Source organism: Pleurodeles waltl, chromosome 11 (genome assembly GCF_031143425.1).
Source record: "Pleurodeles waltl isolate 20211129_DDA chromosome 11, aPleWal1.hap1.20221129, whole genome shotgun sequence".
NCBI classification, from domain to species: Eukaryota; Metazoa; Chordata; class Amphibia; order Caudata; family Salamandridae; genus Pleurodeles; species Pleurodeles waltl.
Window position 1 is genome coordinate 691,923,720 of NC_090450.1, and position 72,089 is coordinate 691,995,808.

The window sequence follows — 72,089 nt, forward strand, 5'->3', positions numbered from 1 at the left end:
CACCATATCTGTGACTGCTTTTAAATAAAGCAGTTTTTCTTCCAGTTTGTGAATAGGTTACCACCAACTTGAAGTTGGTGGTAACTGCAAATGTTTTGCAACTGCATTCACAGTCGCAAAACATTCCTACATGCCAGTGTGATTCGGTATTGGGAATGCAATTCTGTAAACAAGTTACCAATTGCATTTTGCTTTGGTACATAGAAAAAGCATTTTTCCAGGTGCAAATGGCCCAAAGGGACGTTTGCAACTGGAAAAATGCTTCGTACCGCCGACCCTTAGGGACATATTTACAAGAAAGAGGCGTACCGGTCCTGATGCACCACTTTTCTTGTGTCACCCCTGCCCCACCTAATGACACTCTGATTGCACCATATTTACAATATGGCTCACCATGGAGATAGTTAGGATAATAGCATTAAAAATGTTATGCTATTGTGGTGCTTTGCTGCACTAGTGTCAAAGATTTTGATGCTAGTGCAGCAAAGCACAGGGAGGCCCATTGATTAAAATGAGTGCGTCATTTTAACGCCTGCTCTGAGCAGGTGTTAAAAAGGCTGGTTAAAATGGCGCAGCGAAAGCTTGTAAATTTTACTGCACCATTTTTTCGGGCCTCCCTGTGTCGAAATGCCCCCCCCCCCCCTTACATACATTATGCATGATGCAGGCATAATGTGGCACAAGGGTTTAAAAGTGGAGCAATGCTACTTTGTAAATATGGCACAGGATAATGGTCTCCTTAACGCCACATTGGCGTAAAAAAAAAAAAATTATGCTAGTGTGGTTCAAGGAGGTTCAAGGGGCTTGAAATATGCCCGTAGTATTACTTTTATGTCTGTACTGTTCCGGTTTTTGCTTCTCTAAATAAGCTCACCTTTGGCCCACTGGGAAAAAAGCCCTGAGGACGAGATGCGCTGCCTCCTGTGAAGCCCGTTAGACTCTACTTTCATCCTTATCCTACACTGGCATCATGCAATCTTGAAACCCCGCCTCCTTTGATAAAAGTGATCTTTACCCCCATTTCAAACAGTGACGAGAAGGTGGGACGGGCCTGGCCCAGAGCCAGCTCCTGGACTCGCCCAGGGCAGAGCCTGACGCTTCCCAGCGCAGGGACTTAAAGAAGCGACGCCACCTGCGCATTATGGGCTTCGAGGCAGTGGCACCGAAGGGTACCTGCTGACTTCTGCTCTGTAACGAATACCGTGGTCACACGTCGGCTCTTTTAGTCCTAGACGCCGTCGTACAATATCCCTGGGCATTTACCCCAAGTACGCCTCAGCTTCACATTACTTGACCAAGTACCCTCTCAGCGACGCACTCGCGATGCTCCTGTACATCGGTGTCCCCGCGGCGGTGCTCCTGCTGCTGTTCCTGAAGTGGATGTTCCGCACCCGGGCCCCGAACCCCTTCGCCCAGGACAGCCGCAGACCCCCCGCGCCCCTGGTGACCGAGAAACTTGCGCGACAGAAGGTGCTGAAACAAGGTAAGTTCTATGAAGTGGGGTAAGTGCTGCACAGACCAGGTGAGTGGAGCAGAGTAGGCACCAGACAGTGGCTTGACGAAAGTGGAGGGGGGGCTGCAAAGAAGCTCACGGGCAGTGGGCAGGATAAAAACAGTACAAGAGCGGCATGTCAGCGGCAGAATCACTTCCGTGTTGCCAGGTGTTGGCAGTGCACACCGCAAAGAAGGACAGTGCAGGCATCCGTTGAGAACCAGAAATGTAGTATAAAAAGGCCTGAGGGTTTGAATGGAAGGGCCAACGGTGTCCATATAATTACGTACCTCGCGGCACTTGCTCACTGGTACAGATGGTGCAGTTATATTACGCACGTTTAATGCAGTATGGTGGTCGTTCGGCAAATGAGCTCAGAACTGGCAGATCTAGAACTGGAGCAGGTAGTGCAGCTCCAGTGGGTTTTCAGCAGAGTAACTGCAGTGCAGGTGTGTCTGTTACAGATTCACCTGCTGTGCGGGGCATCCTGACCAGAATAAGCACAGCCCCGGAGGGTGCCGAGCAGGGTTAAGTGCAGCAAAGGCATGCGTGGAGCACTTTTCCTGCAGCGAAAAGAAACGCAATTTAGGGTACAGACGTTTGCAGTGTATTGAGCAACGCAGCCCTCCGCGTGACTATGAGTTGGAGATGTTTAGTTACAGTAAATTATTTTAGTTTAGTTTAGTTTTTTTTGGGTAATTCTCTGTTTACTATTGTCAAGTGAGAGTGCACAACTTGCTCTAATATCTACAGGTGTGAATTACTAACCACTTTACAGTGCTTAATTTGTAAATAAAAATGTGCCGGTGTGCAAAGTTCCCATCTTAAACACGCGGCTGCTGCAATTAAATGTGGGTGCATGGAATACTGAGGCAACATAATCCTGAAGCCATCTCAGGCCTCTTTAATCCATTTACAGCCACTCCCTGCCCCTTATGCTCACTCTAGCATCTTTCTGCTTTCCCCCTTTTGTGACGCGTTTTAATGTTTCTCTTCCTCCATCTTTCCCATATGTTTCTTTTGCTCGCAGTAAATGCTTGAGGCAGAAAAATAAGCGCCGGCCCTAAAAAATAAGTGCTAAGAGTTTGGTGGTTAGGAGTACAGCGGTGGGAAAATGAATGTTCCCTTAGGGAGGGGCGAGAGAGAGGTCATTGGGAATGTGGGAAATCCACTAAGTTACAACTTTCAGGGCAAACATCAACAGTACCGCAGTATATGCACCCAGTTTGCACATTCAGTTTTTAGTGCAAAAGAAGCTGGAAGTGAGGATGACTGGTTTTCTCTGCCAGGAAAATACGTGTTACTGTGGATCTCTGTAAAAAAACAAGCATTTGCAATGCAATGGGTCTCACATTTGTTCGAGTTAGAGCTATTAGAATTGTAAATTTGTAACTGGACTTTTCTTGCCACTTAAATTGAAAATGAAAAGCAAAACAGTTGACATAAACAATCCGATTGAAAGCGCCATGAGCATGACCGCAAAGGAGAGACACAAAAAGAAAAAGAAGTTCACTTGCAGTCAAACGTATTGGCAAACGTGCAATTATCCATGTAACAGGGTTGGTGTCCAAGGAATTAACAAAACCGCCTGAGGATGGACAAACATAAAACATTTACTAATGATAACAAAGGATTTTTGAAAGGCAAGCTCACAAATGAGTGAAAGTGATGGGTGTGGTTAAAAGCCCACAATATTTACAACAGGTCAGAGGCACTGCAAGATAAACCCAGATGCACGTCCCTGTGGATAAGTAGCCACCTCACTGCTCCTAAACACATTCTCTTGGGTTAACCCTAGGGTCTAATGTGAGAATTAAAAAAATGAACTGCTCATCAGTGCTGCATGTCGTAGACTACTCTCCCAATTTATGTTGCTTGATTCCAAGCTGAATCTAAGAAAAAATGTTTAAATATTTGCAATGAGATGTTCGTATGTTCTTACAGGCACATTGAAATAGGCTGTAGTTAATATCCTGGATGTCGTAGAAGCTCAAACACTGGTCACTGTACCCAGTGAAACCTGAAAGATCTGCAAGTAATATGCTATCTTGTACTACCTTAACTTGTACTACATTTTGCAGGTGCTGCTTCCTGTTCTTTTTGCTTTTGCACCCTCAGTGGGAAGGGTATGCCCAGACATGGGCCCCATGCTCACTGTGCCATTGGATTCAAAGTAGCCTGGCTGATGAGGCATGACACCCCAAAAGCGGTCCCATGATGCTTGTTTCCAGTCAGTTCGGGCTGGACTATTCCCATGGGGAGTAGGGTTAAGGCTGATTTGCACATGGCTAGGTCCAAACTGGGGTGGCATGGTGGGCAATTTTTTTTTTAATTAAACCCAGACCTGTGACTGAGGGTTGAATGTTTGATTAGTTCAGCATTCTGTCCATCGTCTGTTCTTGTTGCTTCTTTATAGCCAACACCAGTGGTTTTGAAATCTCTTGTTCACCTAGGACAAGATATAGGTTACAGATTGCTGCATGTATTAGTCTAGAATTATGCTGCAGAGAGCTTTTTCCAACTGGATATCTAGCTATAGAATTAGGTGACACCAGTATCCTAGAGAGGACATTACTGGGAAATTGAAGTGCTAAATACTTCCTTAATCAACGCCTACTGAAAAATAATTAGGTAATTGTGGTGCTGGTGACTGTAGGATTAGTGATGTAGAAGTGCAGTCTGTTCTCGCCCTAGAAGCCACAAGGGATCACATTAGAGTCCTTCAAATGCCATTTATCTTCCCTCTGCATCCTGGACTGAAATAGCTCAACTTGTGGCTTCTGCATCTTACAATGCATGGCCTCTACCATGGCCTCTCTGGGTTAATGGTGAGCTACAAGCCCTCTCTAGAACACATATTAACCTAAATGAACACTTGGTGCCACTCTAGCACAGCTGGCTGTCATGTCGTTCCTGCAGATTCTACAACAACTGCTATGACTGACACCCATTTCTTGAACCTTTCTAATGCCTTGCCATTCTTAGACACAATATGTCGCAGCTACATTGATGTCTGCTCTCATCGGGATCTCAACTAAGGCCACTCTTGGGCTACTGGTTCTCCCTGATGGGCCAGCATTTCTTGCCATGTGTTACTCTGATAACAATGTGTTGCAAAGTCATCTTTTTGCCCTGTTCATCCCCATTTTATGTTGTTGCTGACTGGTGCTGATGATAACTGACTCTGACTTTGCCCTGGACTCTGTTAGCCAGACCCAGGCCAGTGCTATGTTAAAACACACACTTGTAGTAGAGTACACTAGGTATTAGGGTACCCTTTCGATTGTCCTGACAGACCCTGTAAGTCCCTAGTATATAATGGGGCAAGGGTGTACAATCTGCCTATAAGCCCCTATACATTAGGGCATGGAGATTAGAGGCCTAGCGGAATTTCTGCACTTGCATGTGTGCACTGCTGTGTGCTTCCTGTCCTTTTAAATGCAGACCTTCCTTGCAGCCTGTCTTTAAACGTTACATTCCTACCATTTGCATGACAGCCGCTGTATGTCCCTAGTAAACAAAGTGGCAAGGCAGGTGCCAACTACTTATAAGACCCTCGTACATATTAGGGCATGGAAGTAGAGACCCATAGAATTGCTGCCCTTTGCATGTGGGCACTGCTGAAGGTTTTCTGTAATTTTAAAATGCAGCCTGACTCTGCAGACTGCATTTACATGGAAATGGTGTCCCAATTCGACTTTGGTGCTGTGGGCACTTTAAATGTGATGATCTACCTTATTTTCACATATTAGGTACCCCCAGGATCTCCCCTAGGTATCCCAGGGGCGGGGGTCATGTAACCATAAGCAGGGGTCTTATAAAAGATGTTTTATAAACCCAGGTAAGGGAAAAACTGATCATTTCATTTCCCCCACTATAGATACTTGCCTTCATAGGCTATCATTGCTATATGGCATTTTCATGGTAATAATAGTAAGGAAAAGCGCAGAAAAGTAATTCAAGGATTTAAAAGATTTGTTTTGATAAATCCAGCAATTTGACATTGGTGAATTTATCACAACTTGTACAGAAAATCAGTTATAAGGCTTTTCTTTCTGTAAGCCAAAATCCAGCCTTCTGACTGTCCCCTCTGATTGGTCAGTGCTAACATGATTAGCAGAGCTGCTTGATTAAGGGCCAGATGTAGCAAAGGTTTTTACCCATTCTGTGTCTATGGGAAAAAGTGTTTGTACATATGGCCCTAAGTGATAAGTGGCTGTCCAGGGGAGAGCATATCTGGTGAAGGGCAGTTCGGGGAGGCTACACAGGAATGCATGAGCAGGGGAGGGGTAATAAAACATACAGCCTCAAAGGAGAGCAAGACAGGAGAGAATGCCAGATCACCTAACCCCCACCTTCTGGACCCCTCAGCCAGATACTAGGCTTAAGGAAGGAATTTGCAGATGTTAGAAGGAGGAGAGCTATGGAAATGAGCCACACTGAAGGATGGTTTAGCCGGCTCTTAGTTTCAGACATCGTGGATTTTGGAAAAATGGTGCTTGCTGGGGCAGGAATATGCCACACTTTGCAGGAAGTGGTCATGCATCTGGGTGTCACTCTGCATTCTATTGGTTGGGCGCCCCCCTTCCTGATGCCCAGGAGCTGGGAATACATATGTGAGAGGTGCATAGCCTCTCAGATCTGCTGCCTGAAACTACAAGAGAAAGAAGGACTGTCCTGCTGGAATCTGGATCTGCACCCTTAGCCTGCACTTCTAAGTGAACTGTGCCTGCTGCACAATCTGGTACTACAGCCCTGGGGATGGTGCCTTGCTTCAAGAAGGACTCAGGAGTGGACTCCCTGCAGCTACAGGTTAACAGAGCTTCACCTGCATCATCCCCAGCAAAAGTCCCCAGCCTGTAGTGCATCCAGTGGATTTGACCAGGTGCATTGCGGGAATTGTGGTCCAACTTTCAAAGGACCATCCAGGAGATTCCAGACCCTTGGATTTGTGTTTTGGACCCTCTGTACCTGCAAGGAGGTCTTCATGAAACGGCTCCTGAAGTTTGGAGAAGTTTGGAGAATTTTAGTAAAATTGGCGCTGTGTGTTTTTAAGCACTAGGAAGTGTTTATTCTTAAAAAAATCATATCTCCGGTTCCAAGGACCCACATGGAGATTCCAGACTCTTGGATTTGTGTTTTGGACCTTTTGTACCTGCAAGGAGGACTTCAGGAAACACCTCCTGAAGTTTGGAGAATTTGGGTAAAGTTGGCACTTTGTGTTTCTAAGCGCTAGAAAGTGTTTATTCTTTTAAAATTCATAACTCTGGTTCCCTACATTGGATTTTTGTCGTTTTGGTGTCTATTTACTCATAAAAATATAACCTATTTTTGTAAATTGGTCTGGGATTTTTATTGTGTGTTGTGCCTCACATATTTACTGTATTGGTGTTTTTTAATGCTTTACACTTTTTTCTCCTAAATTAGGCCTGCCTGCTCTGTTATTGCTACCAAGGGTTGAGCAAGGGGCTAATTTACTGGGACCTGTACTGAACCTATATTTGGTTAGTGGCCTTAGTGCCAGTGGTAGGTTCATAGTTACCACTGCCAGTAACCCACTTTCCAACATTTTTGGTGTTCAGCGGTGTGAATGAGGACTTGTGTTCAATTTACACCATACAGTGTTTAATTTGAGATCAGTAAAAATCTGCTAAATTGCCTTAGAACAAAACTTTAGATTTTTGAATTTTTGAAATTTGGACTAAGCTGATTTTTAATCCATTGTTTTGATTTTTCTAAATTTGTTCTAAGTCCGACTGATAGTTGTTGTGACCCAAAACTAGGGATACCATGGAGCTGGACCTGGCTAAACTGACTAAACTCAATGTGGCTGAGCTTAGGGTTTTGTGTAAGGCTAGGGGGTTACCTGCTACTACCAAGATTAGAAAGGCAGCGTTGGTTATTTCCCTGAAGGCCTAGGCCAGGTCAGCTCCAGAGAGGGAAAGGGAGGGGAAGGTGGCCCCCTTCTGCCGCATCACAGAGGAGGATGAGGAGGATAGAGCTTCCATTGCTTCCAGTACTAAGTCTGTCACTTCAGAGGGTCGGAGGAGGGCCAGGGCCCCTACTCAGGAACCACCACTGTCACTTGCAGAGACAGCTTGAGGCCCAATTAGCTTTAATAGCTTTGGAGCAGAAGAAATTAGAGTTAACTAAGGAGCAGTGGGAGGAGAAAAAAGCAAAGAGAAATGATGGCAGCGACAATGAAGGGGATGTTGAGGTGCCCAGGGGTGGGGGGTTTGATTCCAAGTTTCCTAAGGGAATAGTACACAGATACATAAAGGGGGATGACACTGACAAATGGCTAACTGCATTTGAAAGGGCCCTTGAGATGTGGGGGTGGGGGCATCCCAAGCAGTGGGGTTCACTCTTGTGGGAACTGATTCCAGTAGCTGGGAGGGATAGGCTCTTGACCCTGCAGGAGGAGGAGGTTAAATCCTACACCCACATGAGGAGATGCTTAGTTGAGAAATTTGGTTTTACCCCAGAGCAGTACAGGGTGAAGTTTAGAGACACCCAGAAAGTGAGTACACAGTCTTGGGTGGATTTGTTGGACACCTCAGAGAGGGCACTAGAGGGCTGGATTGTTGGAAACCATGTGAGCACATATGATGGATTGTATAATTTGTTTTTGAAGGAACACATTTTGACTCTGTCTACAGGAGAGGTTACATCAGTATCTAGTAGACTCTAAGCTGTCTAGTCCTAGGGAACTAGTCGAGGCAGCTGATGAGTGGGCCAGGACCAGGGTTTCCAATCAGCACCAGGGTGGCGACCAGAAGAAAGGAGGACAGATCCCTTTCCAGGGGAAAGCCCAGGGGAAAGAAGCTAAAAAACAAAAGGAGTCTTCCACAGACCCACAAGAACCTGAGAAAAGAGGGGGGGCCTGAGCCAATCCAACTTCAAGGGGAGGGGGTATCAGGGAAAGAAGGGTAGGTTCTTTGATCCCTAAAAGGTAAGAAAGTGCTTTGACTGTGGTCAGCCAGGGCACAAGAGAGGAGATGCTGTCTGCACAAAGAAGCCCTCCACTATTGGGCAGTCCCCAGGGATTGCTAGTATAAGTGTGGGGGTGGAGAGTGCCCCAGAGAGGGGTAGGGCAGTGTCAGAGGCAACTTTAGTATACTTTGGTGGGGTGGATCTGGAAACCCTAGCCACATTACCTCCAAGCATGGACAAGTACAGGCAGAGGCTTAACATCAATGGGACGGAGGTTGAGGCTCTGAGAGACACAGGAGCCAGTGTGACTATGGTGAGAGATACACTGGTGTCTCAAGAGCAAATGCTACCTGGTGAGTTTCACCAGGCGACCTATGCAGACAGCAGGACCAAACTCCATCCAATGGCTAGGGTGGATTTAGAGTGGGGAGGTGTGACAGGCCCTAAGAAAGTAGCTGTGTCACCTGCCCTGCCAGTACAGTGTTTACTGGGAAATGATCTTGAAGCATCTGAGTGGTCAGAAGTGGAGAGAGGGCTCCAAATGAGAATATTGGAGCTCCCTGAGTGGGTATGTGCTGTGACCCATTCACAGACTGCTCAGAAGGAAAATGCTGGACACTTGGACCCCGGAACAAAGTGCCAAGCCTCCATGGACAAGGGTGCTGGGTCTGGGGAGTCAGCCCAGGGAACTCCAGAAGTACAGGAGGAATCTGACCCTGATGGGAAAGATCTAACCTCTGACGATGAAACTCCATCCCTACCAGATCTGTCAGACTTAGCAGAACTGACAGGAGCCGGTGGACCCTCTAGAGAGGAGTTTTGCCAGGGGCAGAGAGACTGTACCACCCTTGAGGGCTTGAGGCAGATTGCCTTAAAGCAAGAGAAAAGGGGTGACAGTGGATTTCACAGGATCTATTGGGAAGATGGTCTGCTCTATACTGAGGCCAGAAACCTCAGGGAGGGGGCCACCAAGAGGTTGGTGGTGCCTCAGAAATACAGAGAGTTCATCCTGACTTTGAGTCATGTTATCCCCTTGGCAGGACATTTGGGGAAGGGCAAGACTTGGAACCGGTTGATGAACCATTTCTATTGGCCTCATATGTCTCAGAAGGTAAAGGAGTTTTGTAGCTCCTGTGTCACCTTTCAGGCCAGTGGCAAGACAGGGGGCAAGCCCAAGGCTCCCTTGATACCACTGCCAGTGGTTGGGACACCGTTTGAAAGGGTGGGGGTGGACATTGTTGGTCCCCTAGAACCACCTACTGCCTCAGGGAATAAGTATATCTTGGTGGTAGTGGATCATGCTACAAGATATCCTGAGGCGATACCTCTCAGAACAATAGCTGTCCCTGTGCTGGCTATGGCCATGCTTGGTGTGTTCACCAGAGTAGGTTTACCAAAAGAGGTTGTTTCAGATAGGGGTACAAACTTCCTGTCCTGCTATCTGAAGGTGATGTGGGATGAATGTGGTGTTACCTACAAGTTCACCGCCCCATATCATCCCCAGACCAATGGTCTGGTGGAGAGGTTTAATAAGACCCTGAAAGGCATGATCAATGGGTTGTCTCACAAACTCAGGAGGAGATGGAATGTTCTCCTTCCATGCCTACTGTTTGCCTACAGGGAGGTCCCACAAAAGGGGGTTGGTTTCAGTCCCTTTGTGTTGTTATTTGGGCATCCTGTGAGGGGGCAATGGTGGCTGCTGAAAGAGTCTTTGGAGAAGCCTCTCAAGGAAGCAAAGGACTATGTGCTAGGCCTGCGCTCACGCATGGCAGAGTATATGTATAAGGCAAGCACGAAACTGGAGGCTAGCCAGGAGCTCATGAAGCATTGGTATGATCAGAAGGCTGCAATGCCTGAGTATACTCCAGGACAATTGGTATGGGTGTTGGAGCCTGTAGCTCCAAGGGTCCTTCATGACAAGTGTACTGGACCCTATCCAATCATTGAAAAGAAGGCTGAGGTTACCTATCTGGTAGAACGTAACACCCCCAGAAACTCTCATAGGGTCCTGCATGTCAATAGATTGAAACCCTACCATGACAGGGCAGACATGACCATGTTATTGGTCACAGATGAGGGAGAAGAGGAGGAAACCGAGCCAGTGCCGCACCTCCTCTCCAGTGCTATGCAGGATGGGTCAGTGGAGGGAGTGGTACTCTCTCCCAAATTGACAGACCAACAGCACAGAGACATTTGCTGGTCTGTTCTCTTTGACACCAGGTGTCACTGATTGGTGTGTGCACCACATTGACACTGGTGACAGCCCACCTGTCATAAATAAATTGTACAGGTTGTCTGACCATGTCAGAGACAGCATTAAGGCTGAGGTAGCGAAGATGCTGGATTTGGGGGCAACTTAGCCCTCTGACAGTCCATGGGCCAGTTCAGTGGTGCCCAAACGTAATCCCCAGGGGGAAAAGAAGGATTTAAGGTTCTGTATGGACTACAGAGGACTGAATGCAGTCACAAAGACTGATGCTCACCCTATACCTAGAACTGATGAGCTCATTGATAGGTTAGGGGCTGCTAGGTATCTTAGTACATTTCATTTGACCTCAGGGTACTGGCAGATTGCCCTCACTGAAGGAGCAAAGGAGAGGTCAGCATTCTCCACACCCGAGGGCCATTACCAGTTCAAAGTAATGCCTTTTGGCTTAAAGAATGCCCCTGCCACCTTCCAAAGGTTGGTGAACAGGGTCCTGTCTGGGTTGGAGCAGTTCAGTGCAGCATATCTGGATGATATAGCTGTGTATAGTTCCACTTGGGAGGATCACTTAAACCACTTGAAGGAAGTACTTCAGACCACGCATCAAGCAGGTCTGACTATTAAGCCCAGCAAGTGCCGGATTCCTGTGGTGTACCTGGGTCACCTTGTAGGTGGAGGCCATGTACAACCTCTCCAGGCCAAGATCCAAACCATTTTGGATTGGACAGCTCTTACAACCCAGACACAGGCCAGGGCCTTCCTTGGGCTGACTGGGTACTATAGAAGATTTGTTCAGAACTATGGGACCATTGTGGCGCCTCTGACGGAACTTACCTCTAAGAAGAGGCCAAAGAAAGTGATTTGGACTCCAGAGTGTCAGACGACTTTTGACACTCTGAAGGCTGCCATGTTTTCAGCGCCAGTGTTGCTGGCCCCTGATTACACAAAGGAGTTTGTGGTGCAAACTGATGCTTCAGAGTGAGGAATTGGGGCAGTGTTGGCACAGGTAAATGATGAGGGCCTCGATCAGCCAGTTGCCTTTATTAGCAGGCGACTTCTCCCCAGAGAACAAAAATGGAGTGCCATTGAGAGGGAGGACTTTTCTTTGGTCTGGTCCCTGAAAAAGCTGAGACGATATCTGTTTGGTACTCACTTTCGTGTTCAAACTGACCACAGACCTCTCGGGTGGCTCATGCAGATGAGAGGGGAGAATCCCAAGCTTTTGAGATGGTCCATTTCCCTACAGGGGATGGACTTCACAGTGGAACACAGACCTGGGGTTGGACATGCCAATGCAGATGGACTTTCCAGATTTTTCCACTTAGCTGATGAGGGCTACCTGGGTGCAGGTTAGTGACCCGTCACCTTTCATTTGGGAGGGGGCCATGTTGCAAAGTCATCTTTTTGCCCTGTTCATCCACATTTTTTTGTTGGTGACTGGTGCTGATGATAACTGACTCTGACTGTGCCCTGGACTCTGTTAGCCAGACCCAGACCAGTGCTATGTTAAAACACACACTTGTAGTAGAGTACACTAGGTATTAGGGTACCCTTTCGATTGTCCTGACAGAACCTGTAAGTTCCTAGTATATAATGGGGCAAGGGTGTACAATCTGCCTACAAACCCCTATATGATAGGGCATGGAGATTAGAGGCTTAGCAGAATTTCTGCACTTGCATGTGTGCACTGCTGTGTGCTTCTTGTCCTTTTAAATGCAGACCTGCCTTACAGCCTGTCTTTAAAAGTTACATTCCTCACATTTGCATGACAGCCCCTGTAGGTTCCTAATAAACAATGTGGCAAGGGGGGTGCCAACTACCTATAAGACCCTCATACATAATAGGGCATGGAAGTAGAGACCCATAGAATTGCTGCCCTTTGCATGTGGGCACTGCTGAAGGTTTTCTGTCCTTTTAAAATGCAACCTGACTCTGCAGACTGCATTTACATGGAAATGGTGTCCTAATTCGACTTTGGTGCTGTGGGCACTTTAATGTAATGATCTACCTTATTTTAACATATTAGGTACCCCCAGGATCTCCCCTAGGTGTCCCAGGGGTGGGGGGTCTTGTAACCATAAGCAGGGGTCTTATAAAAAGATGTTTTATAAACCCAGGTAACGAAAAACTGATCATTTCATTTTCCCCCTGATAGACCTGACAGCCTTAGGGTGGTCACCCCTAACTTTTTGCCTGCCTCCCTCCACTTTTTGGACACTGTTTTTGCTGGCTTTTAGACTGCGCACTTTACCACTGCTAAGCAGTGCTAAAGTGCATATGCTCTCTTCCTTTAAACATGGTAACCTTGGATCATACCTGATTGGACTATTTAATTTACTTATAAGTCCCTAGTAATGTGCACTATAGGTGCCTAGGGCCTGTAGATTAAATGCTACTAGTGTGCCTGCAGCACTGGTTGTGCCACCCACTTAAGTAGCCCCTTTACCTTGTCTCAGGCCTGCCATTGCAAGGCCTGTGTGTGCAGTTTCACTGTCACCTCGACTTGGCATTTAAAAGTACTTGCCAAGCCTAAACCTCCTATTTCTCCACATATAAGTCACCTCTAATGTGTGCCCTTGGTAACCCCCAGAGCAGGGTGCTGTGTGGATGAAAGGCAGGACATGTACCTGTGTAGTTTACATGTCCTGGTAGTGTAAAACTCCTACATTCGTTTTTACACTACAGTGAGGTCTGCTCCCTTCATAGGCTAACATTGGGGCTGCCCTCATACAGTATTGAAGTGGTAGCTGCTGATCTGAAGGGAGTAGGAAGGTCATATTTAGTATGGCCAGAATGGTAATACCAAATCCTGCTGACTGGTGAAGTTGGATTTAATATTACTATTCTAGAAATGTCACTTTTAGAAAGTGAGCATTTCTTTGCACTTAAATCTTTCTGTGCCTTACATTACACGTCTGGCTGGGCTTAGTTGACAGCTCCTTGTGCATTCACTCAGACACACCCCACACACAGGGTACTCAGCCTCACTTGCATACATCTGCATTTTGAATGGGTCTTCCTGGGCTGGGAGGGTGGAGGACCTGCTCTCACGTAAAGGACTGCCACACCCCCTACTGGGACCCTGGCTGAAAGGGGACCTGGTGCACTTCTTAGCCACTCTTTGAAGTCTCCCCCACTTCAAAGGCACATTTGGGTATAAAACAGGGCCTCTGCCCTACCTCATCAGACACTTGCTGGAGAAGAAACCTGAACCAGAACCTGCATCCTGCCAAGAAGAACTGCCTGGCTGCCTAAAGGACTCACCTGAGTGCTTTCTGCAAAGGACTGCTGCCTTGCTGTTGCCCTGCTGCCTGGCTGAACTCTTGTCTGGCTGTAAAAGTGCTCTCCAAGGGCTTGGATAAAGCTTGCTTCCTGTTCCTTGAAGTCTCAGGACCAAAAAGACTTATCTTTTTCATTTGGACCCTTCGTGCGCCAAACATTTCGATGCACAGCTTGCTCCGCGGCGAGAAAATCGCTGCACACCGACGCTGATCGACGCGACACCTTCGGGGCGACCGGAACTTGGACGCACGGCCTCACAAGGACAATGCTGCCCGACTTCCAGAGGGGAAATCGACGCAACGCATGCCGTGAGACCGAGAATTCCAGCGCACACCCTCCCGGAACGACGCGCAGCCGGAAAACAAGCCGAAGAATCCACGCACAGACCACGGGACATCTGGTAATCCCGCGACCCACAGAAAGAGACTGTCCGCGTGCAGGAAAACGACACACGACTTCCCAGCGTGAAAAATAACGACGCAAGTCCGTGTGTGCAGGGGAGAAATCGACGCACACACCATTTTTCCACGTATCTCTTCTTCTGCGGCCCTTTGCGGAGATTTTCCACTTTAAACCAGGTACTTTGTGCTTGAAAGAGACTTTGTTTGCTTTTTAAAGGCTTAAGACACTTTATATCACTTTTCAGTGATGTCTCTACAATTTCACATTGCATCTTTATTCGTTTTGACCTACAATTATCCTGATAAATATTATATATTTTTCTAAACACTGTGTGGTGTATTTTTGTGGTGGTATATTGTGTTATTGTATGATTTATTGCACAAATACTTACACATTGCCTTCTAAGTTAAGCCTGACTGCTCGTGCCAAGCTACCAGAGGGTGGGCACAGGATAATTTTGGATTGTGTGTGACTTACCCTGACTAGAGTGAGGGTTCTTGCTTGGACAGAGGGTAACCTGACTACCAACCAAAAACCCCATTTCTAACACCCCCACTATACTGTAGATACTTGCCTTTATAGTCTATCATTGCTTTATGGTATTTTCATGGTAATAATAGTAAGGAAAAGCGCAGAAAAGTAATTTAAGGACTTAAAAGATTTGTTTTGATAAATCCAGCAATTTGACATTGGTGAATTTATTACAACTTGTACAGAAAATACGTTATAAGGCTTTTCTTTCTGTAAGCCAAAACCCAGCCTTCTGACTGTCCCCTCTGATTGGTCAGTGCTAACAGGATTAGCAGAGTTGCTTGATTAAGCTATAAGTGTCTGTCCAGGGGATAGCATATCTGGTGAAGGGCAGCTCGGGGCTACACAGGAATGCATGAGCAGGGGGAGGGGTAATAAAACATACAGCCTCAAAGGAGAGCAAGACAGGAGAGAATGCCAGATCACCTAACCCCCACCTTCTGGACCCCTCAGCCAGATACTAGGTTTAAGGAAGGAATTTGCAGATGTTAGAAGGAGGAGAGCTATGGAAATGAGCCACACTGAAGGATGGTTTAGTCAGCTCTTAGTTTCAGACATCATGGATTTTGGAAATGGTGCTTTCTGGGGCAGGAATATGCCACAAATTGCAAGAAGTGGTCGTGCATCTGGGCGTCACTCTGCCTTCTATTGGTTGGGAGCCCCCCTTCCTGATGCCCAGGAGCTGGGAATAAATATGTGAGAGGTGCATAGCCTCTCAGATCTGCTGCCTGAAACTACAAGAGAAAGGAGGACTGCCCTGCTGGAATCTGGATCTGCACCCTTGCCCTGCACTTCTAAGTGAACTGTGCCTGCTGCACAATCTGGTACTACAGCCCCGGGGATGGTGCCTTGCTTCAATAAGGACTCAGCAGTGGACTCCCTGCAGCTACAGGTTAACAGAGCTTCACCTGCATCATCCCCAGCAAAAGTCCCCAGCCTGGAGTGCATCCAGTGGACTTTTAAGGATTTGACCAGGTGCATTGCGGGAATTGTGGACCAACTTTCAAAGGACCATCCAGGAGATTCCAGACCCTTGGATTTGTGTTTTGGACCCTCTGCACCTGGAAGGAGGACTTCAGGAAATGGAAATGAAGATTGGAGAAGTTTGGAGAATTTTAGTAAAATTGGCGCTTTGTGTTTCTAAGCACTAGGAAGTGTTTATTCTTTTAAAAATTCATATTTCCGGTTCCAAGGACCTACACGGAGATTCCAGACCCTTGGAATGGTGTTTTGGACCTGTTGTACCTGCAAGGAGGACTTCAGGAAACACCTCCTGAAGTTTGGAGAATTTTGGTAAAGTTGGCACTTTGGGACTCATTACGACCCTGTCGGTCATAGACCGCCAGGGTGAAGGCCGGAGGTAGCACCGCCAACAGTCGCCCAGCCGGGTCCGGCGATTTCCCGACGGATTTCCCCCGGCTGGGGGAATCATCCATGGCGGCGCTGCATGCAGCGCCGCCATGGGGATTCCGACCCCCTTCCCGCCAGCCTGTTCCTGGCGGTTTACACCGCCAGGAAGAGGCTGGCGGGAACGGGTGTCGTGGGGCCCCTGGGGGCCCCTGCACTGCCCATGCCACTGGCATGGGCAGTGCAGGGGCCCCCTAACAGGGCCCCATTAAGATTTTCAGTGTCTGCTTGGCAACTGCACCCGTCGCACCCCAGCAAATCCGCCGGCTCCATTCGGAGCCGGCTTCATCTTTTCTGGGGCTTTCCCGCTGGGCCGGCGGCGATCTTTTGAAGATCGCCCGCCGGCCCAGCGGGAAAGTTAGAATGGTCCCCGCGGTCATTTGACCGCGGGGCGGTGTTTGGGCGGTTTCCGCCCGGCGGGCGGTGCCCGCCGCCCGCTGGGGTCCGAATGACCCCCTTTGTGTTTCTAAGCACTAGAAAGTGTTGATTCTTTTAAAATTCATATCTCTGGTTCCCTACATTGGATTTTTGTTGTTTTGGTGTCTATTTACTCATAAAAATATAACCTATTTTTATAACTTGGTGTGGGATTTTTATTGTGTGTTGTGCCTCACTTATTTACTGTATTGGTGCTTTTTAATGCTTTACACTCTTGTCTCCTAAGTTAGGCCTGCATGCTTGGTTATAGCTACCAAGGGTTGAGCAAGGGGCTAATTTACTGGGACCTGTACGGAACCTATATTTGGTTAGTGGCCTTAGTGCCAGTGGTAGGTTCATAGTTACCACTGCCAGTAACCCACTTTCCAATTCAATGTTTGTCTATGGACAGGCTTGTATATTTTGATCTTTCTACTGTGGATCACTCAATGCTTCCCGCTCGTTATCACCGTACATGCACACTCTGGTTGGAACCCTCTGCCTGGACCTTTCAGGGTTCCCTAAACATTGGCCATGCAGGAGGATTTGTGAAATTAGTACAGAAATGAATACAGAGCTGTTCCGATTGTCGCCAACTGGTCCTTAGCCAACCAGAGGCCATGGATGCAACCCCAGTTGTCCTATCACAGCTAAGCCTCGATTAAGAGTTTCTCAGAGGATTTGTTTTTTTTTAATGCATCTGGTGAAATCCGATACCCCGGAGGTTCGATAAATAGTACCAATTAAGAGTGCTCCCCTAAAATGGCCTACAGCATGCAGACTAGGGTACTTTCCACCCCCAAAATCCACCCGTCCAAGTATTTATCAAGGTTTTTTCTCTTTCTAAATTTCACCAGTTTTGACCTGCTGAAATTTAAAGGGGTAAAGTTAGAGGGAGAAAAATCCATCAAATGTGAAGTTTATGGCATCGGTTATTGATGCGACTACAGTTTGCACACAGTTTAGGAAGGCGCTCATTGTACTCTTTATACGTAAGAAAACGTTTGTTTGACTGTCATTACTCTAAACCCGCTACCCCAACATCTCCACCTATTTTCTGCTAACCAGATTTCTACCGTTTATGTCCACAGGTTTTGCAGTAGAAAAGATTCCCGAGAACCTGGATGCCGTTGTGATTGGCAGCGGTATCGGCGGACTGGGGGTGGCCGCAGTGCTGGCGAAGGCTGGGAAAAAGGTGCTTGTCCTGGAACAGCACACCAAAGCTGGGGGCTGCTGCCACACCTTCTCAGAGAAGGGGTACGAGTTTGACGTGGGTAAGTGTCATCTGAGAACTACAACCTGCTCTTAAAATTTGCATATCTCTCCCTCATTTTCTATAGGTCTTTTTGTGCACACACCAAGAGGTCTAGCTGTAGAAGCCTTTCTGCTGGCCAAAGAGGATACTGCTATGGTTTGGCGGTTTCCCTTTGTACTTAAAACGATGACATGGAAGTCTGAACTTTATAAACGAGCGACCGCATGAGTGTTGTAAACATCGCACTATGTAGGAGTATGGGGTAAGAGACTGTGCACATAGCCTGGGATGCCTTCCTGCCAGAACGCGGTCCCAAAATTTGATGAAAAGCTGCCAATCAATACAATAAGCCTCTTTCTTTGATCCCCCGTGGCTGGCTGGTGCTGAGATACCATGACCCTTATGCAGGTCTGCCATCCCCCCTCTCCCCCCACTCCTTGTTTTGACCTACGATTTAGCTTCTGATTCCAACTCCATACTCATAGGATTGGGTTACAACTGACCAGGATTAATATTATGCATTCGTTTTTCAGATCACAATGTATGCATGCACTTAAAGCTTCCTGGGCATAGCCCTCTGACACAGGTTGTTTTAGTGGTTGATTTGCTTTGCTTATGAATTGTTTTGCAAGAGATGGTTATGATATATGTGAAATCAATGAAAACACGTTTAGAAAATGATGTTGCATAACTGGCACTGTAACCTTCTAGTGATTGTGTAATTACTGACACAATAAAACTGTTAGAAATGGGGTCTTTGGTTGACAGTCAGGTTACCCCCTGTTCAGGCAAGGGCCCTCACTCTAGTCAGGGTAAAAGAGAATCACCCTCAGCTAACCCCTGCTTACCCCCTCGGTCCAGAGCAGTAGGAAGGCCCTGAAGCACTGGGGTACCACTAGCATACGAGCTGACCCAGGCTCAGGAACCTTAGGCTCACTATACAGGAGGCCATCCTCCCAATATATCAGGTGAGTACCTGGAGCCTCGCCAGCCGCCTGGGCTGCAGCCTGCTGCCGAAGCCCCTCAAGAGTAGGGCACTCCTGCTGCGCTGTGCAGAATGCTTCCCTGGTGGGTCCCCCTTCCTGCTGCCACTGTGACAGCTCAGGGACCTCCCCCAGTTCAGCCACCTGCTCCCCTGTAGGTTCCGATGGCGTCACCCTCAGGCTCTGCCTCCTCCCGGACCGTGGGAACCTCTGGGGCCGGTTTCCCGCGCCCCCTGCCCTTCCTCTTCTTGGCGGTCCCCTGGGCCACTGTTTCAGGCTCCAGGGGCTCTTGACTACCCTGATTGGCTGCCATAGACCGGGTGGATACACATACCCACCCAGGCAGACCCAACATCTCCAAGTGAGACCTGTGTTCCACCTCCTTCCAAGGGGAATCCTCCAGGTCGTTACCTAGCAAACAATCAACAGGCATGGTTGGACTCACAGCTACTTTCCAGGAACCTGAGACCCCCCCTCCCCCATTCAAAGGGAACCTGCGCCACTCTGCAGAGGCGCTCAGAGTTGTCTACCGCAACTACTTGGTGAAGTACCAAGTTGGTTGAGGATCAATCTGCTCTTCAGACACCAGGTGACTCCTCACTGTAGTCACACTGGCTCCTGTGTCTCTCAGAGCCTCCACCCTCTGTCCATTGATGGTCACCCATTGCCTGTACTTCTTAGTGTTATCAGGCACTAGGTTTCTCTGGACCATCTCACTGTCCCCTAGTGAGACAAGGGTCATTTCTGCTGGTTCCCACCCTCCTGAAACCAACTCCTCCCCAAGCGCTACACTGGCCAAACCCTGGGACGGTGCACCAGTGGGTGCCGGTGTACTTTTGGGGCATTTGGGGTCCCCCCTCACATGACCCACCTGGTCACATGCATAACACTTACGTGGGGGGCCACTTGCCACTGGCTTCCCTCTGGAGAACCATGGCTTCTTTTCACTGGGGGGGTTGGGAATCCTTACCCTGGGAATCAGTTTGGGGGCCTTTAGAGAACTCCCCCTGTTTGCCCTTACCCCCCCTTTCTTCTGAGAGGGACCCTGCCCACCCTTGGCGTGGTCTCCCCCATACCTCTTTTGGACCCTGGTGCTCTCCCAGCGGTCCGCTTCCTGTGCAAGCTTCCTGGGGTCAGTCAGCTTGCTGTCAAAGAGGTGCTGGCGCAGCTCTGGAAAACATAAACTGTACAAGTGCTCCCAAGCAATTAAATTGTAAAGCCCCTCATATGTGTTTACCTTACTGCCCTTCACCCAACCATCCAGTGACCTGCAAAAAGAATCAACACAATCCAACCATGTTTGGGATTCCTTTCTCTTGTAGGATCTAAACTTCTCCTTGTACTGCTCAGGGATGAGACCATACCTGGTGAGTAAGGCCTCCTTCATGACAGGGTAGGTGAGACCCTGAGCATCCCCTAAGGCTGTCAGTGTGTCCCTCCCCTCTGCCTCAAAATGCTTCCACAGGGCGGCCCCCCAATGAGCTTCAGGGACCAGGTTCATGTGGAGAGCTGACTCGTAACCCTTGAACCACAAGTAGATATCATCCTCCCTCTTATAATCCCTCACAAGGTCTTTTGGGATGTGTACCCTTCTCTCAGGCTGCACTGTAGGATTGCTGCCACCATCCCTACTTGACTGACTCCTCTGATCTATCTCTTTTAAACTGAGCTCATGAGTCATTGCTAACTTCCTTTCCTCAATGACCAGCCTTCTCTGTTCCATCTCTAGACTGAGCTTTTTCAGCTCCAATTGGTACTCCCTCTCTGCCTGTCTGTCCTGTAACTCTTCAGGTGTCAGACCCTTGGAGGACACACTGCTACCTGCCTTGGAGACTCTCTCCTGAGACATAACAGGCCCACCCACTACATCAGTGTGAGTGACTTGCAACTCCTCCTCCCCCTCCGGCTCCTCATCTGTGTGCCCCTCAGGTGCTTTGGCTGTCACCCAGGCCCTCAGCGCCTTTTGCAGCTCATCCTTCCTGTATGAGCTCTTAATGGGACAGCCAACATTACTACAAAACTGCTTCAACTGAGCCACTGTGTAGCTCTCCAATTCCTCCAAATCAAAAGCAGCTCCAACTAGGGCATCTCCAGACTGAGACATGATGAGAGGTTAAAAAAAGTGCAAAGTTCCAAAAACAGAAAAGCAAGTTCTCAAATAAAGTTCCAGAAAAGTCAATCACAGGATCAGCGAAAAAAGAAACTGAATGCAGAGCAAAAACAGTCCAAATAGAAAAAAAACTAAAATCACAAGACTAGTAGTATGTGGTCACGTAGTGGTCTGAACTCAAACAGTAGTGTACACTTAATTACTGTATGTCAAGTACAAATACAAGTCCAAATCTCAACCGCTGATCACCAATGTTAGAAATTGGGTCTTTGGTTGACAGTCAGGTTACCCCCTGTTCAAGCAAGGACCCTCACTCTAGTCAGGGTAAAAGAGAATCACCCTCAGCTAACCCCTGCTTACCCCCTTGGTAGCTTGGCAGAGCAGTAGGCTTAACTTCAGAGTGCTAGGTGTAAAGTATTTGTACCAACACACACAGTAACTTAATGAAAACACTACAAAATGACACAACACAGGTTTAGAAAAATAGGAAATATTTATCTAAACAAAACAAGACCTAAACGACAAAAATCCACCATACACAAGTCAAGTTATCAATTAAAATCAAAAAGAGTCTTTAAGTAGTTTTAAAAAAACACTAGCGCTGCTAGAGTGAAAATGTACCTGGTGTGCGTCAAAAATAACCCCGCAAGGGCAGGTGTGCGTCAAAAATAACTCCGCACGGCGGTACTTGAGTCAAAAATCCAGCCGCACGATGATCCGAAAATCCCACAGCACAGGTTGTGATCTCCCAGCCTCCGTCACCGATGCTGCGCGTCGTTTCTCCTGCTCCGTGCGTTGATTTTTCAGTCGCGTTTCCTGCGAGCGTCGTTTCTCAGCTGCGGAGCCAGCGGCGCGTCGTTTTTTCAGTCGCAGATCGGATTTGAGTCAATCTTTTCCCCGCACAGAGCTCTGTGCATCGATTTTCTTGTCTTTAGGCTGCCAGCTTCTCCTTTCAGGGTCCCAGGAACTGGATGGGCACCACAGGGCAGAGTATGAGTCTCTCCAGAGACCCCAGGTGCTGGCAGAGAGAAGTCTTTGCTGTCCCTGAGACTTCAAACAACAGGAGGCAAGCTCTAGATCAAGCCCTTGGAGATTTCTTCTCAAGATGGAAGGCACACAAAGTCCAGTCTTTGCCCTCTTATTCTGGCAGAAGCAGCAACTGCAGGATAGCTCCACAAAGCACAGTCACAGGCAGGGCAGCTCTTCTTCCTCAGCTATTCAGCTCCTCCCCAGGCAGAGGTTCCTCTTGGTTCCAGAAGTGTTTCTAAAGTCTGTAGATTTGGGTGCCCTTCTTATACCCATTTTAGTCTTTGAAGTCACCTTTCTTCAAAGGGGACTCACACCTACTTGTGAAATCCTGCCTTGCCCAGGCAAGGCCTCAGACACACACCAGGGGGTTGGAGTCTGCATTGTCAGAGGCAGGCACAGTCCTTTCAGATGAGAGTGACCACTCAACCCCTCCCTCCTAGCAGAGATGGCTAATTAGGAAATGCAGGCTACACCCCAGCTCCCTTTGTGTCACTGTCTAGTGTGAGGTGAAAAACAATCCAACTGTCAAACTGACCCAGACAGGGAATCCACAAACAAGGCAGAGTCACAGAATGGTTTAAGCAAGAAAATGCTCACTTTCTAAAAGTGTCATTTTCAAACACACAATCTCAAAACCAACTTTACTAAAAGATGTATTTTTAAATTGTGAGTTCAGGGACCCCAAACTCCACATGTCCATCTACTCTCTAGGGGAATCTACACTTTAATCATATTTAAAGGTAGGCCTGATATTATCCTATGAGAGAGACAGGCCTTGCAACAGTGAAAAACGAAATTGGCAGTATTTCACTGTCAGGACTTATAAACCACATTACTATATGTCCTACCTTATCCATACACTGCACCCTGCCCTTGGGGCTACCTAGGGCCTACCTTAGGGGTGCCTTACATGTAAGAAAAGGGAAGGTTTAGGCCTGGCAAGTGGGTACACTTGCCAAGTCGAATTTACAGTGTAAAAATACACACACAGACACTGCAGTGGCAGGTCTGAGACATGATTACAGGGTTACTTGTGTGGGTGGCACAACCAGTGCTGCAGGCCCACTAGTAACATTTGATTTACAGGCCCTAGGCACCTCTGGTGCACTTTACTAGGGACTTAACAGTAAAACAAATATGCCAATCATGGAGAACCAAGTACATACACATTTTAAAAAGGAGCACTTGCACTTTAGCACTGGTTAGCAGTGGTAAAGTGCCCAGAGTAATAAAAACAGCAAAATCAGAGTCCAGCACACATCAATAACCTGGGGAACAGAGGCAAAAAGTTAAGGGAGACCACGCCAAGGATGAAAAGTCTAACAAAAACTGATTAGGTGATGAAAATATCACTGGAAAATACCTGTTCAGTGTTGGCATAAGTAATGACTAATTCATCGGAAATTTGAAGTGCAGCCTCTAGGGGCAGAGAGTTCCAGTACTTTGCTCCAAGACAGAAGAAGGAGCCGTCTCCAATTTGAATTCTGTGAGTAGGAGGGAGTACAAGGAGGCTCAGCTTCACAGAGAGGCATGGACAAGAAGGCAGCTCGAGGTGGAACAGGGACTGAAGGCAGATCAGATCAGACGGATGGACGGCCCTAGGCACCAGGCAAAGGGCCTATTTGATAATTATTATTTTCATGGCAACATGTCTGGCCCAATGACTGGGATTATGGTTATCTCCTCACTGAGTCATGGAGTAAGTTCACTGGCACATAAAGACTGACTGATGAGGAGGAGGAGGAGGAGTGCTGACATAATGACTATCAGAATACTAGCACAAGAACTCTCTTATGATGACACAAGCATTGGCACACTAATTGACTGAGGGGCAAAGGATTACAAATGCCATAACTGCCTGTTAGGCTCATTTGAACATGTAGACCTCTTTTCCCTTAAGACCTTTTGAAGCTACCAAAAGCCTTTAAGCGTTTTATAACCACTATCACAACAATGATATGCATGTTAGTATTTTGTTGTTGTACTTTGAAAGATACATGCAAAAACTTGAAAACATACAAGTTGTCACTTAAGGGGTGATTTAGATTTGGGTGGAGTACTTTACTCTCGCCATACAAAGGGTCCTCTGCCCACCACATCTAGAGTTGTCCACCATCTCTAAACATTGGCAGGATCCGCCCTCACTGCTGCCGTTCCTGTCAATGGTAATAAAAGTTTGACGGACTGCTCCTTCTGTCAAACTTTTACAATGTTTTCTTTTCCAAAAAGCAACCCCCAAAGCTAACTTTTATTTTTAGAAAAAGTAAAACTAATGGCCCTAACACCCTGGGAGTTATCCCCTTTATTGTGGAAGCCCATTATTATTTTTTTCACTGTCGCAGCATAAAAAATAATAAACATATAACAACGTCAACTCAAATTCGGGCGGACCGTGTTATGGGAATCTCTGACAGCCCATACTCCGTCGAGCTGTCGGAGGAGTATGTCAGTGAAGAACGAGTTACTTACCTTCGGTAACGACTTTTCTGGTGGATACATTAGCTACCTGTGGATTCCTCACCTAATGAATACTCCCATGGCGCCAGCATTCGACGGAAATATTCTTCCTAGTCTCTGCACGTCGACGAGGACGTCATTCCAGCCACGCGACACCGTCTGACGTCATACAGGCAATAAAAGGTCCTCGACGACGTGCCGACGTCAGTACCAACATTTTTTACGTGCATGAGAACAACAATCCAATGCAATGAAAGAGCAAGGTAACATCCCATAACATTGTAAAACACACAACATTGCAATGAATAGCTGTAAATTTAATATAACTCTCTCTTTTTTTTTTTTTTTTTTTTTAAACCAACAAATATATGCAAATCATGTATATACACAAAGATATATACATATATATATATATATATACACAGATAAATATACACAAATATCCATATATACAACATCTATTTCAACCTTGAAGACCAAGAGGGGCGCACTCAAGGATTACTTGGTAAGACCAGAAAGGCAACGGGGAGGCGGGTGGGACCGTGAGGAATCCACAGGTAGCTAATGTATCCACCAGAAAAGTCGTTACCGAAGGTAAGTAACTCGTTCTTCTGATGGATACAACTACCTGTGGATTCCTCACCTAATGAATAGAGTCCCAAAGCAGTACCACGCCCGGTGGCGGGTGCCTAAATGGCCAAACCAAGAAATCCTGCAGCACTGACCGTGCAAAATGGCCATCCCTTCTAACCTCAGAATCCAAACAGTAATGTTTCGCAAAAGTGTGAAGGGACGACCAAGTTGCGGCCTTGCAGATGTCGACCACAGGAACACCTCTGGCCAAGGCCGAAGTGGCCGACTTAGCTCTGGTGGAATGAGCTCTAATGCCCTCAGGAGGATCCTTCTTTGTCAAAGAGTAACAGATTTTAATGCAAAGAACAACCCACCTGGATAGTGTTCTCTTGTGGACTGCCTTTCCTCTCCTCTTGCCCACGTATCCAATGAACAGCTGATCCTCCAGCCTGAAATCCTTTGTTCTATCAATAAAAAAACTCAACGCCCTCTTTGGGTCCAGCCGGTGCAGTCTTTCTTCCTCTTTGGAAGGATGAGGCGGAGGATAGAACGTGGACAAAGTAATTGTCTGAGCCAAATGGAAAGGTGAAACAACCTTCGGGAGGAAAGCAGCCTTGGTCCTCAACACCACCTTATCCCCATAAAAAGTTGTATAAGGGGGCTTTACCGACAAGGCCTGCAACTCACTTACTCTCCTTGCAGATGTTATAGCTACCAGGAAGACTGTTTTCATAACCAGATACCTTAAGGGGCAAGAATGCATAGGTTCAAAAGGGGCCCCCATAAGGAAAGACAGGACCAGGGACAAATCCCATTGCGGCATAACGAATGGTTTTGGAGGATATTTATTTAGAAGACCTTTCAAGAACCTGATAACAATAGGGGATTTAAATAACGATGGTTGGTCTGGAAGACATATGAAGGCTGACAAGGCCGATAAATAACCCTTAATGGTAGCCACTGCACAGCCTTTCTGCGCTAGAAACAGAGCAAAAGACAAAACGTCCGATAAATGAGCTTGCAAAGGATTAATCTGCCTCTCTCCACACCACGTCACAAATTTAGACCACCTATTAGCGTAGATAGATTTAGTGGAGTGTCGCCTGGCCGCTAATATAACATCCACTACATCAGGCGTGAGAGAAAAGGAACTCAGGTTGCCCCGTTCAATCTCCAGGCATGTAGGTGCAGACTCTGGAGGTTGGGGTGTAAAACCTGCCCCTGCGACTGCGAGAGGAGGTCTGCCCTGAGAGGGAGACGGAGCGGAGGGCACATTGAGAGTTGGAGAAGGTCGGAGTACCACACCCTCCTTGGCCAATCCGGAGCTATAAAGATGACCTGGGCCCGGTCTTGGCGAATCTTCCTCAATACTCGAGGAATCAAGGGTATGGGAGGAAACGCGTAAAACAACTGGCCGCACCAGGTTATTTGAAACGCGTCCCCCAACGCTCCCTGCATCGGATACTGGAGGCTGCAGAATAACGGACAATGCGCGTTCTCCAGAGTGGCAAACAGATCTACCCGAGGAAACCCCCAACTTTGGAAGATTAAACAGACTTGATCTGGATGGAGACGCCACTCGTGGTCTGCCGAGAATTGGCGACTGAGACTGTCCGCACGTACATTCAAGACCCCGGCCAGATGATTTGCTACCAAACAAATCTGATGGTCCTCTGCCCAGGACCATAGTCGAAGAGCTTCTCTGCAGAGAAGGTACGACCCTACTCCTCCCTGTTTGTTTATATACCACATCGTGGTAGTATTGTCCGTTCGGACCTGTACCGACTGACCACGAAGGGAAGGGAGGAAGGCCTTGAGAGCCAGACGTACAGCCCGTAACTCTAACAGATTGATATGAAACATCTGTTCCTCTGGAGACCAAAGGCCTTTGATCTCCAGATCCCCCAGATGAGCTCCCCACCCTAGAGTGGAAGCATCCGTTATGACCGTGGCCACTGGTGGCGACTGCGCGAACGGCTTTCCTTGTGAAATATTGTTGCCCGCAATCCACCACCTCAATTCCACAGCAGCATCTCTGGAGATCTTGACAGCACCTTCTAGATCCCCTTTGTGTTGAGACCACTGCCTTCGGAGGCACCACTGAAGAGCCCTCATGTGCCAGCGAGCATGCGTGACCAACAGAATGCAGGAGGCAAACAGACCGAGCAGACGAAGGACCTTGAGGACTGGAACTACCGCTCCATTTCGAAACATTGGAACCAATTCCTGAATATCTTGGATCCGCTGAGGCGGAGGAAAGGCTCGACCCAATGTCGTATCCAGTACTGCCCCTATGAACAGGAGGCGCTGAGAGGGCTCCAGGTGAGATTTGGGCTCGTTCACCGAAAAACCCAGGTCGAACAACAGCTGGGTTGTTGACTGCAGATGATGCGACACAAGCTCCGGAGACTTGGCTTTGATCAACCAGTTGTCCAAGTAAGGGAATACTGCTATCCCCTTCCTTCTGAGCTCTGCCGCAACCACTGACATCACCTTCGTGAAGACTCGAGGAGCTGAAGTAAGACCAAACGGGAGGACCGCAAACTGATAGTGTTGCGACCCTACCACAAACCGGAGATACTTCCTGTGCGACTTGAGTATCGGGATGTGAAAGTAAGCATCCTGCAAGTCGACAGACACCATCCAATCTTCTTTGTTCAACGCCAAAAGCACCTGTGCTAGGGTCAGCATCTTGAACTTTTCCTGATTGAGGAACCAATTCAAGATCCTCAGATCCAGGATCGGTCTCAACCGACCATCCTTCTTGGGAATCAGGAAATACCTTGAGTAACAACCTCGACCCCTTTCCTGCTCTGGGACCAACTCCACCGCGCCCTTTGAAAGGAGGACTTGAACCTCCTGTTCTAGCAACAGGAGGTGTTCTTCTGAACAATAAGATGGGCGGGGCGGGATGAGGGGCGGGAACTCCCGAAAGGGAAGGGTGTAGCCTTTTCCCACAATACTGAGAACCCAAGTGTCCGTTGTAACAGTCTTCCATTTGCGGAGAAAATGCTGTAATCTTCCCCCTACAGGAGAGGAGTGAGTGGGAAATGGTGGAAGCCTAAGGCTGCTTCCCCTGCTGCACCCCTCCAGAGGATTAGGAAGAGGCAGAGTGCTGCTGAGAGGCTCCTCTGGTGCGGGCCCTACCTCTCCCTCTAAAAGATCTATAGGGATGGGAAGAAGCAGGTTGCTGGTATCTCCCCCGAAAGGAAGAGGAGGAAGAGCCACGCCCAAATCCACGAAACCTCCTGAAAAATCTGGAAGAGGCAGAGGAAGAAGGAGCTTGGAGCCCTAATGATTTAGCTGTGGCCCTGCTCTCCTTAAAACGTTCCAAGGCCGAATCTGCCTTGGCCCCAAACAGCTTGTCCCCATCAAAAGGGAGATCTAATAAGGTTGACTGCACATCCGCAGAAAACCCCGAGTTACGGAGCCAGGCCTGCCTCCTTGCCACCACAGTTGTGCCCATCGCTCTGGCCACCGAGTCGGTTGTGTCTAGCCCAGTCTGAATAATCTGGGTCGCGGCAGCCTGGGCATCTGAAAGAACATCCAAAAGACCCTGGGGAAGCTCCGTAAATGATGAGGAAATGTCATCCATAAGAGCATGAATATATCTCCCCAGGATACAAGTTGCATTGGTGGCCCTCAACGCCAGACTGCAGGACGAAAAAATCTTCTTGGACTGCGCATCCAGTTTCTTCGAGTCCCTGCCTCCAGGCACCGTCGGGAACGAACCAGGCGCTGATTTGGATGAACAGGAGGCCTGCACCACCAAGCTCTCCGGTGTAGGGTGCCTAGAAAGAAAGCCAGGGTCAGTTGGTGCAGCTCGATACCTCCTGGCTACGGCTCTGTGAACCGCTGGGGAAGATACTGGTCTCTTCCACACCTCTAGCACCGGATCCAGCAAAGCGTCATTAAACGGCAAGAGTCGTTCCGCCGCAGCTGAGGCCGGATGTAGCACCTCTGTCAAAATGTTCTGTTTTGCCTCTACCACCGGCAAAGGCAGGTCCAGAAAACTAGCCGCCTTCCGTACCACTGCGTGAAAGGAAGCAGCCTCCTCCGTGTATTCCCCTGGAGACGAAAGATCCCACTCAGGGGAAGTGTCCAGCCCACTGGCCGTCTCTAGACCATGCAGTCCATTACCCGAGTCCTCTAGTTCTCCTTCTTCCAGGACTCTTTGGTACTCCTGCTCCTCTAATAAACGGAGAGCACGTCTCCTCGAATGAAGCCTATGCTCGATACGCGGAGTCGACAATGCCTCCGCCGAATTCGAAGATCGGCACCGATCTTCAGAAGCCACCGACGCCACGTCCGGCGCCACAGGTAACTTCGGCGCCGATGAAAGAGCACTCGGAGCGGATGGACCCAACGGAGTCACAGGACGAAATCCCGACGTCGACGGGATGGAAATCTCCGGGGCCAATCCCTCTGAAGCCACCGGAGCAGCCACCGGCGCCGACACCGTCGCCGAGCCCACGTTCCCAAAAGGGAGAAAGGGCATAAAGGGTGCCGGCCGTAGAGGCGCAGGATCACCCAAAGAAAAGGCCAAAGGGCCAGCTGGAGCAGCCCCTGGAGCCATCTGTTGGAAGATGGTATACATCGCATTTAGGAATGCGGTACTATCGGCTCCAGGGGTGGGGAAAGCCGGATACTGGGGTGCCTGTCTCGAAGGCGACCCCGACGCCGGCCTCGACGTCTGAGACGCCGGAGACAACACTTGAGGCTGCACCACTTCAATCACCGACGCCTGTCCAGGTGAAGTCGGCGACGCCGGAGAGGGCAACGGCGTCGATGGATGCAGCGTGGCCGTGGGACTGACCTCCCAAGCCCTCCGGCGCCGATCCGAAGACCTAGAACGAGTCTCCTTGCTTGAATGGCGCTGTGATTCTTTACGGCGCCGGGAGTCTCGATGACGCCGATGCCTTGGTGAAGAAGACTTCTTGTGATGTTTTTCTTTTTTCGACTTCGCCATAAACAACTTCGCCTCACGTTCCTTGAGGGCCTTTGGATTCATGTGCTGGCATGAATCGCAAGTCGCGACGTCGTGGTCGGAGCTCAAACACCAAAGGCAGTCGGAGTGAGGGTCCGTAACTGACATCTTGCCCCCACACTCACGACAAGGCTTAAAACCCGACTTTCTCTGCGACATTCTTACTGTAGCGAAGGACTACGCAGCAAAAATACACTGTAACCACAAAAGTAACAGTTGCTCCCTCGAAGATAACCGTTTCGAATGCACGGAAAAAAGGGAACTGACGTCGGCACGTCGTCGAGGACCTCTTATTGCCTGTATGACGTCAGACGGCGTCGCGTGGCTGGAATGACGTCCTCGTCGACGTGCAGAGACTAGGAAGAAGATTTCCGTCGAATGCTGGCGCCATGGGAGTATTCATTAGGTGAGGAATCCACAGGTAGTTGTATCCATCAGAAAGAGCCAGAGCAGCCGCTTCGCTGAAATACTTATTGTCTGTCTGACTGTAAACAGGTCTGCAGACCTTCAGTTTGGCGGAGAAGGTATCCCTCCCCCTTTGTAACGGAGCACCCTATCCACCAAAGTCTAAATTAGCCCTTTACTTTCTTCGCAGAAAAAATGAAATTAGGAATATTACTTATAACAAGAGGTTACTGTAAATTTGGGTAAATGAACACACAAATAGTTGAGAAATACCGTAACTCAGGCATGGCAGGTTGTATTAGGCCATGAATTAAATTTTTCTGTTGCTTTTTTCAGGAATCCATTACATTGGAAGGATGTATGAGAACGGCCCTCTACGGTTCTTAACCGACCAGCTCACCGATGGGCAGCTACAGTGGGAAAAAATGGATAGTCCCTTTGACACAGTGATTTTGGGAGACCCCAGTACTGGCAAGAAGTACCCCTTATACAGCGGGGCCAAAGAGTACATAGAAGGTTTGAAAAAAAGCTTTCCAGCGGAGTCAAAGGCCATCGACAAATACATGGGCCTTGTGAAGGTAACAAACAACCCTTTTGGCGACAAAGCAAAATCTCGCAGCTTCACTGGACTATAGGCACACTGGAGATTTCTGAGGGTGACACGTTGCTCTGAAAGGCCAGTATGGCTAAGGAAAGGGCGGATTACCTGAATAAAGCTCTCTCCCTTTAAGACAACACGTGCCATATTTATAAGCTTATTAGGCATGTGAAAAGGCACCACTGTGCAAGGTAACAGCCTTCTCAAACGAAAGGTGATATTTACAATGTAAAAAAAAGTGCATTGTTTATATTTGTCGTTCTGCGTCACAATAAACAAATTGTGACCCCTTAGAAGTGACAAAAGGACGCATTTTCCTCCTCCTCCTTGTGACTCGCAATGGGATGCTCAAATATTTGACAGGCAGTACCAACATGCGGAGCTGCAGCTTTATATCAGAATGCCTTAACTGTATGTGTGCAGGCAATGCCATACTGAGGACAGCCTAATGCTATCCTTTAGACTGCTGCATGAGCTCCCATATACCTTAAACAAACTTACTTTTTGGCAGTTCACTGTGAAACTGAGTGCTGAGACTTAGATCTTCTCATCCTTGCAGGCCTCTGTCCCTTCTTTTGCAGCTGTGAACAATGATGAACACTTCTGGTTGTGTGTCTCATGCGCATATTGCCTTTGCACTGTCCCGATTAGTGCTTCAGGTGCAGGATAAAGGACTGCCAGGGCTGGCCTCCATAAATCAAGGGTGGCGGGTCGAGGGACGAGGGGGTGGGGAGGACTGTCGATGAGGGGGGTGGGGTTTGTTTAAAAATAATACAAAAAAAATGTACCTGCCTGATGCTCCTTCTGCCGGTTGCCTCCGTGATGCTCCTCTCTCCCCGGCACTGGGGCACAAAGCACAGGCTCCCAAATCATACGCTGCTCTCATGCGAAAGCAAGCATGAGAGCAGCACTGGGATTTGCCTGAGCGGGCTGGTTTGATGCTCACTCAGACACAGGGAGCCTGTGCCATTTCCCCAACCCAGCTGTGTAACACAGCTGGGATCGGGAAATGTAACTGCGCATGTCAGTTTGGCCAGCCTAAGACAGCCGACCAAACTGACATGCACACTTACAAGTGCCCACTACTCCTCCTCCTTACCCAGCAATAGACTCCCATGGCTCAGTCAGACAGTGACAAATACAATTATTTGTCATTGTCTGACTGAGAAGAGGCGCAACACTCCTCCGCTATTACGGAGGAGCCGCACCTGAGGGCTGGCCTTGTTGCAAGTCTGTGTTACATACTTTAATGCAGGGAAAAGACACGAATATACTTACAGCACTGGATAAGCAACAGGCACTGTTATAAACTCTCTTTGTAAAAGGAAGCCTCTGAGATTTCTGCGTAGTTATGGATTTGCTACATTTGCCATGTAATCTATCATCTACCACATAGTCCTCAAATTTTAACCAAAAACTGTTTGTTGTCTACCTCAAATGGATTAGAAGTTACTAAAATCACTGCAACACATTGCCGACAGAGGAAGGCCCTATGCAAAGGTTGGCTGGCCATCTTTTATTTGATTACTGAATTTGCTCAAAAACTTTTTATTTAAATTTTCCAAACCAAAAAGGCATAATGCAACTGAATCTTTACAGACATTGCAATGTAGGTGGAGATCAAGTATTACAGATTAGCCATGTCAGTTGTAGGAGGTAGGGTTCATCAAAAGCATCATTAAGCACTGCACATCATTGTACAGGACCTTTCACAGTACTACAGGTCGCCATATGGAGTAACACAATAATAATGTCTAAAAACCAAGGGATACAACCAGAGCATGAGGAAGGAGCTACAGGTCAATGGTAGTACTGTGCGGGGGTGTTGCTGAGTCAGTGATCCAGTAATGTGTACCATAGGTGTTCTCTACAGTAGGGAGATGATATACCTAGTGAGGAAGCAAACCCCCAGCGGGAGTAGCTCAGTCAAAGAGCTGAAGCAACCTGAGCCTTTGCGGATTGAAACAAATAAATACTATGCAGGTATGGTAATATATCAGGGGTCGCCACACAGCTTCTGTTCAATTGAGGTTGTGTGAGAGTTGTTCCATCGCCATTACATGCCACAGGTGAGCAAACACTTTAGCTGCAGAAGGGTTAGCCGACTTATTCCACGCCAGGGTCACAAGTTGCCTGGCGGCTTGGAGCATGTAACTAATAAGTGTCCATTTAACAGGGGTCATCGCTTTCAAGGTTAGCGGTCGAATCCCAAGGATGACACTGATGTAGAAAGTGTGAAGGGGATACCCCACAGTGGCTCTGATATGACTCAAAACCTCTTTCCAAAAGGTGGCGATGAGACTGCAGGACCACCAGACATGACAAAAATCTCCTTTGTCAAGCTTGCATTGCCAGCAGACAGGACGTGTCAGGGTAGACAGTGGAGAGGCAAGCCGGAGTGTAGTACCACTGGAACATGAGCGTATATGATGTTTACCTGAGGGAGATACTGCGATGTCTTGGGTACATCTTGCCACATCTTTCCCATTGTTTGGACGATATACCATCCATGGTATCGAATTGCCATGTAGTCTGATACAAGTGAGTGCAAGGGGGTGTAGAGTGCTAAAATGTGCAGTATATATATTAGAACTGAGCCCTTACGAGCCATCGTAAGCTCTTACTGGTTTCTCAAACAGAGTGTAGGTAGGGTCGTCCGACCTCAGGATAGACTGAGGGATGTGGCGCACAATGTTACAGCTGAAAATATTGTAGCCTAGCTGTTTTTGTAAGATTATAATCAGTTTTGCACTACTCAAAACGTTTTACGGAGCTCTATGTGAAGAGATCACGCATCGTCCTGCAGTCATCATCGATCCAGCCCTGAAAGGAGTTTGAAGGTGGGGAGGGGAGGGGGGTAGCACCGGGGTAAAGTCAGGATTGCGTGCCATTATTACTGTATCTGGATGTTAAACTGGTACAAATGAGGTGAAACGTTTCCATAGACAACGTTAATATGTGGAAAAAAGTCAGCATTTTAAAATAATACCATCACAAAATATGCCGTTGCATAATTTGCCTTTTCTTGCTGCATAATTTAGTCATCTCTTGCCGCAAAATTCCAGTGGACCTGCTTATAATTCTCATTAGGACTGCTTTAGATGTTTCATCTTCTTCCTTGTTTGCATTTCAGGATTTTGAGTAAAAGCGTTATTACAATTGCTAATTGACACTCCCTCCCAAGTCAATCTCTAGTAAACCAAAGGAGGAGGAGTTGTGTTGCTATTCAGTCTGTTCTGTGCCTTTTTTTAAATGTCTTTCACGCATACGTTTTGGTTTCCTTGCAGGCGGTCTCGGGAACCACATGGCACATGGTTCTTATAAAAGCTATACCGCTTCCTCTGGCCAAATTCCTCATTTGGACAGGCCTAGTCAACAAGTTGTCTCCGTACTTTAAGATGGCGTCTAAGACTGTCACTCAGGTGGTGAATGAACTGACAGATAACGAGGAACTGCGAGCTGTGTTTGCGTATATCTTTGGTTGTTACGGTATGTATTCTACTCTCCCAAAATCAACACCACTCCTTTGTTGTATACTAGTCATTGTTTTTACTAATTCCCCATTAAACTGGTAGCAGTTTCCTCTCACGCATCCACCACTGGAATACGAGGCAACAGGCCTTTTGATGTACCTTTCAATGGATTAGGTTTGTGGGAATATTCCCGCCCTTAGTCACTGGCTGTGCTGGCACAGAATGGCAACTATACAGACTCCGGTTCAGGCTTCTATTCTCACATTGAAGTTGGTTTCCAGCCCAAGGCCAGCGAATTATCCTGCAGAGTCCCATCACTGAGACACCTGCAATGGCATCCGTTTTCAGTCTGCATGTGGGTGCATTTTTATCCAGAGCATCAAGTTAGAGGATGGTGGTGAGCGACTATCAGAGGCTCTCTCACCACCAGAATCCAGCTGCATATACTTCATTGAATGTAAATGTATCCTTTCACACCATTAGTACAATGACTGTCTTACAGTTCGCAACTCTAAATCCCTCACTGAAAGGATAATCAGCAAGTCATTTTCGTAGAGCTATGCCCTGGCTAGTGGCAGGTGTCCGACGTTAGATAGTGCAGCTGGACTCCCTTATGTTGCTCCCGACTCGGCAGACCTTCAGGGGAAACTAAGATGAACTCTGTGTCACTTAATAAGTGAGCAAAGGGATGAACATAGAAACTGTTTGGCTTTCCAAAGCTCTGTATGCTTGAATGGAATGTAGGTCAGGGTGTACAATTAGATTAATAATAACCATACATAAAACAGACATTATAAATAGTTTTTTCAGAACTCCATAAGTGTATTGCCACCCTTTTCAATGGCACCCACATTAGCAACCTCTGAAAAACAAGATTCAAATTATAGTTTAAATTCAGTAGGCACATAGCCCCCTGAGCTATTTCTCCAGTTTTGGAAGTTGTGATTTGCAAATTACTAATTGATCTCCACAACAAATTGCATTAACCGACTTAGCCATATTAAACAAACCGCAAAACTTTGGTGTGAAGGTTACGCACAATGCTCATTAATCCACAAAGATATTTATGGGTAGTCAGACCAGAAATTAGATACAAACATCTCAGAAGTGAATCCTTTATCCTCCTGATTTATTTTACTGGTATTATACATTGAGACTTGCTGAATACCTACTGATAGGTAAAGCAATGGAGTTAACCCATAAGCCAGCAAAAATGTGGGCTGTTTTTAGACCAAAAACAAAGCAGTAAACTTTGGTTATCACATATGTCCTTGTCAGTTTCTTTAGGGCAAAGCATTTGTACTGGCAGGCATAGTGTTTAATTTGAATAAAACATTCAAGTGAATGGAGTGCAAAGCTATTCTCAGGAGGACACTGCCGATGCTGTCAAATGCCCAGATTGCTGAATAGCAAGGTTGCCTAACCTTGATTCCTCATGAGGCCTCTTTCATTCACCGCCATACCCTTCCCGTTTATTTATCTCATTTTTTAAGTCCTGGTCCACTAAAATAAGTGCCCTTGTCCACCATTTCCAAGGACTGGCGAAACTTAAGTGCCAGGCAGACTGTAGGTGGAATGTCATTAAAGCGGCTTCCTGTGACACTGCCCACCACCCCCACTGCAGCTCCTTTCAAGAGTATTTCTTTTGTGATCTCCAGCACTGATCTTTGGACACACTTTTATACTTGCCCACAATAAAAACACATCACTTGTGCAAATAGAGTACCAAGTGGACTAGTACTTTTACCTTAGTGAAAGAGCAGAGGAGGAAGTAGACTGAGTCATTACATTCGAGGGCAACGCGGTGCTGATTCCTTTTGACTCTGAAGATTAATTCAAGGAACTCCTGTTTTTCTCTCACATTTAGGTGTTTTCCCAAAGGATGCCAGTTTTACCTTGCACGCCATACTTATCGATCACTACCTGGAAGGTGGATGGTACCCTGTTGGAGGTTCGAGCGAGATTGCCTTCCACCTGATCCCGGTCATCGAAAAGGCAGGAGGTGCCGTTCTCAACAAGGCTCCGGTCCAACGCATCCTGCTTAACAGTCAACGGAAAGCCTGTGGTGAGCTCTGTCTATGCGTCAGTTACTGCTGCAATGTTGCTGCAATGTGTAACAGGGCCTAACTGACATTTGTAAGTAGAAAAATGCACCATTATCTCAAATCATTTCAGTGCTTTAGGTCTGGCTTCACACCACTTCTGTTTGCTTGACCTAATGCAGCTAAGTCTTTAAAACGTATACGGAGTGGGTTTTGGCTCCACCCATAAAAGTATACATTTTTCAAGTAATGCTGTTTGGTGTATCCTTCCACCATCTACAGTGTTTCCATTGGAATGGATGAGGGACTATCACACATCTGAAAAGCACACCCAATCATCACACAGTCATATCCAGTTCTTTATGCCCTACAAGCATTCTATACAAAAGACACTTCTGCTTTTTTTTTACTTTTTCCCTCATCTTTTACAAAGCCACTAGGTCAAAAGCCACACTTGACTTTGGCATTGCCTGTGTTATGAGCAGGTCCTGTAAAACATACTGTCGTCAGAACCAATTCTATAACGGGTAGATGCAAGAAAACGACATGGCATTTGTGTTTTGGCCACTGGATGACAATTGATCTGGACAATTAACAGGTTAGAAAGGAATGTTATGAATATGAATTAACAATCACGGGAAGTGTGTGAATTAGTACAAATCTGGGGCTAGTGCGATATGATGCTTCAGCAAAACAGTTTTTGCAGAAAAAATAGACTGGGGAGGGGTAAATGCGGGGTAAAAATCAATAAGCATTAACATGTCAATGTCTCCGGCTTGCATGCCTGCAGTATCAGAAGTGGGCACATAGTGGTAGCAGAATGCCGCTCATTAATTCGCGGGGCAATAAGCAGCTAAAGTGACCAGACAGATCTTAAAAAGGAGGCTACGAAGCCGGCAAGATGACCGAGTTAAAAGCTTTCAGCTTCAGAGTTGTCTTCACAAAACACGTTTGCTTCCTGGAAGAGCCAACTCCTCCTTCTGTTCTTTTGAGTTCTGTAAATTAAGCTTAAATTCGCAACTACGGACACCAGCTTTTGGAACAAGCAGAAATGTGTTATTCGGGGCTAAAAGCTTAATGGCAGGCACACAATAAACAAAGCTACTACTGTCTTATAACACTGAAAACCCGATTCACAAAGCCATATGGATCGTCAACTTGTGCTCATAGATTGTCAGGGATCTACAAAAAGATGCCTAGCAGAGGTAAAGGCACTTAGCACCAGTTAATCAAGAGTTTGTGGACATTCTCAAACTCCTCTTGGACTTTTCCCTCTCTCCTGAAAAGGTTCGAGTAACTCTTAAAATAAAATATACTGCCTACTAGTATGGAAGATAATATTCCTACACATTGTAATCCTCACTGTTTTACGTAATATTTCCTATATGCTGATTTACACTCGTGTGATTCATTGTCTCTGTCTAATGGATGTGTGATGTAAGGTACTTTGAGACCCTACTTTGGTATGAGGAGCGCTACAAAAAATGAAATACATGTGAGAGGGGCTATGGAGATAAAAGGGGCAATGTTGGAGGATAGTAGTGAGGGAATCTGTGAAGAAAGACATGATGGGGCGCCAAAAAGATTGCTGCACCCGGCACCATCAATGCTAAAGCCAGCCCTGGCACCATGGGTACCTGCTTCTTGTAGAAGAAAGTCTGTAATTGAGAAATAAGTATGCTGAACACCACACACTCCACCCTCTATGCAGATAGTTGTAACGTTAGTGCCGAACAACTACAAAGGAGTGAAATGGAAAGGGATGGTGGGGGTGAAGCGTGTGCCAAGCATTACACAGTTGCCTACAGCTGTGCATAAAACACAAATGCATCTGATACGAGACTGCCATTAAATTCTGATACATGCTGCTGTTACTGTACATTTCTTAGCTGTGAGTTTCACACGCTCCAGCCATTTCTCTCAGGTACATTCTAGCAAGTTCCATCTACCAAAATTTACAGGAAGGAAAAGCATGTTAAATGCAAGTCCAGGTGGAATTCAGTGTGGTAAGCACCAGCTTTTGCATATTATCTCATTTTTTCATAGAGAAAACTTGAAACAGTAGGTATTTACCACAACCGGTAAAATCTACACCCGGTGGTATCCGTAGTTATTGGATGCAAATAAACACGTGGGGAAATCCTCTACTGCGCATCCATTTACTTCTGTCTGACAGCCCTGGCGGGCAGCCAAACACATGCTTTGTCATCTGCTGCCATATACTGGCTAACGAGAACCGGCTAAAGTAAACCAACCAGAAAGGCTAATGTTTTTATATATATCAACATAGTAGTCCTGTTTGGGGATCACAAGGTAATCGGGGCCACTGGAAATATGCGGCAGGGGTGGATCAAATTATGCAGTAAGGTTGATTAAATTATGTGGCAAAAAAAAGCAAATTACGTGGCGTAACGTGGCAAATTGTGCTAGTAATGCTTCATTATTTTGGCATTTTTACACATATAAACATTCTGTGGGAAAAGGCTTAAACTCATTAGTACCTGTGCAACACACAAACTCATCAACAAGCAACAGAAAGGTGAGAGGCCAAAATTTGAGAAAGGTGTTCCACTGCGCAGCAAAGCACCTTGCTGAGCTTTTATTAATTTTTGATTCCGTTGATATAGAAACATGTTTTTTGTTCAAATCTGCAGATTATGCAGCAGATGATGGATTACGTGGCAAACGCAACAAATCCATAACCATGTTGAAAACGCCTTGGTGTCAAATTTGCATAATTTTAGTGGCCCTGCCCATAATTCAAGTAACTGATACATGCTTGGAACAATTCGATATGTCACTATCACCACAAGTTGCCTCTTCCATTGTTAGGGAGAAGTCACCTACCGGGAATGAGTTGGGATACAAAGCCTATTATTTCACAACTTGTGTAGCATACCGTAAATAAGTTTTAGGTTGCCTTGAATTAGAAGTCCCAGATTGCCTGCCAGCTTTTAGGACACCGTGCCTGCTATGTGAAAGATTCCTCTGCTTTCTGAAACCATGTCAGTCACTGTGACAGCTAAATCAGCTTGCTTGGTCCTCTGAGGGTGCACCCTTAAACTAAAAACTCTGTAGCCACCTTGATAGGAAAAGTTTTTAGAAAAGAACAAATTGCAAAACAGCAAAATTTTCAGGAAATCTGGACAAACTAGTGCAATCAAAGAAAGTAGAGTTTCGTTCCGGATATGAAATAGTTTGTGATGTCGATTGTGTAAAAAAAAAATAATCCCTGCTATGTTTCTATTATCCACTCTACATTGACGGGAACCTTTTTTACATTATAGGAGTCAGTGTACAAACTAAAGGCCAGGCCCTGGTGAACATTCTAGCCCCAATTGTTATTTCGGATGCTGGGATCTTTAACACATATGAGAAGCTTTTGCCCCCGGAAGTGCAGAGTTTACCAGGTAAATCCATGTAACGTGTAAATTGCATCTTGGACACTTGTTGCAGAAACATCCATGGTTTGTGTCTGTTTTTTCATGGAAAGTATCAATACGTTGCCATTAGTTGAGGGGTAGAGTGGTTTTGTTTCACCTGGAATTTAACAAGAGTACACAGGTGTGGCAATTTCAGAACCCTGGTCAGATGGGGCCCACAATGGTCTGGTTAAATTTTTTACCCCTTTCAAACATTCCAGTTGCAAAGTTGCAGCTCATACTTAAGGGCAAAGCCCCCCATCCCACCTTTTTGCAAACGTGAAGAGTGTCTGGTAGGATAAGCAAATGTCAGCCTGAGGGACACTCTTCATGTTCAGGGCAGGTAGCCAGGTACTGTACTTGCGCAAAATGCACAGGTGCCTGGCAGCCTGAGCTGAACTTTGCCAGGCTGAAGGTGTCATAGCCCTGTGGGCGCAACCTCCTCAGCTGGGCAAAGCTCTTGGGGATCCTCCCCCTCATGACAAGAGGGAGCATCCCAGATAGCCTCGGACATGGGTGCTTCAGTTTTAAGCCTGAAGTGCCCATGGCCGAGTGTCCAGATTCATAGAGTGGGGTGGGGTCAGCAGTCTCACTGACCCCATCCCAGTCTGTGATAAGTAAGGGACTGCCACATCCTCTTATTGGCTGACCCATATTATGGTCTGCTAGTAAGAGGAGGCGGCTGTCCCACTCATCAGCAACCACTGAGGCTTCCTTCCCACCATCCGAGATCCCTGCTGTGGCCCAGTACATTTTTTAAATGTTTGCTGCGTGTATGCATGAGCTTATGTGTATTTGTGAGTGCATGCGGTAAATGCCTATGTGTATGTGCTTGAAAATGATGGGTGAATGTCTGCATGCTGGTGATTGCATGGGTGCGAATGAGTGTGGATCCCTCCTCCCCTGCTCAAATTATCACCACTGAATCATAGATCGAGAGCCAATGAATTACTGGGTGCCCTAGCCTGCCCACAAATGATTTACTGACTGCCCTGTCTCGTAACGGTCTTTACATTCCCCATAGCTCTCTTCAGTGAATAGGTTTATATTTTCTCACTTCTTTCTGGGGGGACCTTAAGGCCACGTTACTGCCCGGTGTTGGCTGTGAGCCAGACACAGAGGTACTCCAGTCTGCAATGATGTTTAAGTGTTCTGGTTGGCTTCAGTTGAGATCTGCTGAATATTAGCTTTCTCTTGAGCTGTGCTTCAGTGGAAGTCAGTTATGCTAGGCCTGCTTTGTGGGCTGAGAGAACTGCAGGAAGTTGGCTGGAAAGGTGGCTACTGTGTAAACCTCTTGTTTCTACTGTGAATCAATTTAAAACTACACTTTTGCATTTAGTGATTTGTATAAGTGTAATCGTTTTTCTTTGCCGAGATTGTCTACACTACCTTTCTTCTTGCTATTGTGTTTTTGATCATCACTCCTATGAGTTTATAGACTCTTGTGAGTGTGTATAGTATGTTCTGTGATATCTCAAATCCTGTATCTCCCTCCTATGATGTGCACTGCAGAAGTGGCTTGCTGCATCATATAGTGGCTAACTGGTCTTTTTGTATTCATCCCTAGGCATCCGGTCTCAGCTCGGTATGGTCAAGCATGGTCTTGCTGGAATAAGCCTCTTCTTGGGAATCAAGGGCACCAAGGAGGAGCTGGGACTCACAGCCAGCAACTATTATTTATTCCCTGATAAGAATATCAATAAGCTGTAAGTACAAAGACAATTCAGACATGATATTCCTAGTGCCGGCAGGTGGGGCAGTGATTGTAAGTTTATGGGCCTCTATTACATAATTATCTAGGTACATGGGGATAAGCACCACACTTTATTAATGGGATCGGTTTGGTTAGCCAAGAACGGGTGAGGGGTAGCACTTGGGGGTCCCATAAATGATTGGTCTACTTCTTGTTTCAGAAAAGGAAATTACTTGGGCGCCAGTAAAGAGGATGCAGCTGCTCATGTCCCAAGTATGTACGTGGCCTCACCATCTGCAAAGGATCCCACCTGGGAACAGAGGTTTCCAGGTAGGTGAGATTCTCCACTGTGGCTTCGAGGCAGTAAGACCAAAGAATGAATAATGCAGAAATTGTAGCAACAGTACTTGTTTATTTTGCACAAACCTCTTTTCACATCAGTGTACATTCCTATCTGTCTCCCCCTCGACTTCTTAATTTCCTTTCCACTGACAGTGGCATTCCATTATGACATCAGCTGCTACAAACACATTATCCTTCCCAGACACTGCAACCCAAAGCAAGCGTAAGAGTCCCAACTAATATCATATATGTGTAATCACTGGGTGCCACCACACAACACAGTAACTAAGGGCACACGCAAAGCAAGCTAAATCTAAGGTCATACAGTCGTAAAGTGCAAGGAAAAAAAGGAAAAGCAGAGAACCCTCTGAAAACCTCAAAATATTCTTGGCACATTGTTGCATTCTGATTTTACTACTACTATACCTAAGGTTATTGCCCAATGTTCCCTCCCCTGTATTCTCCAGTATTGCAGATATTTCTCTAGAATTATTGAAATCATTCAACACTTCATCACCAGCCTCAATTTCCTTAGTGCCTCCTAGAGCATGTGCAACCCATCCTCATGTGCACCTTCCATGACATTTCTATCACCATCTTTTATACAACTCAAAATCCTTTGTATACCTACTCCTTCCTGTAAGTTACCCCATTCACATACTTGCCTACCTTTTCTGAAACAGTCCCTTTAACTGCCAACCAATCAGGAGTCACCAAGCGTTTCCTAAACTGACTATACGTTGTTCTATGCCATTACATGCATAGTGCTAGCATTTCAAAGGCCACACCCTATTGCTCAACTTGAATGAATACCAAGACATCTCCAGCGTCTGTTGGGCCTCACCGTGGGATGCTATTTGTTGGCACAACTTAATACATTTTTTGTTTCGGTCTCAATGCACAATCTTTAGTGTAGGTTCACAAGTCCCTTTAATCAACTCAAAATGGTCTTAGCTCCACTCTTGCGCTTCCTTCATGGTAGATCAGAAGTGAACCCCTGTACTGAGTCACGGCAAGCCCACCTCTTTTTTGTACACACCCCGTGCCATCAAGGAGCATAAGAGACAGATGATCAGACAGGTCAAAGTGTTTAGATACAGCAACAGCACCTCTCTATGTTTGCAGGCATGGCTGGGCATGGCATTCCCTTCCCGTTCTCACTGCCAATCAGAAGAATGGCTTATGCAGGAAATGTAGCAGGAGTACCAGAGGACATTTTTGTGTATCTGTACTCTTCTGCTCACATTTAACCCCTTTCTTATAAATCTAGCTTCTTGACTCTAAGCACGGCCCCACTGCTAGACCACTTTGTCTAATGCTAAACAACACCAAACGTTAGTCCGCTCACTAACACAAGGCCATATCCTTTTTTGTAAACCTTGGCTCTCATCCCTAGAATGATAATACACCAGTCAAGGCCATGCCCAAGTGATAGGTACTGGTGGCTATCTCTAAGCTGCATCCTGGGTTGCTAAGCAACACATCTTTAGGCTATACCCTATTGCTAAACCACATCTCCGGTCTCTAAGACACAACTATTTCTAGGTCTCCTATATGTGGGCATCATCTCCTATTTCTAGACAATGCTTTTCTTCAGGATAACCCCATTATTGTGTAAGCATGTGTTTATCTAGGCCATTTTTTCTAATATTAGGCCACATGTATTGCAGGTACACACAATCGCTAAACCACACCTGCTGTCTCTTCCCCACCTCTATTCCTAAAACACAGCAAAAACTAAGCCATGCATCCTGCTGAATAATGCCTACTATATATGGACCACACTTTCTACTCTTAGGCCATGAATTCTACTGAAGTCCAGCTCAAGAGAAAGCTAACATTTACCAGATCTCAACTCAAGCTGGCCAGCACACTTTAACGCCATCCCAGGCCCTATTACCTCTGTATCTGGCTTGCAGCTAACACCCGTCAGCAACCTGCCATTAACGTGCCCCTTTTGTGCTTGCTTGCAGGCCGATCTACTGTGACGGTGCTCACTTTTGCACCCTACGAGTGGTTTGAAGAGTGGAAGGACCTAAACGTGAAGAAACGAGGAGTGGATTACGATAGCCTCAAGAACACATTTACAGAATCCATGCTTGAGACTGTCACAAAACTCTACCCCAAAATAAAGGATAAGGTAGGCATCTAAAGTGGCCTTATATATATCTAAAAATATTAAAAACCAGTTCCACTCATGGTCTAATATAAAGCATTATCAAGGAATACGATTTTGCAGTCTTTTTTTCTGATGATTGCACTCTGTAGATGCTGGCAATTTTTAGCGTTGTTTGCATGTATTATTGTTGAACGCATACAACCGTACACATTTGTATAATGTAGCCTTATTAAAAATGGAGCAACAATATTTCTACAAGAATATCAATGGCATGGTCATGTACACTTTATACAGTGCACATCATGATGTAAATTATCAAGTGGTCTTTGAATATTAGGTGGTCTTCCACTATTATACAACCGATTGATACATATTGTACAAGCTTTGGATGGACAGGAGGCTTTCATTGTCCTGCAGAATCTGGTGGGCAGCTGTCACCTGCTACTTGGAGCATTGTCATCAAAACATTAACATCAGCCTTGCATAATTTTTGTATTGTTTTGTAGAATTAAGTTTATTTCTGCAAAACAAAATAAAACCCGTCCGTGCAGGGAATTTCCTATGGACAATTGTCCATGGACAATTATTTTTCCTGACCGTGGAGGCTTCGCTGTTGGAAAACCAGTGGCCCCTCCACATCTTAATGAGGCATAAACAGTGGACTTTGTTTATAGCGGGAATCTACAGTAGGTTTGGAGTATAACCTTGGCATTTCTTGTGCTTCAAAAGAGCAGGTTAGTGGTCACTGGAAGTGTAGAAACGCAGCCTCCAGCTCTCTGTACAATGGCGATATTGGCTTCAAAGGCATGAGAAAAAATAAATTGATTCCAACCTGATTCCAAATGTACAGGTAGCCTCCACAGGCTTATGTCGCTAATAAATTGACTGTTCAGGATCCAGTCAGCAGGTGGCAGAAAATTCAAGCATTTGATAGGTTGTTGCCTGCAGACCCTGTGTACTTTAATTCTCAACAATACAAATAGGCATAATAGGGATTAACTTACCTGTAAATCGTTTTCTGAACATGCTTTGATCTGAAGGCCTGAAGGGTTCGGCAACCATGGACTTTCTTCTTTATTAAATTGACGGCCTATGAGGGTTTCTGTCACCATCCACTTCCTTCTAACAGTTCTCTTTTTGCACTTCCTGTAGATTGACTGTATTTCCATAGGTACTCCTCTGACCAACCAGCACTATATTGCAGCCCCCCGCGGCGAGTGGTATGGTATCAACCATGACTTGGACCGTCTGTCGGCTGAGGTCACCGCCAACATCCGGGCAAAGACGCCGATTGAAAACCTCTACCTGACAGGTATTTGCTTGTAGGGTTTGTTGAAAAGCTTATTTTTTTTTGCAAAACCAGAGTGAGTCCTGGTCAAGACACTGTAAATCCTCCAATTTGCGTCTCATTGAAAAGGGAGATGAAGTATTTTTTGCTGAATTCTGATTTGTAAACTGCAACTCAAAATCTGTGGATTTGTCTGTATGGAACACACCTGATTATCATTGTTGCAACCAATATGCTCCTCTAAAAAAATCTTTGCATGTGAATGCTTAACCTAGGCATGTTTACATGCAGATTGGGCAAAATCATTTTTTTTTCCAAATGTATCTTTCGCCTTTGGGCATCAACCTGTTCTGAATTCAAACTGCTACTTCATACTACATATATCTCAAATAACCTTGAAGATAAGATCTTCCTCTGATAATGCTTCCAGAAGTACAAGCTGCATTTAACTACTGTTAGTTGCTACCTTCGACATTTACTCTTAATTTACTACTTGGAATCTAGAAGATTCCATCCTCAGTTGACTGTACTCCTGGGTTCTTGTCTGTCGTCATAGCTACTTTATGTGTATGTTCAGCCAAATGACTACTTGCTTCTCTTACAAAGGGTTATTTTTCATAATTATGCAGAAAACACGCAAGTAATATTTTGGTTTAAACAGGTAACCCTACAACTATTCTTCCTTTTGCCAGCTGAGTCTTCAATACCATCAGAATTGGAATTAGCTTATTTTAATCAAATGTATTCTGCACCAAGAGTAAACTTCAGTTTTATCTACAGAACGCTAATTTCTCACAACACTGAATGGATTTACACCAAACCCAACAATGGTACTTGTATGCGTAAAGCTCTAGTTTAATGCAGAGTGTGGTGAATTTTCCTTTTGTATTTTCTTCTCTAGCAGAGAACAAGAAGTCCTAATACAATTAAAATGAGAACCACTTTTTTTGACACCTCCATTGTTCTCACTGACTCCCCCTTAGCACATCTGCATGAAACTCAGAATATGCCAAAGTGTATAACATTGCTTTTTGGAAAACTGTTTGTAGATTTGTCAATTGGCACCAGAGTTATTTGCAAAACAAAAAAGCTTTTCAATGGAAATGTTGACCTAACCATACCTGCACACTGTCTACTGCCAATGTGTAATATACATACACATATAATGATCAAGACCGCTTTAAAAAATAAAAAGGAAAAACATTGGGTGTCTTTTTGGACCACACAGGGCTAGTGCTTCTTAAAGACCACCATAGGCAGGTTCCAAAAATTCCCCATTACAAGAGTGCACAAGGGTACCAGATTGCAGTAGATAGTCTAAAAATGCCACTGTTGAGAGTGGAACCGTAGTGCCCAAATGGCGACCGACATGTTACCTGGGGCTTTCAAAATCCCTATATTGGCAGAGGGAGTCCATTGGACAAGCAAATGTAGTGAAGTTCAGCAAAAAACTAATTATATGCCATCTAGTGATTAATGCTTTACGTACTTTAAAGGTAAGCTGTGGAACTCCTCTCACGCTGCCCCTACTGAAACCAGTTACCTTCCTGCTTTTAGGAGGGAGTAGAAATCAATTAGTATCCGAGCCCTTCTTCTCTTTGAGTGCAGTTAGCACACAAGCCCTACGGTTTTTCACTTTGTGTTTTATAGATTGAATAATGATGATTACGATTTGTAGATCAATCTTTACCCTGTCCTGAAAAAGACAAGCTACCTTGCTAGACACTGCCCCCTTTGAAGCCTAACATAACCCAGATTCATTTCAGTTCCCTTGAGCTTCCTGGGTGAAATGCAGCTTGAGTTTCTTTGGCTGTGACTTCTTCAGCCCAGCAAAGTTCAGCTCAGGTAGCTGGGAGCCTGTGCAAATAGCTCATGTCTAGTTCCTGGCTGCCTGACCTGAAAATGAAGAGTGACAGACACACTTCTTGAGGGGCAAAAGTGGGTTGGGGGGCCGTGGCTGCACAACACAGAGATAGGTTGTTATGTTCTCATTAAAGAAGGTAAGAACGGATTCATGCATTTCCTTCCTGTGTTTCTGTGTAGCTTGATTCTTTAGGCTTATCAATTTCCAGAATGGCACAGGATTCGTAGTAAGGTAGGGTTTCACAGATTTATTGGCATGCCTTCTGTCACATGATCAGTTTATGCCTGAGAGCACAATATATAACACTATACAAAAACACACACATCTCATTATAGCAAAATACTGAGTTAGATGTGGGCAGAAGGGCGGAATCTGCCAAAAATGGGCAGATGCCTGATCCTGCCGTTCACATTAACGCTCTCCCTTCATTTAGAGGGATGAAATAGTTGGTTTTGATGATGGTCAGAGCCTCTACTGACCATGCAGTAGAAATCCTTTTCCCACATCAGTCTGCATCGAGAGCAGTGGCTGAAAGGCATCAGACGGGCGGCCTAGGACAACCAAGTAAGGCATGGCAGGCTTTGACAGAAAAAAACAAATTGTCCTTGGTGAAACTAGAGCATCTGAGTGACATAATTCTTTTTTTCAAAATCCATTGTGCTTTGAGGATTTGTCTCTGAAAAACAAAAGAATGCCAGCATAACTGCCAGCCAGCACTGACAGTTTCGTTGTCCCTAGTTTTTGATCCTCCTAGTAAAATAAATACATTAACAATAATGTAACATTCAATAAGACCCAGGTAAGACCTATAGGTTTACTGTCATTGTGCTTTCATTTGCCTAACCCTACTCCTCAGCTGGATATTAAAAAACGTGACACCCAAGTTGTAATATAACATCTCATAAAGTGCAGACACAGAAAGAAAGAATTAGGTATAATCTGTCTCTATTTCTTCTTCTGCTTTCTCCTCTAGGCCAGGATGTTGCACTGTGTGGTTTTACCGGTGCATTACTTGGCGCAATGATCTGTTCTTCTACTATTTTGGACCGCAACACCTATTTCGATATGGATGGTCTGCGAAAGGAAGCCAAAAGGAGGCGTCACAAGAAAATGAACTAAGCTGCTTAGGAGTTTCTACCTGCACAATAATTATTGGTGAGCTTGTATTCTGAATGTGGATTGATCACTTGGTTCATGCAATAGAATAAAGATCCCAGGTACATCGGTTAACTGGTCTGTGCATAGGCTTTGAGTTTATTGAATAGTATTTGTTAAGCTCTTTTGTCAGTCCGGGTAGTTTCCAGGGGTGCCTCCTCCATAAAGGCAGAGGAGTGTCACTCCCCTCCCCCCGCCAGCAGCAACCACTGCGAATCCTTTCACAAGGAAGGGATAATAAAAAGTGTTAATTATCCCTTCCTTGTGAAAGGGGCGGGGCCTTTGGGAGTGACGAGCAGAGGGGAGTGCACTCCCCTCAGAGCGCATGTGTGTTTCGCCGGTCGTCTCGGGCCGGCCAAACACACACGTGCTGTAGACTATCTCCAGCCCAGCAACACAGTTGTCGGGCTGGAGAGAGCCTGCACAGGCTCCCAGCCTGCCTGGGAGCACCCTGGCTGGGCACTCCCAGCCAATCGTGACACTGCTTTGAACAGCGTCAGGATTGGCCGCAGGGCAGGCTGGGAGCTAGTGCCTGCAACCTGCAGAGGGGCGAGGAGCGGGAGAGCCAAGGTACGTTTTAAAATTTTTATTTTCTTAAAACTGTTTATTATGCGACCCGCAACACCCGCCCCACCCTCCCATGCGCCTCCCTGCTCCCAGGAATCCACGCGAGCTGCGACTGGTAGTTTCTTTTTGTGCTGTTGCACTGATTACCAAAGATATGTTTTGACCATATGTCATACTTTAGCCAGACAGTTATGTATAGGAAAGCCATGTTTTTTAGATTTTTTTCTAAATTCCAGAAAAGAAGTTTCACTTCAGATGTTTAAGACAGTGGAGTTCAACAAGAGGATGTCTTGGACCCTTAAGGCTCTACCACCCGGAGTTCTTCAACCTAAATTTAAGAACGTCGAGCTAACAGTTTATTCATAGTTCTCAATGCCAGATGGGAGATTGTTCTGGCAAACCTATTATCCAGACTTGAGTGAAGCATAGATGACAAAGGGATCCCGCGGGGTGAAGTCTGTTTTTAATTCTCATAAGCCTGCTGAGTTACGGTTGGGTAATAGTGGCCTTTTACTAGCTGTCCCCCAGGTGATAAAGCGCTATACTGGAAGCCAGTGTTTTAAGGGGCAAGTCTGTGAAAAGGAAAAACTTGTCCTAATACCCAATCTTACATCATCAACAATCAAGAACAATTAAGGGTTCCAGGATGTGCCTTTGTTTTGAAGAAGTATGGTTGGGATGTAAAAGCTATTGTGACCTCATTCATTATCTAGCCCTGTTAACGCTCAACGCATTGTTTATTTTACAGATTATTTATTCTGATTGTTGAAGAGATTTGTTCAGACCTCTGGTTTGATATGTGATGAATGATATTTGAAGAAGGAATATTTGTCTGTCTTTGGGACATGTTGCAGTTGGATCTGGACCCTTGGAAGACTTAGAAAGCAGCAAAACTAGCCCGCATGTCGCACCTCCATGTGGACTTAGATGAATGTAGTGCATTTTTGTATATTGTGTAAGAATAAAATGCTTTTTTCTTTGTACTTTGCCAGTCTTTATTACCCAAATAAAATCTATTTTTTCTGTACTTTGCCAGTCTTTATTGCCCAATGAATGCATACTAGAGGCAGGAAATTTGTTGGGTTGGTAGGAATTAATCCTGTCAAGCTGATGAGTCACCTTTCACACTGAGTAGTGCCAAACACCAGGTATGCACACTAGAAGCACTGCCCTTCCAAGGCTGTTGGTACCCTGGCCACACCAGGGACTTCTTGAAAATCACAAAAAATAAAAATCAGTAGCCTGACCTGTAGGTATCAGATGCATTCATGAATTATACTATAGCGAAAAGGAGAAAGTACATTTACCTTGACAGGAAGCAGCAATGGATCTATAATGCCTCCTATGTAATTAACTTGGAAGGTGGACAGCTGTCATTCAACTGAAATCCTCTAAACTGTTCATACCTAAAACAAACATTAAAAAGTATTAACAAAGCAAGTGAATTACCTCTCTACAGAGACAGTACAGACAAGTAATTTGGAGAACATTAGAATTAATCTCAGATACTGGTAATTTCTCTAGCCACACAGTAGTCCATGTTTTGCCAACCATGCTACCTCATACATGAGCCAGTTACATGCATAGCATCTTTGGTCCTGCTCCTACAGGAACAGTCCAGCTCAAACTGCTAGACCAGGTCCCCTGTGAACTAGAACTCAAGCAACCACAGGCCACTTTCGGGCTATTTGGACCTCTTCAGTAGGATGCAGTCAGGTTTCAGTGGCACTGATACGTTTTCAGAAACGTATTTAGAATAGGCCAGAGCTTTGGGATCTCTATATCCTCTGGCAGTGCAAATGTAGTCAACATATCAACTAGAGACTTAGAACTTAGAGGACTGTAACCCACAAACCATCTAAACATTACATGAGAACAGTGCATTCTGGGAAATGATCAGTCTTGTGAGACTTACAGGAGTGCTTGTTGTTAGTAGGCACCAAATCTCCTTTCACCATGAATAGATACACTGATAAATATAGGCCAGGTATATACCTTTATGACTTTTATTAAAAATAAAAACCAAGTTAATGTGTATAGTTGTGACTGTAGTACAAAGAGAATAGTGGCAACAAAAACACTTATTAACCATGATATTACAAAGCATTGCAACAATATAACTGCATTTTAGAGTTTCCCTGCATTTGTTCTTCAGTCCCTCCTTTCCTTTCTCCAACTAGACTATCCTAACACCAAAGTGAGCCTGTACAACATTTTTGAGGTGGCCGTACCTTTCACCCTTATACCTTAATGGAACAAAATAGGCATTGTTCCATATGATGGGGGGTGATGTCCAGCAAACTAATAAGGCCTTTCTGGTGGCCCGAAGTCTCTGCTCATAGCCTTTGAGAAGGTACTTACAACACAACTCTGTGCAAGCCCAATCACTCGGCTCCCAAATGTTAAGACTACTCCAACACTTGTTTGCATTCAGCTTAAATACTCTTTGATGAGTAATATTTTGTTGAATGGTACTAAAGGCAACAATCAACATACACCCTCATCTACTTCTGCTTCTATGATACACTCCGTTTAAAAAAAAATATAAACAGTATGAAACATTGTTGATTGACAGGATTACACATAGAAATAATTACTGAGTAATTAAATCACACTGAAATGAACAATATATGTGTGCCAACATTAAATACAATATGCATTCATAATTGAAAAGAGTACACTCAAATAAATTAATATATGAAATGCAATGGGGGATATATAAACTACAAAATGCAAAGATTACATCATCTCTAGAATGATAGTGAAGTGACTTATGTGTGCATATGTACACATGTACATTTGTCTATGCACATTGATACACATTAATTTGTCAATGTGCATTGATAAATAAGGAAGGCTAGACAATAATGTATATTGCCTAATTCCACTAAGTGGCTTAGTAAAACAAAGAAATACCCAAAAATTATTAAAAGCACTTTTTTATCAAATAAGATGCTGAAACACCGATCCATCCAGATCGCTCCACATATACACTTCTGGCATTAACCCAACACACAAAAATAATATTTCAGCAAAGCAGGGCCTGATATATCCATGCGAGGCACCCTCATGATTCATGACATGTGATAATCTGTATCTTGCACATACTGCAGAAAAATCTGGGTACAAATGCGGGGAGAGAGGTGGGACATAACATGGCAAGGCTTGGCCTGCAGTGCTACAGGTGGAAACAATACTCAAAAACAACCGAAAGATAAATTCATTGGCTCACAACTGCACCCATTTTATTGTGGCGAGTATGAGTCAGACCTACTATGCTAGGGCTTGTGGTTTCATACTTAAGGACCTACAGGTCCACTCTGCCAAGTAGAGATGGATGAAAACGCAGCAATTGCTGAGCATCACCCTCATGGAACAATTTGACAGCTACACAATTCAGTTGGGGGAAATCGGATTTGTGACCAACATTTCAGACACAGAAAACTGCAGCATGTGCACTAACCCGCCACCAATGCTCTTCCACAGAATCAATGTCACTGATTCACTCAATTGTCCCCAAGTCCATGGCATAATTACGTTTTTCTGGCACTGTTACATGACACAAGGTCGGATTTGTTTCTCTAAGGGGTAGTTGGGAGTATAGGAGAATAAGTGAGTTGCCTAGAAACACAGGACGTTGATCAGTTGCTGGGGTTCGAACCTGGTTCCCGGCAGCTCTGGCCTAAAGCCACATCCTCTTCCATTTGAATGATATTTGGTAGTTGAATGGGAGAGGATAGCCTGCAAATATCTACACATGTAAATAACATCTAAACATATATTCCGACACTACAAAGATCGGAAGGTCAGAACATAGATGGCGTCCCAACTCTCTCCCCACAACCCAAAAGGAGGGCAGGGATTTAGCTTGCTGCACGCTACAGGAAGCCTAATGGTCCTCCTGAGCACAGACAGACAACTGGCACCAGAGGCAGCCTTTGTGTGGCGCTTCAGAACTGACATTTCTCAAAGTCATATAGCAGCGATATAAAAACAATGACCTGAAGTTTGAAATGTTTTTCTTATCGTGCATCAAAATAAATCATAAAAACGATGACAAAAACTATGCAGCGTTTTAAGCAAAGTTCAGAACATTTTTTTCAATGCTCTACCTTTATACCAGTGGCGTAGCAAGGGTATCGTGGGCCCTGGCTCAAGCCAATAAAATACAACATTTTAAACATGAACACTGACCCCCATACATTAAGGGGCATATTTATACTCCGTTTGCGTCGAATGTGCATCAAAAAGTTTGACGCACATTCAGCGCAAACCGTGCACCATATTTAAACTTTGACGCCCGAGCCCGCGGACCTCAAAATTCCGCCGTGTGCGTCATTTTCTGGATGCGGGAAACCGCCTTGCGTTAATGACATGCAAGGTTGGCGTTCCCGTTCAAAAAAATGACTCAAACACCCGTGTGCCTTATTTATGCTACCGTGCAAAAATCCAGCACGGCCGGGAGGCGGAGGCGGAAAATGACGCACAGCCCGATTTGCGTACAAAATTAATACCTGGGTCAGGGCAGGCGTTAAAATGGGGCAACACACCTGTATTTAATGAAAAGACACAGAAGCAACAGCAGAGCTCCAAAAGGAAGACATGGAGGTGCTTCTCATCCAGCATGCACGCAGACGCAGAGCACAGGACCAGCAACAGCAGCTTTCACAACACCAGCAGGGACCCGAAAGGCAACACAGAAGGCAGGAGAGGATATTCCGCACCAGGACAACCCTTCATGGCCTCAGGGAACATGACATCATCCAGAGGTACAGGTTGAACTGGCAAGCCATTCAGCAGCTGCTGCGCAACATTGAGCCACAGTTGGCACCCAGCTTGCAGACACCCCGCACCATCCCACCAGAAACCAAGCTGCTAGCTGTACTATACGTTGGTAAGTGGCTCCTTTCAAACCACTGGCGCCCTGGTTGCTGGGATCTCACAGCCATCATTCTCCGCCTTCCACCCCAATGTACTGGATGCCATCATCTTACTCACACCCCGCCACATCTGCTTCCCCAACACACAGCAGAAGCAGCAGGAGACCAAACAGGGGTTTTACCTCATTAATGGATTCCCACACGGCCTTGGTGCTATTGACCGCACACATGTATGCCTTGTGCCACCTGCTGCAACTGAACATCTATACCGTAACAGGAAGCACACACACTCCATCAATGTGCAGGCCATTGTGGATCACCAAGGATTGATCACCAACATCGTGGCAAAGTATCCTGGGAGTGTACATGATTCATTCATCTTCCGTCACTGCACCATCAATCAACACTTCCAGGATGGACGATATGGAAATGGACTACTTGTTGGTAAGTACAGAAACCTACTTATATACACACTGCACAGCAACCCTCTAGGACACACAATACATACACCACGACATTGACGTGGACAGGAACACACTGAGGTTGTGACACTGCTAGGTATGTTTGATATCCTCACCCAATGGGAGACACACCTAGGGACAAATTACCGTTCCAAATAACAACTGATGCCACTCCACAGACACAAGGGGAAAATGTAAAACAACACAATGACAAACACATGGCTCCAACTGGCATTACATCTGCGAAGATTAAACTCCAATAACACTCAATCAAACACCCTTCAAATCAATAAGTACTGTGTAAGGGGTGTGGAATGTTTGTTGCTGCAGGTCAAACATCATGACACACATAGCATTATGATGACTACAATAAAGGTCACGTGCAATCATTGAGGCCGTTCCAATATCTCACATCACTCCTGCTCTCACATTACCCACAACCAAGAGACAAGTGGACTGTGCGAAAAACACATCTTGATGGGACAATATAGAAAGTGCACATTCCTACACATACGCATTGTGACTAATTAACACACACACACACAACAGATGTACTGCCATACGGACCTTCTGAAACTCAAAATGACAACCTCACAACAAAGTTAGCCAGCTAACCTAGACCATGTGCAGTAGTTGAGGTAGACGTTACAACCTGAGTCAACTTGGCAGGGCAGAGAAATAGGTCTGCAGTGAACTTGTCACACATGTGAAATTAGTGTACAGTCAAATGTTAACACGTGAGTGATCACAACGTACGGAGAAGTTTGGCTAATTGTCACCTTGCAAAATCTAAGGGTCTCACTGATGGTTAAATTAATCTATTGCATATGTCAAAATGTTTGGGATGTCCAGGGTACACAGATGCGAACGTGTTACCACCACTGTTGATTTGATTCTGTGTATGGAACTATCATCTCACCCCCAGTGAAGACACAGGGACACCTGTATCACAAGTCACAATGCAAGGGAGTACACATTGTACTGCAACTCTCAAAAGATACTGCTGACATCCGGTCAGCAGCTTAACACTCGTTCAGCTAATGAAACAACCCAATGCTGATGGTACATCCTAGAAGCCTAGCAATCTACACAATAACACAAACACAGATGAGTCACAGACAACGCAAGAGAACTACTGCCATGCAAGGTGATATTTATGGGGCAAGGTACATCAACATGTTCTCAGTCATTTTCTCTTTCAGATGATCAGGGGTATGGGATCCAGCCATGGATTATGACCCCATTTGCCAACCCAAGCACTGCAGCAGAGCGTGCCTTCAATGAGGCACATAGGAGGACACGCACCATAGTCGAGAGGACCTTTTGCATCCTGAAGTCAAAATTCAGGTGCCTCGACATCACTGGAGGCAGCCTCCTATACTCACCAGAGATGGTCTGCAAGATCATTTTGACCTGTGCCATCCTGCACAACATATGTGTACGAAGGAACATTCCCCTATTAGAACCAGAGCCACAAATGCTGGAAGGGGAGGAAGAGGAGGATGCTGCCCATCAACATGAGGGGGACCAACCAAACACAGTTGCAGGATTGCGTAGGCGCCAACATATTGTCAACAATTTATTTTGACTCAACTCACCATCACCACTGTTTTCACATACAGTAAATAAACACCTAGAATAATCACCATATCATGGTCTGGGTAATCATTTTTGCATAACATTATCTCTAACTATCAGTATAAGAGTGTAGCCTCATGGAGCATTGCTGATATACCGATCAGGACACAGAACTTTCCAAAGCAATTGTGATGCGTATGAATCAACAGTCACATTCACACACACTGTAAATGACATATATCCTGTACATTTCACATTTGAAGGCCAATAGCAGAGGACCACACCTATTTCACACATACATGTTGGCAACATGGTTCATTGCAGCATATGGCACACAACTAAGACACCATCAGTCAATAATGGAACAAAAAGCATCATACATGAGGCAGTGGATGTGCTATTGCATTAGTAACAGGAATGTATGACCAGACCCTTGGCAGCAGTAACTGTTACATCATCTGTCTTTGCAAGGACTATGTGTGACTAGAATTCCATATAAGCAGCAAATAGATAGCACAAGTGCCACAGCTATGACAAGCATTGCGCACATGACATCCCATGTACATGTCAGCCCATGTCCTAAGTCCTGACACACCCATGTTCCCGGTCTCACCCCACCCATCTTCAGAGGTCCCTGGAATGGTAATATGTGTACCCAGATGATCCCTCCTCTACACACTCCCAGACTCACAATGTTAATCCAGTGTGCTTCCCCCTTTAGTATGGTATGCCATAGTCATTTTACTTCTGTCTGCATGGACGTCAGGTTAAATAATGCACTGGCTTGTAGTCTCTAAGCCCTGTTATCACCTGTAGATTTCTTCCTATGTGAAAGGTACTGTTGGCCATTTGAACTTGAATCTCACCTACAGGACTTGTGAGAGACTGATGCTGCACACACCTGTGAGCACCTCCATGCAGACCAGCCATTTGAACATGCACTGCTCTTGCAAATGCTTGGAACAGCATAGAAGCTGCCATTTTAACGATAACTGTGTTATGCATTGCTGTGTAACTCAACTGTGTAACACAGCCCTTGGGTTAATGTGTCACCTTCCATAACATAGGACAAACACAGTTTTCCATTTCAACTGTCTTGTTCCTCCGCTGACCAGTCTCAGTCAGACCACTGAGTATTTACCTTGTGAAATGTCTGGATCCTGATTGACCCTGCATCCTGTTAGCCTGACTGGCTCCTGTCTGTGCGTTACCCTAAAGGTTCCTTGTGGCAACATTTGTATCATAGTTGCTTTCCCAACCCTTACATTCCTCCTGGGGTATTTTGTCAGGTGGGTCTATAATGCATATTCAAATACATTGTATTGCATAATCTGTTTATTTATCGTACCATTGTTGGGAACTTGTCTCCAAATACCCAAATCATGCCCTATCTCTTGTCTGGGTCTCATGTATGCATGATTGACAAATTGTGACAGTGTACCATGGCCGTATGCAGGGATTGGGTATGGTGCCTACAGCAGAACCAGTAACGTCAGATAATGTGCATGAAATGTCCACACATGTTAGGACCCTGACAGTCCACACGCTGATTCACATTGCTCACAACATATTGATGGGCCGTGCGTGGTGAATAGCTGCGAGAATAATCAGCACAGAGGCTATGATGTTCCCAGATGCAGTGGGAATTTTAGAGGCCAACCTGTGTACAAATGTTGTGATGACATCTGCCGGTACAAGAATCCAGAGATATTATCTTACTCAGCACACCAATGTTGCCCTGTTGACAGTCTCATAACACATCTGCAGTGACAGGGTAGGACCAATCCCATGTGGGTTATCAATTCCTCATTGGCTTTACTTCCATTGATATCCAAAGGATACTTAGTAGATACAGGAATAGCCGCCACAGACTCATGAACTAGACCTTGACGTAACTGTGACAACATACACCCCTAAAAGTATACAGGCTAAACATTGGCCCACACACATGAACCAGACACCTCTGTGCATTTGATCACTGGAAATATGTGGCCACCTGCTGCTTGGTCTGCTGGTCCTCCACTGCCACAGGAGAGTTGTGGCTCAGTAATATGACCTCAACTGTGGCGTGACATAACAAATGTGTTTTTTCTTTGGCTCTCCATGTCACAAACACGGTACCCACTTAGTATGTTAATGTGCCTGACTCATGCCTGACTCACCAAGTGCCTAGGAAGTAGTATCCAACATTCCAGGACATGTGATGGCCAAGTTTTGGAACAAAGACATGAACAACTGTCTGCTATCTATCCAGTGCATGCTTTGTCATTTGTGGTGTTTGTGTTACCCAAAAACTAGAAAGTGCACACAGCAATTGATGCTACATGTATGACTAACACATGTCCTCTCTCATTTCCACACTGACTTGCATCTGGGTGTTGGACACATTGACTCCACATGTATACAAGCATATTTGCTATAATGCATCTTGTGATGGTCACACAGTGGGTCAACAACAATATTAGTAGCCAAAGCACACACATTGACCCATAGGCATTGAGTAATTGTATCTATGTGCGTCACCTTGCTATCCTCTCCTGACGCCAAACATGCCCAATTTGTGAAACACATATATGTAGCCCACACGTTTGGCCATCTGTTGCGTCAGTCAAGAGTGAAAATCCTGCACATCAAGTAGCGGATCATGGTCCGCAGTAGTACGATGTGTCACATGTGCCCATACACCGTCATGCCCAAAGTGGGTGCAATCAGCCTATCTCAGTATTGGCACAACTGTAATGTACCATTAAAATTGTAAAATGACCCAAACCCAGTTAACACAATAATTTTTGCCGCATACGCATAAAAAAATGACGCATATGCATCTAAAAATTACGCTGATGCCCGAAATATGACGCATAATGCCCTGAAACAACCATTGGCCCTGAGCGGTATTTTCCACACTGTACCCCTGGAAATTGGTTAAGTTAGAAACAATTTTGAAACATATGGATGCGGGGTCAAATCTACTCCTGTGCGTCAATATCAAATGATGCGCAGACTGTAAGTGCCATAATATTTTGACGCATGACAATAAAAACGCACCGCATTTTAGGCAGAAAGTGATGTAATAGGATATCCTGTTTACAGAATAGGTACAGTGGGTGTGCTTTCACTTTCACTTTGCAGTCTGTGATATTTCCTGACTGTGTGGCTGTGTCTCGATTTGTCTCTGTGCATTTAGTGATTTTGTCTACAGTGTGGTCTTTTAACTGTCTTTTTGTGTATAAGAACTGTCAGTGGTATCCTGTCTGAGTGTTTTTGTGGTCATTTGTGTTGTCAACAATTGTCTTTGTTGTGTTGGGAGTCTATTATGGGTAGTGGTAGTTTGGGTATACAGTAGTTGGGCTGTGTTTGTAGTTTTATGAAGTTTTCCTGTCCTACTTTCCCCCTATTCTCCTTTGTTCCCCTTTATCCCCTATTTCTTTTTTGTACCATTATGTTGGGTAGGCCTTGTCTTGGCAGGATGGGAGAGGAGGAGCTGGGTGGGTTCATTTGGCTGGTGTGCCATTTCCTACCCCTGATGATTGAGGCAGGTGGTCGTGTGATCCAAGGGTATCACACTGAGGCACGGAGGCTCCGGTGGGCAAAGGTGTTGCATCATCTGCAGAGGGTATACAACACACCACGAAACGACCACCAGCTGAAGCACCGCAGGGCTGACCTTGTATCCAGGGAGCAAGATCTGCTGGACCACCAGGGGATTGTGATTGGTGGCCCTATTGGTGAGTACAAAGCATGTTAATGTGCACGTTTAAATGCTCTGTAGTGACATTTGCTGATTTTTACAATATCTGCCGCCAATGTTGTAGAGCATGTGGAATGCTAGTGAAACATACAGGGCCATATTTCTACTTTGTTAGCACCGCAATTGGGAGCTGTTTGGAAGCAAGAGCTCCACAAACTTACTAAAGACATTTGTATTAGTAAGTTTGCGCCACCTTTTTGTCAAACAGCAACACAAATCTGGTGCAAAATATGTATAGATATAGGCCACAGTTGCCTGTGAGGTATAGAAATGTCCGACACATTACCGTCATTTGTTGACGCAACAGCTATACTAACTTTATAAACACAACAGGTGCCTGCAAAATTGTTGCAGGCTTCATGTCAATTGATGATAGCAATGGGGTGCAAACATATGTTTCATGTGTGTTCGGTGAGTGTGTCAGGAACCCGATCATGGAAATCCCAAAAATATTTGGATTTATTGTGCCCCTCCATTCTTTTCGGATACAAGTCTGATCTGGATTTGGACACATACGTAACAAGTTATAGCTGCGCTCAGCTAACATCTTAGACTGATATTTGGAGTTTGTAGTGCCACATTTAAATTAGGGATGGCAGGCAAAAGGTATGCACATGGGTTCATATATGTACCATTAAAATTGTGAAATGACCCAAACCCAGTTAACACAAGAATTTTTGCCGCATACGCGTCAAAAAATGACTCACATGCATCTAAAAATGACATTTATGCCCGAAATATGACGCATAATGCCCTGAAACAACCATTGGCCCTGAGCGGTATTTTCCACACTGTACCCACGGAAATTGGTTAAGTTAGAAACAATTTTGAAACATATGGATTCGGGGTGAAATCTACTCCTGTGCGTCAATAACAAATGATGCGCAGACTGTAAGTGCCATAATATTTTGACGCATGACAATAAAAACGCACCGCATTTTAGGCAGGAAGTGATGTAATAGGATATCCTGTTTACCGAATAGGTACAGTGGGTGTGCTTTCACTTTCACTTTGCAGTTTGTGATATTTCCTGACTGTGTGGCTGTGTCTCGATTTGTCTCTGTGCATTTCGTGATTGTGTCTCCAGTGTGGTCTTTTAACTGTCTTTTTGTGTATAAAAACTGTCTGTGATATCCTGTCTGAGTGTTTTTGTGGTCATTTGTGTTGTCAACAATTGTCTTTGTTGTGTTGGGAGTCTATTGTGGGTAGTGGTAGTTTAGGTATAGTTGGGCTGTGTTTGTAGTTTTATGAATTTTTCCTGTCCTACTTTCCCCCTATTCTCCTTTGTTCCCCTTTATCCCCTATTTCTTTTTTGTACCATTATGTTGGGTAGGCCTCGTCTTGGTAGGATGGGAGAAGAGGAGCTGGGTGGGTTCATTTGGCTAGTGTGCCATTTCCTATCCCTGATGATTGAGGCAGGTGGTCGTGTGATCCAAGGGTATCACACTGAGGCACGGAGGCTCCGGTGGGCAAAGGTGTTGCATCATCTGCAGAGGTTATACAACACACCACGAAATGACCACCAGCTGAAGCACCGCTGGGCTGACCTTGTATCCAGGGAGCAAGATCTGCTGGACCTCCTGAGGATTGTGATTGGTGGCCCTGTTGGTGAGTACAAAGCACTTTAATGTGCACGTTTAAATGCTCTGTAGTGACATTTGCTGATTTTTACAATATCTGCCGGCAATGCTGTAGAGCATGTGGTGCTAGTGAAACATACAGGGCCATATTTCTACTTTGTTAGCACCGCAATTGCGAGCTGTTTGGAAGCAAGAGCTCCACAAACTTACTAAATACATTTGTATTTAGTAAGTTTGCGCCGCCTTTTTGTCAAACAGCAACACAAATCTGGTGCAAAATATGTATAGATATAGGCCACAGTTACCTGTGAGGTATAGAAATTTCCGACACATTACCGTCATTTGTTGACGCAACAGCTATACTAACTTTATAAACACAACAGGAGCCTGCAAAAGTGGTGCAGGCTTCATGTCAATTGATGATAGCAATGGGGTGCAAACATATGTTTCATGTGTGTTCGGTCAGTGTGTCAGGAAACCGATCATGGAAATCATGAAAATATTTGGATTTATTGTGCCCCTCCATTCTTTTCGGATACAAGTCTGATCTGGATTTGGACACATACGTAACAAGTTCTAGCTGCGCTGAGCTAACATCTTAGACTGACATTTGGAGTTTGTAGTGCCACATTTAAATTAGGGATGGCAGGCAAAAGGTATGCACATCGGTTCATATCTCTATGGTTGGTGCAACTCATCATAGCTGTGCCACATCAAATGAAGAAACTGATACAAATTGAGGGCTAACAACTGTCCCTGGCCCTCTGTACATTGTACCTGTGTGTCTGAAATTGGTCATAGTCACAATGGCTGGTCGACTGGTAATGCAGTCCTCACGGAAAGTGGCTTTGGATGTCTCTCATGGAGACACATGATGAGACGAATACACTCCATGATTTTGTCTGCGCACTAATGAAGGAGCATGTTTGCCACCTCATCATAGTTAGGGCCACTGCATGTGTGCAGATGTGTGTATCACTCACTGGAATCCCGGGTCTGTACATGTTTGCTGTGGTATGTAGGATGCAGTATCATCATGTTTGAGAGGCTTTACTTTCTGATTTAATCTTACACAAAGTATTTGTCATTTGAATTGTTGAACAGTGCACAGAAATTTAGCACATTTCTCCCTTCCATGCCTTACAGGTGGACTGGCACCCTACACTATTGGTGAGGTGGCTCGATTTGAGGACCCAGGCATCTCCAGTAAGTGTTCAAATTTCTGTTATGTGTTGTATTTGCTGGTGATGTGTGATGGACTCCTGTGTGTTGGACACATAGCAAGGTGTGATGCGCTGGGCAATCATTTGTTTTGTTCCATGAGTGGAATATCATTTTATCACCATCTTTGAGTTGGCCAATCCTTATCGTATTGTCATATTTTGGTATTCTAGGTCAGTCCTGTAAGCACGTCAATGTGAATAGGGGTGAGTCATGTGGATAAAACTTGATTCAGAAAAAGTAGCAGTGGAACATATTAGTGAATCAGTCAGCCAGTCAGACCTGAATTCTCCAAGATTAGGGATGCCAAAGTCTTACACACAGTCTTACACACAGACTTCTGCTTCCCTATTCACTAATGAACATGTTGAACTGTATGGTAAACTTCCTAGCAGCATGTAGCTACGAGTATGTGGCACTTGAGTACAATGGCCTAGGTGTGCATGCAAATCATGGCCAGAGGTGTTCTTGCATCTCACTGTTTGTTGTAAGTCATGGCTTACTGGCAGTAAATGATGTGGACAAAGGTCTGCATTTCCAAGCATAAGTGTTGATGGGATTGTCCAACGGTTGGCTGTCTCCTATTTGGAGATCCTCCTTACCTGTGGTGTGTGTGCTTGGCTAAACCCATGTCCAGCTTTCCTAAGCTTCCTGGGTGTTTTTGTTGTTAGAATTATTAGTTGATTTTCCACCCCCCCTCAGACACAGGCCTAGGGTTGTGAATAGTGTACCTAGGACTGATGATACACGTTTCGTACTCAGACATGTAAATCAGTAAATCACTTGTCTGAACCAGTATACCCACTCATGATTAGCACATGCTTTCTATACTGGCAAGTCCATTTACAACTCGCAGATCTTGTGGCCCTAGATTGCCATCCAGAACAATGACATTTGTTGCCCTGGCAGTGGTGGAGAATCTGCAGCATGATTTTTAGCTGACAACTGGCAGAACTATGATGCCAAAATCATGCCAGTTGTTACCCATCTTGTAGGGTTTGGATGTGCCATGTGTGATAGGACCTTTGTAGGCTGGCTTGCCATGTACTTCCTCAGGGACAATCAATGATCTGTATGATGATATGTGCTGTTACAAGTACATTAGATGTATTGTCTGATTTACCTCTTGTGCCATTTCACACAATGCAGTACCTAATGTTTGATTTTCTATTTGTCTTAACAGCTGCAAATATGACTCCCATCCAGGTTAGGAAGTTTCAACGGCAGGCAATGCGATACCCCCACATACTTGATGTCGAGTCTGGGTACCGCAACATGGCCTAAAGATATTGCCATGAACGAGCCTCCGGAGTTTGGAGGGCATTTGCACAAGGGGGCCCTTCTGTGTCTACCACAGCCACCGCCAGCAGCACCACCACTACCACCACTACCACAACAGCAGCTGGGACCTTTGCGGGACCATCAACTGCAACTGCTCCAGGACCAGTCACAGTACCACCTGTAGGGCAGCCTACAGCCATTGCTACAACACGGGCCCATACTTCCTCGGCTGGCACCCAGACCACCCCTGCTGCAGCCATTGACCCTGCTGCTTTTGCTCAGATGCAAAGGAACTTGGACCGTGTCCTACGTAAGATGACCAGCAGCAGGAGGTGGCACAGGTCAACCGGCGGGTGTGTTCCATCAAGAAGACCATGAGAAGGGCCAACCTGTAGACATCTAGATGGACATGGTTCCCTCCTCTTCCTGGTTCTTACACTTTGTGGGTTTGGGGGGCTTAGTGTTAGGTTAGTATAGGCTGTTAGTTTAGTTAGTGGTAGTGGGTGGGGGTTTCTGAATATTTCTACTGTTTATTATTATGTGTGTGGGCAATGTTGGGGTTGTGTTTTTCAACAACAAAAAATGCAAAAAAAAATTACAAAATAAAAAAATTACAAAAAAATATATATTTGTTTAGTATAGGATAGTATGTGCTTAGTTTAGTATCTGTTGTCCTCCATGTGTCCCGTCTTATAAGGGGGATGGGAGGTTGATGTTTAGATAGTTTCGTTAAATGTGATAAGTAAGTTTAGCTTAGGTTAGTTAGGGACAGTTGTGGGTAATGAGTAGATCAGGTTAGGTAAGGTGTTTCCCCTAGTTTTCACTTCTGTTTTTACTGTTTAATAAATATCTAGGTAACCCTTTACAGTATGTGTCAAATGCTTGTAGATCAGGGCCTTGGCATGAGTGAACAGTGTCTCTTTTGTATTAGAATTTGTGTTCTATGCTGCAACCATATCCCAACTGAGCTGTTACATTGGCAGCTACCCCAAAGCAACTTAGCTAAGATTCGGCCATTCATTGCAACCACCGATCACGGTTACTATGGATCCCAAAGTGTGGTTATTTCATGATGTATGTTTTCAATGTCACATACTGTGCTTCCAGATTTCGTATTGGGGACACTGTGTTAAGTCTGACTGCAGACTGATGTCCAAGGAAATCCTTATAAGGTGAGTGGTAGTATGCTCTCTTGTAGTATAGTGTACATAACTCACATAGATCACTTGTTACACTGTTCAGCATGGTTACTTATTTGGATGTAAACTCATACACTTCCATTCATGCAGTCTGGTGTCTGTTAGCTTAGATTTGTAGCAAATGTCACATACGTTAGTTTTGCATTGAAGCAACAATTTGAAGGCACTATTTTCTGGCTTAGACATCCCTTGACGAAGCGTTATTCTGTCCAACACAGCATTATGGTGTATAGTTTCTATTTTCCTCAGAAATAACCCTCAGGAAGGGCAGATGATGGTACAATCCAGGCCACTGTGCATAGGTATCAGCCCACATTATTTCAGGACAGTTGTATTGACAATCTATAATAATTGACAGGAGGCAAACTTCACTGATCTACTGCACGGTTGATGTGTCACATTACATTAGAGACAAAGTGGTTGTGTAAGTGCTATTTATTGAAAAGTGCGGTAGTGCGATATGTACATTGTCCATGATTGTGAGTCCATTATAGTGACATCTTCCATTGTGATCCTACACAAGTGCAAAAGGACATGTCATTGGACATGCTGGGGTGAAGTGTCAGACAGTGCAGAGGGACAGGATTTGCCAATGAGTTAGTGAGAGACAATCACAGGGCAGGCTGACAAGATAAACAGTGGCTTGCAGAACAGTGCTTGAGTACAGTTGTTGCAAGACTGGCATGTTACAAAGCACAGGACCTTGGTAATAGGTGGCCATGTGGCAGGGACTATTGCTACTGGGTACTCTTACGTGTGAAGGTGATCTGTTCCTGGTCTTCATCTTCTGATGTGTGTGTTGCCTCCTCTGCCCTTGGTGGTGGTGGTTGTGAAGGGGCAACACACACCTCAGTGTGTGTGTAGACGTGGAGTCAGACATCCCGGTAGCTGCTAACTGTGGGGGTCTTAAGGGCAGTACTGCAGCAAGGAGGATCTTCTGGTTCTTAAGAATAGCAGCCACATCACGGTGGTAGGCAGCCAGGTCGGCCCTGAGGGGTTCAATGTTGCATTTGTGCATGCGTTGACAGGATTGCTGTTGTAGGTGTTGGGTCAACTGAATTACGACTGTGCTGATTTCCTTCAGCCTTTTTTTCTACTTTCTGCAAGATAGTTGCTCGCCCTTGCATAGCTGCTGCCTGTTCTTCAGTTGACATCATGCACGAACGCACCCCCTCTAGGCTGGCATCCCCACCCGCACCTGGCTTCCCCACCTGCACCTCCTTGGCCAGCTCCTGCTGTACTCCAACTACAGTTCTCTCAAAGCTGGTGCCAGTGTCTTCTGAGTCCTCAGCTGTGTTGGAGCTGGCAGGTCGTACAATAGGGGTTGTGGGTGGGTCCTCTGTGATGGCTGCTAGTTCTGTGCTCCTCCTTGGGACTGAAGGTGGGGTCTGGAGGGTTTTCAAGGACCTCTTGGAGGGTCTGCTGGCTGATGTTTGTCAGCTCGTCATCCATGTCATCAGGGTAGTCCTGGACAGGCATATCTGCAGGAGATCCATCGTCCTCTACAATGAAATACAGTACAATTAGTGTGTCTGTGTTGTGGCATTTGTATTGTGACATGCCTGCCTTGCAATTATTTTCACATTGTGATCTTGGTTCCTGTTCATTGTTCCTGTCTTTCAGATTGGCATTCTCCCAGGCCTATGCCCCACCTGCATGTCACATGTACTGTGGTCAGTTTGTGGACTTGTTAGCATCATATCCTCTAGGTGTTGGTTCTGGCCAAATTGTGAATTGCCACCTTCTTGTCCTACACAACCCTCCATCTACTTCCATTCTCATGGTGAGGCCTTTCACTGGTTGTGGGTGCTCTGATGGCACTAGCACCACACTTAACAATCTGGACCTGCCCCAGTCTCTGATCTTTCACATCCACCTATATGTAGTTGAAATGTAGCATATACTATGTATAGCATTGCTATGGCACAATATGGATGTCAGCATTGGTAATGTGTACTGCTGATGTTGGGGAATGTGTGGTACATTGGATTGCCCTGATAGTCGTAGCAGTGTCCTATTCCTCCTCTGACTGTACAGGTGTATTTCTGTGACCAGTTACATGTGTCCTCCACCTCAATGCTGTTGTCTGAGCAGTATGACATTTGGGATGTTGCATTGCGACCCAGGCACAGTGTGGACCCTGACATATGCAGCATGGGTATGACATTAGTGCTGTGTACCTCCTAATGTTGCTGACATTTGCTGATGTTTGCGGCAACTATGGACATTCACATTTGACAGGACTGGAACATTTGTCTTGTTTCAGGGGATTGTTAACATTGTCATCCTGAACCCTCTAATTTGGGTGTTTTAGATCCATGGGGACGTAACTGCCATTAGCTACTTGACCAGCACACACAGTGGAGGTGGTAGTGGCAACTGTTGCCAATGTTACATTCCACTTGTAGATATGGCCAGAGGTTGTTAATTGGGCCCTAGTTAATGTAGGGAGTATAGTGGCTGAAGTGTGACGGAATGCCATTTTGACGTTGTGCCCTTCCCTCCTGGCCTGGCTGTACCTTTGCAACATCCTTGGCATGGCAGCATATCCCCATGCAAAGGTTGTTGGTGTTGTGTAGGGGTGTGCCCCAGGTTTCCTCTGAACAGCCATGCCCCGTGCCGTGCCCCTTTACCCATGCCACTCCCTGAATATCATGACTTACGTGCATTGTGTAGTAGGTATTCCCCCCGCTGGCAGTTAACATTTGTGCATTTTAATTCCCCATGCGACTTACCCTGCATCTGTGTTGTCTCCTGGTAGTCTGCGATGTCCTGTCCTTGAATCCCTGTGATGATCTCCTCAGGGATGACGGCTGCCGCCATCTCCTCCACGTGGTCCAGGGCCTCCTGGTGTGCTGGACTCCCACCTCCAGTCTGCAGTGCTGCCTTCCTGTTCCTGGCCAATTTTTCCTTGGTCCTGCGCTTGCTGTCATACCAGCGGTTCTTGCACTCAATGACTGTTCTGCGTACTTCTGCCACACTGTTAATCTTGTCAACAATGTGTTGCCATATTGCCTCTCTCCTTCTGATTGGCAACTTTTAGGTGATAAAAAGATGGTGCTGGTGTTCAGTCACCTCTTTCACCAGAAATTCCTGCTCCTCTGCACTGAAGTGACACTTTCTTTTCTTCTTCTCTCTGTCCTGGGTCTTGTGTGGGTCCTCCTGGCTGGTTCCTGGTCTGTTGTCATCTTCCTGGTGTCTGTGCAAGCATCTGGGATCCATTTTGGCTCTCCTCTGCAAAAATTGCTGTTTTTGTGGTGAGTTTTGATGCAATTGCGTAAAAAAAAACGCCGCATATCCGGTTTGCGGTGTCGGAAATCGGCTCACAGTCATTTCCGCCACGTTAACGTTGTTTTCCTTTAAGACGTGACGCTGTGGTGTGCGTCAGAGAAAATGACTCACACCTGTGGTTTGCGCCGCCGTGCGTCAATGTATAAAAGTCAGCACAGTTTTGCATCAAAAAGTATAAATATGGGCCCATATTTATACTTTTTTAGCGCCTCATTTGCGTCATTTTCTGATGCGAAAGTGGCACAAACTTGGAAAATACAATTGTATTTTGTAAGTTTGCGCCGTTTTTGCAATAAAAAGCGGCGCAAACGCAGCGCTAAAAAAGTATAAATATGGGTCTATGTCCGTTCAGGGCAGTGTCGACTAGGCCTGAGCACAGAGTGGCGACTGATCTCTCCGAGAGGTACATGCATTACTCACTGATTTAATCTTCCTAGCAGCAGTCGTGAGGCGAAAGCAGGTGAGAGAGGGGCGTAGCTGGTTCCTTCTTCCACGTGGACCCAGGGACCATTCATCAGCTCGGCACTACAGCAAACTCAGAATCTCACTGTCTTACAGTAAAACTACCAACCCAGACATGCCAGAACAGGAAGACTGACCCATGACATGAACACACCATATATTAGGTGTGCTGGATTCTCCCTCTAAGGTCAAACAAAAGAAACACATGAGACTTCCAAATCATCACAGCAGCCGCTCCCCCATCAACACTAGAGCTAATGAACTGGACAGTCCTGGGAAATCCACGAAGTTGCAGAGTCCTTAACCTAGAAGAAAGCTGCTGCACTCCTCTCCCATTCCCCTACCGCCTAACAATTAGCAGTTGCTGAGTGCCACTCCTACATTGTTCCAATAAACCTGCCTTGCACCTTGCCATTTAGAAGAATGGAGGTCTTGCAGATCGCCATGGCCCAATCAAGTTAACGCCCAAAAAGTAAAGTTATTCCTGGCAGCAAAACACACCCCGCCGACCAGGGTGTCCTCACTGCCCTGTTTTATGTCCCCAAGGCGAGGAAAATCTTGCTCAGTCAATATATGCAAAGGAGGCCAGGCCATCATCCCAATCCCTCCCTCCCACCACCAAAAAATACCCCCACAGATTTGGATAGCTTCGTCACCGAGGAGCAACAATAATTTATTTCAAGCTGCTTGGTGTTTCTTCTCATGTGATTCTTTTCCCCCAGGGTGGTAGGTTGACGCCATTCACATCCTTTAATGCCAGTCACCCCTGGTAATAGGGCATACGTTTACCCTATTGTGCAGGGGATCCCCTAAATGTTTAGTGTGTGCACATAGTGCCTTGAAGTTGCCATCTTCCAGAATTCTCTGCACTGCAGCGAAATCCAAGGAATACTTTTGTTTAGTGCCAACCGTGGGTTGTGCAGAGCCGTCCACGTGGAACACTCTCTTAAACTCATTCAAGGTTAGGATGCTTTTGGAGTTTGTAGAAGGTTTTGCGTGCACTGTTGAGATTCCTGAGTACAAATTGTCAAGTCATGCTCAAACTTCACGTCAGTTGAATTTAAAGATGCGGCCCACTGTATCCTGCAATGGTGTAGGGCATGCACAATGGGGAATACTAGCTTCAGTAGCTGCTTTTAACCTAGGGATAGGGGGAAACTATGATTATTTGCTTTCCCTGGTCCAGAGGATGCTCCTTCAATATAGCTGCCTAAACTGATGGGAGGATTTTGTCAATTGGAGTAAAGTGTTCCTCGGCAATACAATATACGCTATGGGGGGTCATCTGCACCTCACTGTAAACTACAAATGTGTTTTCAGAGGTGCTAGGAAAAATCCTTACTACTACGTTTGTTATGTTGTCCTATGTCTGTAAGTACTTAGTTTTTAACATGTTTGCACTGAAGATAGCTGTGTGTGTTTTGTCCCATACTTTTCATAAAATGTAAAAATGATTAATGCATATAAGAACTTAACTCATTTAGCATAATGTGGCAAGTAAGCTATTTTGAAGTTTAAAAACCCCAGCAAGGTGTACAACAATTTGGCGTTTGTAAAGTGGCACATTTCTATAGGGAGTCAGTTACTAAATCTTTATGGATACCAAAACTGGGAAGGACGGAGAGAAGATGCAGAACATAATTCACTTTCCCTGAACACATAATTAGACAATTGAGTGTGCAGATTCGAGCTAAAGGTCTATACTACTGTATTCAGTACCTAGGCCTATCTATGTAGGAGGCTGGCCTGGTGTGTGGTGGGTACCTATGGTACTTACACCTTATACCATTTCCAGTTATCCCTCATTAGTCTAGCGTAGTCAGTGTCTAGAAGCCAAGCTCTCTAGAGATAGCTGTGGATGAGCAGCCAAGGCGTATCTAGGAGACATGCAAAGTTCATGCAATACAACTGTGGTCACACAGTACTCACACACATGAAAGAAAATGCTCAGTGTTACAAAAATAAAGGTACTTTATTTTAGTAACACAAATACCAAAAATACCATAGAGACTATACTTCCTTAGGAGGTAAGTAATACACAAATTATATACACTAGTATGCAGAAACATGTGTAAAAACAGAAAACAGTGCAATTAGTGAAAATCACAATAGTTAGAAATGGGCCTTAGGGGAACAAAAACCATATACTAAGAAAGTGGAATGCAAAAGTCTGTCTCCCACCAAGGCAAGTGTAGTGTGTAGAGGGGAGCTGGGAGTACTAGAAAACCCCAAAGGTAAGTACTAGTACCCACCCCAGTGCTCAGGAAAGCAGGAGTAAATCACAGTAACTTTCCCAGAACACTCACAGAAACAAGAAGAATTATGCAAGAACCAGAAGAGACTGCAAGACACCAATAGTGGATTCCTTGACCAGAGGACCTTTGGAAGAAGGGGACCAAGTCCAAGAAGCACAGAAGAGTCCAGGAAGAACAGGAGCCCCTGCTAACCCGGATGAAGGTACAAATGAAGAACCACCGGTGAAGAAGAACAGTCAGTACTGCACCCAAGAAGACAGAGTTGGGTTCCTGGTTGGTGCAAGTGATGTCCCACAACGGATGGAGGATTGCAGCCTGGTTTGCATCGCTGGAGTCCGCCAACAAGCCTTGGCACACGCAAAGCTCACGGATAGCGGAAAATGGTGCAGCCCAGGACCAGGAAGAACCAGGTCGACTCTACCCTGGAGGGGAAGTCAGAGGGGGCTCTCAGCAACTCAGAGATCCCACAGAAGACCAGGCAGTGTGCACAGGAGTCCCACAGCATGGGGACAAAGAAGTTGCAGAAGAGGCCCACGCAGCACTACGACAAAGACTCCCACGCCGCTGGAGAACCACTCAGGAAGCTGTGCGTCGCAGGATAGGGTGCTGAGGGACAGAGCTACAAAATACGTGAAGGTCGTGGAGGAAGGATGCCAACAAGCCTTGGCAGCGGCAAAACACGTGGTGAATGGGGGTACTGTCTTGTGTGGGGAGGCAAGCTCTTACCTCCGCCAAAGTTGTACAGTGGGGCGTGAGGACTGTCGGGACCACCTCAGTCCACCACCCGTGGTGCAAGATCCAGGCAGCTCTTCAGGAGAGGAGATCCAAGCTGTCAGTTGTCGTTGCAGTTGGTGCCTGCTGAAGCAGGGGAGTGACTCCTTCACCCTAAGGGAGAATCCTTTGCTCTTCCAGTGCAGGCTGAAGACAGGCTGCCCTCAGAGGATGCACGACAGGGAAACAGTTGCAATTGCTGGCAGGAGCCGGAGACACAATGTTGCAGAAGGCAATTCGCTTCTTTGTTGCAGCTTGTAGAGTTCCTGGATGGTCCAGATCCAGTTTCTTCGGTAAGAAGTCGAAGTGGAGGATGCAGTGGACTCCTGC

The 72,089-nt window shown here is 45.7% G+C and overlaps 1 protein-coding gene across 1 annotated transcript; it reads left to right on the forward strand.

Moving 5' to 3' along the window:
- Positions 1-902: 902 nt before the first annotated feature.
- LOC138265982 (all-trans-retinol 13,14-reductase-like) lies at positions 903-50,059 on the forward strand. Its single transcript, XM_069214228.1, has 12 exons — positions 903-1,483; positions 17,762-17,944; positions 30,806-31,047; positions 34,355-34,556; positions 36,408-36,605; positions 39,870-39,992; positions 41,572-41,710; positions 41,918-42,027; positions 44,013-44,179; positions 45,311-45,470; positions 48,284-48,465; positions 49,781-50,059. The coding sequence occupies exons 1-11, from the start codon at positions 1,324-1,326 to the stop codon at positions 48,427-48,429; spliced, it is 1,830 nt and encodes a 609-aa protein (XP_069070329.1). The 5' UTR covers positions 903-1,323; the 3' UTR covers positions 48,430-48,465; positions 49,781-50,059.
- The last annotated feature ends 22,030 nt before the right edge of the window (positions 50,060-72,089 follow it).

What these genes read in the sequence shown, in the direction of transcription:
- LOC138265982 (XM_069214228.1), top strand. Translation starts at nt 1,324, where the DNA reads ATGCTCCTGTACATCGGTGTCCCCGCGGCGGTGCTCCTGCTGCTGTTC. An exon ending in GTATATCTTTGGTTGTTACG is followed by an intron (nt 34,557 to 36,407) that starts GTATGTATTCTA and finishes TCTCACATTTAG; the next exon opens with GTGTTTTCCCAAAGGATGCC. An exon ending in GATAAGAATATCAATAAGCT is followed by an intron (nt 41,711 to 41,917) that starts GTAAGTACAAAG and finishes TTCTTGTTTCAG; the next exon opens with AAAAGGAAATTACTTGGGCG.